We start from the raw sequence: 72,089 nt of genomic DNA, 5'->3' as shown, positions 1-72,089 counted from the left end.
GTTGTATAGAAATGAACTCGGGTACGCTAGGGCAGGCATACATATTTGATAAACGTAGTGGCTATGGAGGACTTCAGGATTTTTACGGAGAAAAAAGGGGGAGAGGGTGAGAAATGACCCAGTTGTAAAAAAGTGGAATGGCTTAACTGATAATAGACTAATATGAAAGAACTACTCATGCTTAACTGGTTTAGTCAAGTTGAAAAATGGATAAGGTCGGAACCAGAAAACATATGAATGAGGGGATGAGTTTGAGAAAAGGGCTAATCGAGATGAAGGGATGGATGGAGAGATTCATCAATGAGTGGCCTCGAAGTTACTTTTGAGGCAAGGAATATTACAGGAGTGAATACGGAGTCGACTTTCTGGGTGAGGCCAACATGACCGTAGTATAAGAGGGGGGCGGGAGAGGAAATATTATAGTTTATAAGAATATAAATCTAACATTTTTGTTGAAATTAAATTTATTCGTTTCACCGGGGTTTGGTAATTTTGAACAATTTATTGGAACCGAATGAAATAAATACATATGCCATGGAAAGTGTCTAGGCATGTGCCTCCCTGGCTCCACAACTGGAATGTGAAGTCGAATAAGTAAGGAGGGGGGGGGAACTTACTTAAATATATGCATGAATGCTTAAAGGAGAAAGACAAAATAGTCTTATCTACCGTAACCTAAAATCATGTTTTTTTCTTCATCCGGCCTGAATGTGAACGGTGTGGAAGTTATGTAGATTAAAATACAATGTTTACGGATATTTACACTCCCACGACACATATTTTACTTTTCCATGGAATGCGAATATCGGGTGAATTTATAATGTGATATTTCAGCTGAGTATTGTACGGTAGAAAATAGGTGACCATCCAATTCGAAAAAAAAAACAAATTACCTTTCTGTAATTAGCGAGTGATTAGATTTGAAATACAATACTGACTTTGAATGAAAAAAAAACTTGCGAAATCTTCAAAGTCACTACCAACTCTCCGAGCGGTAATCGAAAAACGCCAAGTGCTTTGTTTTTCTTCCTTCGACAGCCACTTAATATCTTTCCCAGGTCACCGAGCACATGTCTAGATACGGGAGAAGGCCGATAAAACTGCCCGCCCATGGCGACTCCTCCTGTTCACTCTTAGCTCTCGGAACCTTTCCTCCCGGCAAAACGAAAACGCAATGACCGCGCTGAATGGATAGCCTGTACTTGGCGCCCAAACGCAGACCGAGCCCGCCTTCCACCACGACAGAGAAGACAGGCTGACTGGCTAATCAGGAGGGCTGCGGATGGAGTCCCCAGTATCGCGCCACTAATTGCCGCCGCAAGGAAGAGGGGGGGGGTAGGCGTTTACACCACATTTGCCCCGGCAACCTTCCCACGATAATACCCCCGTTCGCGGTTTGAGAGCAGGGTTTCCCTCAGGCGCGCGACCCACATTGACAAGGGACCGATGGGGATTCAAGGGCGTCGATTTGAGAGGGAAAATGAGAGAAGGGGGTTGGGAGGGTACTTGGACGCTCATTCTGGAGAGGGGGAGGGAGGGTATGGATGCAATTACTGTTTTTCGCCCTTGCGTCCGTGTCCCCGTGTTGTTTTCTCTCCGATTCGACCTTCGGCCCGTGTGTCGTCGTCGAATTCAAACGAATGCGCTCGAGCGCGAATCGCTTTTCAGGGCGAAAACAATGAAAAAGGTTCACGCGGACAACATGGTTGAGCGCATGCTATCGTGACAGTAATTGAGTTTTCGCAGGGCTCCGACAACTAATTGTAATGGTGGAATTGCACCGTAAACTCGATACAGGGGAATGTTCATGGTAACCACACGTCACGCGAGTCGGAATTCGAACTCTATGCATTTATATAAATGTGGCCGCCACGTAATCCTCCGAGAAAACCGGGTAGACATTCTTGTCGAAAATTGAAAACTGTGAAAATAACAGTAGGGAATAGTACTTACGATAATTCACCAAACCTGCATGCAATATACGACTTATAAAAGTCTTTTGAACAAAGACCTGTATATTTCCTCTATTGCATTAAAACAAAGAGCAATTAATTAATTAATTAATTGGTACACTCATAAGTAATCGCACTCTTGGGGGGTTCATAAAAAGATGCTCGGTTTTAAGGGTAAGGGTTCAACGACATGTGATGGATGAATATTACATGGGAAGAATCGCGTCCTCTGGATGTACAAAGAGTAAATGTTACTACTTAAGTTGCTGTAGTTGGCTACAATAAGTTTTAAATACTTTCTAATATCCAATTCAAAAACGATCCTGTCAACTGTTACCCTGGCTGAAAATATGCCCGGATTATCCTCTAAATCTCTTAAATCAATAAGCTATAATCTGGATTGAAATTTTGATTAACATGGAATTTGAATATATAATGCGAATAATTTTCCTTATTAAAATAAATATAATTTAAAATTTAATAGACATTCAATTTTTTGGGGCAAGACATTTTGCTATTTAAGGTGGGAAATTTTGCGATATCGGGCAGTTTCCCGTAAGGGGCGAAGGGGTCAGAGAGTTAAATCAAACTGCGGACGTTTTTCTACTCAATTCTTATATTTCATTATTTTATTTAACATGATTTTCGTGAAATTCTTGTCGAAGTGAAAAAGCAGACTGCAAACTTAAGTATTAAAAACAGTCCGAAACTGAGATATTTTGAGGTATCATATGAAATTCAACCACAATAAATGCCGGTATATTGAATTATGAAAAAAGTCAATATTCAAAAATCCTCTTTTTTTCATACAAACACCAAAATTTGCGTCATTTCAACCCGTTTTTTATCTTTTCAATTACTAATTCGCTATGAATAATAACTATAACAACAAGAATTATAAATAACTTAGAACCAACAACACAATCAAATATCCTACTTTTTCGTGAATTTTCCCTAGATTCGAATCAAAAAGAAAGATACTAATACGAGGATTTTTCAAATAATTCTATTTAACTCAGCCAAAATTAAAAAATTGGCTAGAAAAAGTTGCTACATTAGTATTGATATCCATCCGAATAAACGGAAATGCAGGGATATGTCTGTATTATAGGACTGTGAGTTTGATTTAAGGGGATGGGTATAGGTGCCGGCATAGCACGAAATGGGACCCTAGAGGAATGGAGCATATAGTAAAAGAGTATCGCCAGTTAGGCAAAGAATTACTACCATTGGTTAGCATGTTAAAGAATCTTTGTGATAGATGTGGGATGAGAATTAATTATAAGAGTACGAAGAGTATTAAATTCTCAAAAAATCGATCGGCTGACATAAACATTAAATTTGAGGGGCACAAAGTAGAACAGATAGAAGAGTTCACCTATTTAGAGGGTGTTTTATGAAATGAGGTGGGCAAAGTAATTAGGGCTCTAAACGAAGGATTGAGTTTTGTAAAGAAGATTTAACAAGGCGATGGGAGTTGAAGATAAGCACGAAATAAAAGATTAATAAAAGACCTTAGAGTGGAACAAGGTTTAATATGGCTCTGATACATGGCCATCGAGGCAATGGCATTAGCGCCGATTGGAAGCTTTTTAAATGTGGGTATGGAGGAGGATGATGAAAAATAAAATGGGTGGGAAGGAAAACAAAAGATGAAATCATTGGTGTGTTATTGTTAGAGAACAGCTGTTGGACAGGAAATGTGGAGAGGCATGAGATACCTAAGACGATGAGAGAGGGGTAAATTCCAAGGAAAGCGAGGTAGGGGGAGGAAAAGAATAGAAATTTTGGATAAAATTTAGGGTGGCATAAAGATCTTATTTTATTTTATTAGTTAGGGCTTAGTTTTGGAGTAGTGTGTAATGTGACGGTCAATCTAAAGCTTACTCCAACCATGTTCATACAAGGGTGCTACTTACAAGACTTTTGAGTGACTGTATCAATTCTGGTAATACATCTTTTAAATCGACTAAGTCCTACTCTTGGGACAGACCCTGAATATGGGATTAGTTTGAAAATAGCCATTACTTTATTATTACATTACTTACTACATTATTACTTTTTTGAACGATTGAATGCAATTTTGAATTGAATTGCATAACGGAAATAAATGTAAATCAAAATAAAAATGCTAAAGCAACTCAAAGTGCATGCTCAATATTTAAGAAGCGCTTCACACTTTTATTCATTAGTTAAAAATATCCTGAACAGCTGGCGGCGGCTGAAAAGAAATATTTTTAAATTTTAGTATCCTTTAAAATAAAATGCTTGGTTTGGAAATTCGTCTTTGAGGATTTTATTCCTCTTAGTTTTTTAAAAAAAATGTACTGTAAAATCCTTGCTGGTTTAAGTGGAATAAGGTTCAACTGCAAAGCCGTGCATATCGAAGACTTATGTAGCGAAATTGCGGTTCTACATTCCGACACTCCTGTTGTGAGGCAAATATGAGACAATTCATTACGTCTTCGTAGACTTCCGACTTTTCCTTTTGTCCAATTTTCGGTCTTTCTCGATCGGAAAATCCTAAATCTTATTCGTCGTTGTATGATCACCATTGGGCTCAAACAGTATGAAGTTGCATCACATCTACGATGCATGAAATACTCCGTATTTTGTTGTCGATGATGTATGAGGACCAAAGGCTACCGTGGATGTTCGCAGCCGTTGGGGATGGATAGACGATCGGTGGTGGAGACGAGATTCCGGGAAAGAGAGAAAGAGCGGGGAGTTTTGCGTACTAGATGTGGCCGAAGGGCCAAGGGAAGAACGTCACGTTATACGGCTGCTAGACTTCACTCGTATTGGTCCCAACAGGACAACGCAATCAGGGATTGCGGATATCATCGTAGTTCAAATAATTCATTATCTGGCTTCAGAGATGCTCCCTCAATGTCGAGTGCCAATACACCATCCACCGTACCCATCCACTCTCACGCTGCTTTTAGTGATGAAGAAGGTCGCGCTGTGCTTTTGTTTTGTCAGCTATGGAGGAGTGACGCTCATATTCTCAATTTTATTGTTAAGACTTAATCCAAGGGAACACGAGTTACTCTTCTGAGAGGTTTACTTTCATTATTGAAATATTCAGGAATAATATTCCAGGAAGAATACAGTTGTTTTGGAGTGGTTCCAGTTTTATCAAAATCCAGTTGATATTAACATTTCCCCAATATAGATAGTTGGCTTGTGTCTCCGTCATCAGAGGATGTTTGGATAGTTCTTGGAATGATTCCATGTCTGCTGATAGCTGAGTGTATGCATTCGTCGCGACAGTGTGATCCTTAGCGGCTAGAAACTCATGATTTCACACCGGCAAGCATATAATCTCCCCTTATCTAAATACATCGCGACGGCATTATGCGGTTAGTGATTGGAAGATTTACTGGAGGAATCTTTGTCAAAATATGAAACCATTGGGCAAAGGTCTACTTTCTATTTTCATTCATCCCTATTGAAATCTATCACACTTTATTCATGGAGGAATTTGTACCCATCACGTGTGAATTGTAACACTGATCGGAAATACGTTTGCAATTACTGCAGGAGGTCAAAACTTCTTAACCATCCACTGGAACAAAAGTTAGACCATCTCTTTTGGGCATTAAAGTTCAATTTTATAGGTGACCGCAAAAGGAGACATTTGATAACAACGTCATATTTAGTTAATCATAAGTGTTAATGAAATGCGTGAGTGCCGGTGTAACCCGAAAGTGTATTCGCTAGTATTGCGGAATACTTTAATAATAGAAATGAAAATTTCCATTAACGTAAAATGGTACGCACATGTACGTAAGGGTGCGATGGCCATTTATTGTTTTCCTTCAGCTCATATGCAGATATTAGACCAAACGTCATAACTATTTATTGCCAAAAAATATGATAACATGATATATTAAGTAATTCTTCTTTCATGCTTTCGGGGATGCATCACTGAAACAGGCTTCTTAAGAAAATATTACACCGATACATTTTCAAAAATTAATTACAATAATAAATACTCCGAAAAATATGTATGTAGATTTAAATAAAATCTAATATCGCGGCCAATATGAAAAAAATGAACCAGGAACAGTATTTTAAATAATGAAGTTGGACGGTAATGCTTGGTGAATCGCTACACATATTGTGAAAAAACTAATTTTTAATACAAGGGCAGAAGTTGAAATCCAATACATATATAAAAATATATACATAATATAAGAATATATAATCAACCCGAAGGTCGGTTTGGTAGGTGATGGTAGAGTTCACTCAATACTAAGCCCAACGACGTATGAAATTCACACATCATGAGAGTAGGAGGGCCAGATCCTTCCTCTATCTGTCTCTATATATATATATATATATATATATATATATATATATATATATAGTAGCATCTCTGTCATTATATATATATATATATATATATATATATATATATATATATATAATGGGAAGGCACAATAGAACACAAATAAAATAGTAACATTTAAAAGGATACTCACACGGTAAAATGTTTGAGCTTTCGGCCCTCTCCGAGGCCTTCTTCAAGTAAGACTTCAAGTAAGCAGTCTCACTTGAAGAAGGCGTCGGAGAAGGTCGAAAGCTCAAACATTTAACCGTGTGAGTGTCCTTTTAAATGTTACTATTTTATTTGTGTTCTATTGTGCCGTCCCATTATTATACTGCTCGTGTGAGTGTTTCCGTAAAATCGATATATATATATATATATATATATATATATATATATATATATATATATATATATATATATATATATATATATATATATATATATATATATATATATATATATAACACCCATTCCTTATCTTTTTTGGTAATATTTATAATACAAGCGTGCCGAATATTAACAAATAAACCTTGGGAAACATGTTAGTTCGCTTATGACTCTATTAAACGAAAACATACGCACTGCACGCGCTAAATACAATACTCTGCTCGTGATTCAGCCACTGCTGGACGCCCAACCCCTTTCCTTCCCCCAACCTTCTGGCCCCACTCGAAATTCAAGCCGTGACCGACCCCTACCCCCGTGCGTCTTCCACCCCTTCCTTCTCCGATTCTCCGCCAACCCCTCCGCCCCCTCCAATCGAGACGGTGGCTGAGGGGATGCTCCAATCCGCCCTTTCTCCACCCCTCTTCCCTCCACCTCCATCCCAACCCACGGTCGTCATTAGTTATTCACTCTACCGTCCATCGACCTCGTCGCCAACTCATCCCTCCCCCTCATTGCTTTTTTTGTGCCCTTTGCTACGAATTTCCAACAGGTTCTCTGGGGCGGCCTTGTCTTGATTCATGGCTGGGCTCATTTTCAAACCCTATCTCTGTGCCTCCCGACAACCCTCTTCCAGCGTTCCGAGACGACCGACGAGACGGAATTCTTTGCTGGTGTTTCCTTAATATAGTCATACGAGATGCTCATGGATATGCTCGATTTGCAACTTCTGGAAATGACACCTTAAGCAGCTCAATTATAACGAAAAATGCGTAAAATGAGGGGACTACTTTTGCAAGCATGCCTTCGGTGCTCTATCTGGAAGACACCTTAACGAATACTTCAACCAAGGGACCACACCCATATGCACCTATGTTCATTTATGTTCCTGTTGGAAATGAAAAAATTAACGTTGTGATTCCATTGAAAATTTATTACGATACGAACTGGGTTTCGACGTTCAACATCATCTTCAGGTGAAGGTGATGTTGAACGTCGACTTACGTCGTAACCCGGGTCGTATCGTAATAAATTTTTTTGAGTGGAATTACAAAATTACTATTTTTTCATTTCCAATATGAATCGATTCCATAAAGCTACGTTGTGAACCATCAATTATATGCAAATTCTTATTAAAAAAGTAATCTGTTAAAAACAGTCCAAATTATAGTTATAGAAGAAAGAATAGTAACGAACACTATTGGCATCTTAACGAAATTTTTTTATTTACTGACATATGGCCGTGAAATTGCTATATTTTTGTTAATTTTGTCAAGAAATTATCCTTTCAGAATATTCGTGAAAAACATGACTTTTCGGTCTTCCTCTTACAGTCGATATTTTCAAGGAAATATTTATGTTTTTGAATAGACAATCAAAGTATTTACTCTTTCCCATGCTGATAAGTGCGGTTGACAACTACAGCGTTTGATGTTCAGATATTTTTATTAGTAATTGGTGTGATGCACACATTTCTTCGCATGCCCGACGCATTCCTTATGGGACAAGGAATGCCACATATATCCCAGAAAAAACACTTGATGGTATAGGATATAGTTAATCTTATTTTCATGTCGTGTACCACATTCCACGCGTCCATTATTTATAGATTAAGAGAAATTGACCTCTAAATATAGCTTGGATAAAGTAAATACAGAAAATTTCAGGAATTGTACGAAAATTTCGTTGACACTTTGCATGAGAAATTCGTGATGAAAGCGGAAGAAGAGGGGTTGGAAGAAAGAATCCTTTTGGATCGAGGAGTCACGTTCAATTTGGGCTTACTCGTGGGCGGTTAAGTGGTTTGACTGCACAGAAACCCCTTGTCGCTTCTTATTAACGGCGCCTGGGCCACACGAGACATTCCGAGGTGGTCGGCGTTGTCTTCTTGCCGCGCTCCGGAGCCAAGCTAGAAGGCACGGACAAATAAACATTAAAATCCCCGTATCCACTAGCACCACAGCCGGGGGATGTTGAGGTTTTAGGACTTCAATGTGGGAGATGATGTTTCATCAAATTCTCCTTGATCATTGACACAGAAAGAAATGAACGAATTCTGTTTTATCACCTACATGCACCAAAAGTGAATTCTCCTCACCATACCACTCTTTTGTGGATTGTAAACTAGTTATAATGGTCAGTATAATATTAAACATTTATCTCCACGATGCAATAAGAGTATCAAAAATACGTGGCGACTTAGAGTGCATTGAGGCATGCTAGGCTAAGATTCTCTGCTATAATCGTTTCATACATAGTGATGATTTAATTTTCTCTCCAGTTGTTCTAATCGTTTGCTTTTTATTCGGGGTTCCATTTCTCAGACTTAAAAGAATTCAAGGAAATTCACTCGATTCTTGTTCATAGCGTTTCCGTTTGAATTAAATAAGCTGGGTTTGCCCTATCTCAACTGAAAGGGGCACATGGTCTAGCGAGGTGCGCTCGATGACTGTCTCTTAGGGAAATGGTTACACGAACCATTTCTGGTTTAATTTATAAACTATCCTTTCTCTCCCTTTTCTCTCTCTCTCTCCTACACACACACACACACATATATATATATGTATTATATATATATATGTATTATAAATATATATATATATATATAAATAAATTATAGAAAATGTATATACACACACATATATATATGTATTATATATATATATGTATTATATATATATATATATATATATATATATATATATATATATATATATATATATAATTTCGTCGTCATAACACGGAAGTGTTGAATAAATTAGACAGCAACAAAAAATATGGAAACACATAAAAAGATCACTTAAACGTTATTTCTTGTCATTTCGACGGAATTCTGCTCCGTCGTCATCGGTGATTATAGAAGTAATGGCTGCTGGAATAGTAGAGGTGAAGGGTGCGAGAGAAAGGGAAGGAGGCCAGGGGAAGGGGAGAACGGGAGGCGGAGGAGGGGCGAGAGGAATGGTTGGGGAGAGGAAAGGGAGAGGAGAGGCTAGAGTGGAGCGGAGATAGGGAAGGAGGGAGAGGGAGGAGGCGGAATGGACACAAAATCGGAAAAGAAAACAATCTGCTCACCACAACTACTGCAACATCCGAGACCCAGGTTTCAACTTACAAAGTCGTGATCAAGACCCTGCAAGTCGAAAAAAAGGCCACGCACACCAAAATTCATGCGGAAGAGAAAAGTATTCAACTCTCCGATATGCATCGCTTCCACAAAGGGACAATTCAGGCCATTCCCATCAGTGAACGGCATTGATTCCCGGATACTGGTAGGCCATACAGAGCCAAATGAATGCCATTTCAAGAGTTTTTAATTCTATAGGGTTCTCGGATGTGGGAAGGGACGATAGGACGGAAACGTTGTAGCACTGGTTGAAAGGGGTTTTATGATGGGAAGCATTTTTAGGGATGGGGAGCCCCGCGGACGGGGAGGACGGATTGCACGAGGTGCCGTGGTTATTAATCCTAAGGTTCAGGGGTGTGGAACATTGGCCTATGCAAAAGGCCGGGCAGAGTTTACAGGTCAGCAGATAAACAACATTCTTGGAAGTGCAAGAGGAGTGGGGGAAGGGCTGGAGAGAGTTAAATGGTGGGATGGAGTGGTGAAAATAGGGCAGGTTTTACACCTTCCTCGATGACATGGAGTGGGTATGGCTCTGGGGGTGTGAGAGGATTTTGAGAGCGGCTTGGTGGATCTGAGGATATCTGCTAGGTTGGCGGGCCGTTTGAAGGTGACAGAGGGGCATTTGGGAAGAAGGTTGGAGGAAGTGTTGTGATTTGTGAGGATGGGGAACAGGCCTTTGAGGATGAATTTGAGGGACTAAATGCCTGGGAAGTAGGTAGTACAGATTGAGAGAGGCTGGGAGTCTGTGGTTGAGGCAGGCTTGGGGGTGTAGGAATGTTTGAGTACTTTTTTATGGAGGAGAGAATCAGGGTATCCTCGTTGGAGGAGGGAGTGGTGAGGGTTGTTGAGGTATTTGTTAAGGGATTCGGGATGGTTGCAAATACGGTGACCGCGGATAGAGAGGGATTAAGTCAGGGAGTAAGTTAATTTAATTCTCACCCGAAACTCCTTTTCTTTCAACAATAACTATTACCTCCAAATAAAGGGCTGTGCCATGGGAAGCAGATTCAGCCCTTCATATGCAAACCTCCACCTCGGTGTCCTGGAAGAGAATTTCCTTTCCAACTATCCTCTGCAACCCCTCCTGTGGCTCCGATACATTGATGACATCTTTCTACTCTGGCCACATAGCATAGATTCCCTCAATTCCTTCATCTCCCAACTCAATGATTCCTCATCTCTGTCTTTCACCTCGACGATTTTATCCTCTCAGATCACCTTCCTCGATGTCAATATTTCCCTTAGCAATAATAAATTCCTGACCTCTGTTCACACTAAACCTACTAATAAGCAGCAATATCTTCATTACAGCAGTTGCCACCCCTCCCATACCAAGCGCTCCCTCCCTTACTATTATTACTAGAGCTATATATTTGTTGATATATATATATATATATATACGAGGGTCATCCGGAAAGTAGTACCCGTTCGTGCCGCATGAAGTGCTGACGACGCGAGTAGCCGCTGGACGAGGTCAGATAGCTTCAGTGGCTTGTCTGCCTTCTCTGAGCCAAGTTGCGTGACGCTAGCATTGCCTGTGTTGTTTCTGTGATATTTTACAATGTTTAAAAAAATTGAGAACGCCGCCAGTTGTGAAGTGAGGGTAGTGATTAAATTCCTCAATGCAAGAAACGTTCGCCCATGTGATATTCATCGCCAATTAAAGGAGGTGTATGGAGACAATGTAATGGACGAGTCGTCTGTTCGGCGGTGGTGTCGCAACTTCAACATGGGGAGGGGGAACACACACGACGATGAGCGTTCGGGTAGACCGTCTGTCATTACAGACCAACTGGTGAGCTCAGTTGACGAATTCGTGAGGAACGATCGGCGCGTCAAAATTGATGACATCTGTGAGCATTTTCCCAATGTTTCTCGAACAATTGTTCATGAAATTGTTAAACACCATCTGCATTATGCAAAAATTTGTGCAAGATGGGTCCCTCGCGTATCTCAATGAGCTGGCGGCGAAGGACTATGCAGCAGGAATACAGAAACTTGTCACACGTTATGACAAATGCCTTAATTTGCTTGGAGATTATGTTGAGAAGTAGTTTAAAGTATCCTCTTTCAAATAAAATTTTTTATGTTTGTTAATATTTACTTTTGTGTCTTTATTTCACGAACGGGTACTACTTTCCGGATGACCCTCGTATATATGTAAATGGTTTATATTTATATATAATTATATGTTAACCGTAAACACAGTAATCAACCCAAAGTTCGGTTTGGTAGGTGATGGTAGAGTTCACCCAGTACTAAGCCCGACGGCGTGTGAAATTTAAACATCAGGGTAGTAGGGGCCAATTCCTAACCTTGCGCCGGTTGTGGTTCCCCAGGAAGATCTGGTACCCGAAAAATCACATAGCTTGGGTGGAGCTACCCCTGGGCTGCCGCGACCCATATTTAATTTCATTTAGACAGTCACTAAAAGAAAGAAGAAAAGTAACATGATATTCAAGAATGTTACGGGCGTTTCGGGGCCAGGAGGCGGGACCTTCATCGGTAGGAAAATATGATGATGATGGTCTGCAGAAGGAGCCGCCTCCTGGCTCCGAACCATCCGCGAGTTTCATGAAATTCTTTTTGTTTCTCTAGTGACTGCACAAATGAACTATCGTAATTAAAGTGGATTCATAGGCTGAGTGCTCGTTCCTAGTATGTACGTATGTCATTCTTCTTTGCCCATCGAAGCATAAAATATATCTACGAGAGTGCCAATTTTATTTGTGTCTATATTTTAATAGTGATGGCATAAGTTCACAATTATATGTATATACATATAAATATAATATACACATATATTTTATGTATACACATATGCATAAATAAATTTATGTATTCATGGACTTAATTTTATATATATTCATACACATATACGTAAAATTAAATAAAGAGTAAAACATGAGTCATACTTAGTGATGGATTTTGAACTCTACAATAAACTTTTCCTCGCATTTTATTTTGACCACGGAAACTTAATTTAAAATCTGTAAAATTTTAAATTTATCAATGCACTGGCAATGTATCAATGTGACCAGTGTACTTCGAAGAGTTTATTCTCTAATTCTATGTCTGAAATATTTGTTATGCATAGGAGATCCACGCAAGGAGAGTTATAATTCCAAATCTTCAGCCTCCGATATAATCGGAAGTATATTCAACAAAAATTAAAGTTTTTAAATAACTTGTACAGATTCTGAAAAACCCATATAGTGTTGTAATACATTATTATTCTTCGTTATGTTATATTCTTAGACCTGAAGAATGTCTTTGATAAACTGTCTGATAAAATGAGTGACGTTTTTGCGCAGTGTTTGAGTTTTAGAACTGATCCCTTTGACATCAATAATCGTGACGTTTTCAATAAATTTAAGTTCTTCGTGGCAATTAATACTTCAAATTTGAATGGCGACTTACTGGTAGGTGGCGGAATCCGAAAATATCCGTATTTCCATAGGTGTGCTGTTAACCCTCTCAGGAAGTTTCGACATTCGATGAAGTTACAGAATCTGCTTATTGCCAAGGAGTTGGGCGTCTAGCCGCAGTTGCTAATCCTCCATAGTGGTTACGTGTAAAAATGCACAGCGTTAGAAAGTGCCGCGCCATGCTTCTTGGGTACTGCCGGTGTGGAAGAGCATGCAGCACCGGCGACAGGACAGAAAGCTACCATCATTAACAAACGACACCCCCAGACGGGCGAAATCTCCAAACAAATATCCGCTCATTTATCATCCCCGTGTATATGTGAAGTCGACGGCCCGACGCGGTCAAATAGGTCGACACTGACCACCACACTTTGAAAGATCGAAACAAGGTAATCGGGGCAAAGTCATTTCGGAAATTCATCTCGGGAGGGCCCCAGACATTCGTCGAGGGTTGCAATGAGTGAGTGACCGGTCGTTCGCCTCAAGATTCCTTTGAACGCCTCGTCTCCTCCCTCACGAAAGGGGAAGAGCGACGGTTTTACCACTTCCGTGCCCATGTAACGACGAATATCTAAGCAATGCACATGTATACAATCGCATACAAATGCTAAATGGATTCCTTAAAAAAATCGGTATAAATATATGCAAATCCATAACATTCTATCTTCAGACTAAGCCGAAATACACAAAAGGATACGTAACTCTCACGTCACTTTCCAGTGAACATATTCATCCTACCGGCAGTGGTAGGCAATGCCTACCAGACGGTCCAGCGCTAGTCAGTGCTATGCGGCGCATAAAAAGTCATCGGTGGCCGTGCGGTTTCGACCCCTGCTGTTCGTTCGGTTTTAAATAGTTTTCAATAACATTTCAGCATTAGGTGCTCCCACGGATTTTAGAATTTTTTTATGAACAATGATGAAGAAAACGTCAGCAATAATTAGAAAAGATTAAAGCAGGTTGGGGAAGATGGAGAAAACAACGATAATACGGGACACGAAAAAGCGACTAACATAAGCTTATTAAACAAATAGAAGTGCACTTCACTCTATCTACATAAAAATGCGCCGCGCCGTGTAACACTCTGCCTCATATTGTATTTTTTTGCTCAGAACAGTTTGGAAAATTTTAAAACCAAATATCAAATTTCTAAGAAAGGAAACTCCTGAAATGGATAATTTTGACATTAAATTTGGGAGAGGGAAAACAGAATTCTGTCACTTAAGTGTATGGAATGGGGAAATTTAGGGAAGCGATGAAAACTATCGATTCAAAACATTATAGGAATCAGAACACATTATTTAATACTACCTTGATCAAAAGGTTCCCGGAATAACCACCGTGTGGCGCTCCCATCGTTCCGATTTGAGTTCTGTTTTTTTTGTTAAATTGGTACATCTGTTGTTGATATTCCCTTTAAATCTTAGTGTCATAACTTGACATTTGCAAAAGTTACGTAGCCAAGAGTACATCTATCTCTGTGTGTGTTGGCGATTTTTTACAATTTCAGAAATGGATTTAAATTTGCAACAACGAACTTGTATTAAATTTTGCGTAAAAAACGTATTTAGTGGCGCACGGACGTTGGAAATGTTGGAAAAGTGTTTCGGCAACGATTCTCTAAAAAAAACGGTCGTTTACCAGTGGCACGAGCGGTTCAGAAGTGGTCGTGAGTCAATCGAAGATGATGAACGCAGTGGCAGACCATCGACATCGAAAGTCGGTGAAAAAATTGATAAAGTAAAAGAAATGTTGGTCAATAACCGCAAATTAACCATCAGAGAAATAGCGGAGGACTTGAACATTGCCTATGGATCCGCCCAAGACATTGTGGTTAATGATTTGGGTTTCCGTCGTGTAGCAGCAAAGTTGGTGCCGAAAGACCTCAATTTCATGCAAAAAAGAGACCGTGTTGACGTCGCAAAAGATATGATTTGCGAGGCTGAATCCGATCCCACATTCATCAAAAGGATCATTACTGGAGACGAGACGTGGGTTTATGAGTACGACACGCAATCCAGACATCAGGCAGGTGAATGGCGTTCACCAAATGAGCCGAGACCAAAAAAACCACGTCGTTTTCAGTCAAAAAAGAAGGCAATGCTGACGGTTTTCATGGATTACAACGGTGTAGTGCATCATGAATTTTTGCCAGAAGGCCAGACAGTAAACAAAGAGTATTATTTGGGCGTTATGAGACGTTTGCGTGAAGCAATTCGCCGAAAGAGACCAGAAATGTGGGCAGAAAACTCGTGGATTTTGCACCATGATAACGCACCGTCGCACAGTGCTAACATTATTCGTAATTTTTTGACGAAAAATGCAACAAATACCATCCAACAGCCACCGAATTCACCTGATTTGGCTCCCTGTGACTTCTTTCTGTTCAATCGAGTTAAAAAACCATTACGGGGAACGCGTTTTAGCAGCCGAGAGGAAGTAATGGAAAAATCGCAGGAAGCACTGATGGACATACCGAAAACCGACCGTAACTTTTGCAAATGTCAAGTTATGACACTAAGATGTAAAGGGAATATCAACAACAGATGTACCAATTTAACAAAAAAAACAGAACTCAAATCGGAACGATGGGAGCGCCACACGGTGGTTATTCCGGGAACTTTTTGATCAAGGTAGTATTCTATAGTTACTTATCTCCAAATAAATCCTTCTGAACGCCGAATTTCAAACATGGGCAATTACGAAAGTGAGGGAAGTTTTAATGGATATGAGATCAATATGAGGAAGGGGACAACGTTGAAATGATAAAAACTGGAACTTTTTCGGCTGAATAGGAGGCTTAACTTTCAAATTTGCTGCTCATTTGCAGCATCCGTTCCTCAGTGAGAACTGTATGGGATTGGCGATTAAGTGATGGTGCCGCGTTGACAATGCAATTGAGAAAGGTAACGGGGAACTACCTCCGTCTTTTTTATTGGTTCAGCTGCGTCCATCAAAAACTTATCTTTGATCGGTACAATGCCGCTTTTATTAAGTTAAAGGAAATTCCCTAAAATTCATTCTTGCGATCAAGTGTCTTATTCTTACTCTAAATTATACCGGGTGTCCAACACCTTGAGCGAGATTGACTGTCCTAAAGTACTTTCTTGATTATTATCCAAGTCCCACTTATCGAACTTCCGTATTAACCCAGTCGACCCTCTCTCAAGATGGCGCAACACGGCAGTCATTGCGCGATCGACCGGAGCGAGTCGGGAGTCAACTGGAGACTTTTTTGTTTAAGGCATATCCATGAATTGTCTTTGATTTCTGGCATAAGATGGAAAAATAATTCAATTGTTTCAGGCTCAACTTTGTGGAAGTTCATGTTCATTAAACGAAGAACACAATGTATTTTTCCACTGTTCTTTATATTCGTACTACTAGTTTCAACGCTTAGGCGTCATCATCAGGTACAAATTTCTCTATCACCTACCCCTAACCCCACATGAATGGTATATAAATGGACCGCAGCTTGAATAATTTGTACCTGATGAATACTCCTAAGGGTTGAAACTACTAGTAAGAAAATAAAGAACAGTGGGAAAATACATTGTGTTCTTCATTTAATGATGGGAGAAGAAGTTTTTTGAACTTTTATATGCGTAATTTTAATGTTAATAGATTGGCTTTTGGTTTTATTACTTTGAACTTTTGATTAAGCTTGACACATTTGACCTCGGATCATTTTTGTCAATCCTTGAAAAATTCAATGGCGCACACAGATGAAAACTCCTACCGGGAGACTCATTTCAGGAAAAAGTGCAACTATGCAAATCAATGATTACCAGTGAAAGTTTTGATTCTATTTTTCCAACTTAAAAAAATATTTACGAACCTCATAAAAATGCTATTTTTACAAACCTTTCTAAAATATTGATAATTTGAGGAGTGCAGTTATCATTTAATGTGAGTATCCTAAGTGAATATTTTTTTTAGAGCAGAGTATTCTAAATTACTCTTCGAAGGAAAACGCGTATTTGACATTGAGAAGCTTCTATGAAATCAAAAATAGAACCTCACACCATTTGATAAATAAATATAATCATATTTCATCACCAACAGTTTAAAATGTTGTAGTACATGAGTCGGGTAGGCTCTACTTGTAGTTTGAAAAACTGTCCCGACATCAAAAAGGCATAATATGCGTCATTCTTGAGACTAATTTTTAAATTGTTGCCTTTTACTCTTGGGGATCGGGTTGGTGCGTTGGCTAACAAACTGACTTCATACCCCGAAGGCCCAGGTTCGAATTCCTGTGGTTGCAGTATCCTTCAGGAGTTATTCCAATCCCTACTTGAGTGCTATCTGGAGAGCACTTTGAGCAAATTCGCCGTACGTCGGATGGGACGTTAAACTGTGGACCCCTTGGCGCCCTTCGTTAAGAGTAGGCCAATGCCGACTCTTTCTCTGCAATCTTTTTCCATTCCCTGAGTATCCTACCCCTACCGAATCACCCACTTATCCCGTCTGGCCTAAATGACCTCAGCTATCGATCACCTTCCCTTATATCCGGCTTGCTAGCTCTTTGCTATTTAGCTAAGACTCATTCACAAAAGCAAGAATCCTGATGTTGCGTTAACCACACTTTCAAAGTTCCGCGTCATCCTGTGGGAGCAATGAATGGTTGCCTTAGCACTCGTCGGCATCATAAAAAGTGTCGAGTGTAAAAAAGATTACACACGTGTTGGCGGTACGTTTACATTTCCATCAGAATCCCATGGGAAAACAGCCCTGGATGACGCGGAAAGTGAGTGCGTGCGTCACGCCGGTTGCCTAGAAACGGGATCCACCCTCCCTCCCTGTCTTTTTGCTCTCTGTCTCCATCACTCGGTCGAGAGGTGATCCCTCGCTTGCCTGCTCCCCCTAACCGGACCAACTCGGCCTCGTGGAGGAGATTGTTGCACGAAGGCTGGAAAGGGGTGAGGATGGCTGCGGGACACGGGATTCACGGCAAGGTCCACTTGGCAGCGATTTTTTTTCGCCTTTTTTATTTTTGTTTTGACGAGATAGAGCGAAAGGATGTTTTCGAGTCATCGATTTAAGATTTAATTGAGGGCACAGGTGGAAAAAATATTCGAGATACACTCACCCCAATCGAGGTTCCCACGGGCCAAACGCGAGAGGAAGTTTTGAAGTGATAATGCGGATAGCCGAGGAGCGGGTAGTTATGTGTCCTCAAGTTTGATTTCCGAATGGTAGAAAACTCGGTGAGAACATATGCAGTATTCTGCTTGCTTTGTGCCTCGACGATAAAAAAACATCCAAGAAATTCCCTGGAAAACAATATTTGCGAAGTTCTGCCATTTGTTTCACAAGAAACGTGGTGGATTTGTGCATATTCAAAAAAACCTTGTATACTCGTGTATTGGTCGACCTTTAAATAAAACGTTTCATTAAAAGATCAAGGGTCGATGTATACTCGAGAGAGGTATTTATAGTTAGTTAAAAAAATGCATTATTTGAGTGAAATTTCTACAAGGTCGTATTCTGAAATTTGCCGCCATTTAATAAGATCGTCACGGTCATGAATTTTCTCACTACTACTTTCTCACTCAGCTACTGCCGCTACTTCTGCCTGCTTCCTGCAGTTCAGCAATAAAACAAACGATTGTAACGGTACCATTTTGGGAATCCCTATTCTTTAACACTGGCGGCGCATTTCAAAACCGACTGAAATTCACTATCTTTGATTACGGTCGATACTGTCGATACATTGAAAACATATCAAATACACATCGATGTTTTACACCCCAAAAAAACCAGAGTATGAGATTTTCACGAAAGAGGAAAGCTAAGTTAAATATGAGAGTAAACATTAAAGCAGGTGGAAAAGTTAACTTATCCTCGACGTGTTTTAGACAAGGATGGTTGAAGTAGAAGATGTATTGGGCTAGGCATAGGAGCTTTCATTAGAAGGAGGAAATTGATGGCAGTGACGTTGAATAAGGATGTTAAGAAGAGACTAATGAAAACTTTGATCTGTAGGCTGGTTTTTTACGGCTCGAAAACACGGTCATTGGAGCAAGATGATAAACTTTTGAAGATGATTGGAGGCTTTTGAAATGTGTATGTGGAGAAAGATGGAGAAGGTAAAGTGGACTAAAAGGAAAACCAACGAGGAAGTTCAAGGAATGGTGGGGGAGAAGAGCAGATCGCTGGGAGAAATGCAAAGGAGGCAGGAAAGAAGGATGCCGAGAATGTTTACTAGTGAATCCTGAAGAACTTGGAGAAGGGGGACGTTAGACACGCAATGTGGGGTGAGAAAGAGGGTAGGCATGTTGGACGGAATGAAGGAGGTGGAATTAATGGGTTCTGACTTCAACAGTTTATACAAGTGTGAGGTGAAAGTTTGTGTCTTACAAGGCGAGGCTAAGAAACGTAGACATGTTGTGACTGGGTCCATCAAAAATCTACCTCAAATAGTAGACTACCTGTAATAATAATAATGAGGTTTGTGCTTATAATGTCACCTTATTCGATTAAATAGAATATATCAATCGTTCAATTCAATCACTGTAGAGGGGTAAGAAAAACTATCTGTCGAAATAATTTATACCATCAATCATTCAAGCTCCCATAAGTACGAATTCAAGAAAAACTGAGAGCATTCGACTATTTTTAATTCCTGATGAAATATTTATTGCCAACATTACTTATATATCATATTATTGTACCATCGTTAATTATCAGAAGTGAATATTCCTATGCTCGGTTATTCTCAGATAATGAAGCGGTTGCGAAATATTTACTTACTCAATCTAATTACACATCACAGATTTCGGTAATTAAATACTCATTATCCAAATGCCTTATGGCTCCGGAAATGAAAGAAATGCTTCTATTTAAGGATAACACTCACCTCGAAATTAAAATTTTAATTTTTGTTCACCCGTTCATCTCGTTTAAGTATTTGATTCTTGTTCTACTCGTGTAATTTAAAACCGAATCCATGAACTGTTGAAAGGAATACGGATTCCCAACGTCGCACAATACTACTCCCGAGAATCAGTGGAGTGCTTTCAATGGCTTGATCTCTAGCCCGTTGTCATTTGCCGCCAGTAATCGTCATCACTACGAGTAATTATCGACGCGTGAACGTATTCTATAATGTTGCTTTTAGAGTACGTGTTTTTCTGTCGTATCGACGGGACCTTCCTCGCGGATTTCCTTTCTAATTCGGAACCTCGCTTTCCCCACACAGATACTATATTACCTTCTCGTCACCGTTTGCCTATTGTGACTGTTTTGTTGCTCGATTTGTATGTTTGTTTAGGGATTATGTTTCTGAATTTTTATTCATGTTTTTTTTTATGTTTCATATTTTTTATTAATGTTGCATACCATTGCTTGTGATTATTTAAATATGTTTCCACTCCGCTAATGCTAAAGTGCCGGTGAAGAAACCGCCTCTACATAGACCCGGCTACTTTCTACTACTGTTCTTGAGGATGCCTGGGCTATCTTTCGTGATGCCTGCATGTCACGAAAGAGGTGGAGGAGTCAATGGTCACCGAAGTCGTCGCATTTTTCGTTTGAATTTGTTCGATTTGATTTCGATTATTCGCATTTCGTCCTGATATCGAAAATACTCGTTGGGTTTCATATACACTCACCCTGCGATCGAAGCTAACTCAAGTGGCTTGAAAATTTCACATAGGTAGCATCGCGCTTATTATCCAGATTCTTTCACAGTACTAAACAGAATACCTTTATCAAAACACATTCTGTTCTACTATAGCAATGAGTGTTGATGGAATATTATTATTAAAAATCCACATGTGCCGATAGACGTGAAAATTTGTTTCCGCCCAGTAAATTATTTTTACCTCTTAGTATTCCTGAGTCAGACGAAGATTTGTGAAAACGTTTAGCTATGGAATCCTAAAAAGTTGGCCCTCGTAAGTCGGGTTTTGAGAAATCGGCTTCAGATACTTACGAGTGCCTTTTTTATCATATGAGTTCATAATTATTGATGATGGTTTTTACGTAACAATGTCAAAAAGTCATTACAAATTATACTTCGGACATCCTAGGGACATATACATGTATTTATGAAAATCACAAGACTTCTGGCTGTCTTAAACGGTTTCCGTTCTCTTTTATAAACACGTAACTAGTGAAATGATGAGCACTTCTTCCGCACTTTTACCCGCCCCTCAATACGTACAGGGGCTAAGACGCGCGTATTTGATTTGGAACACCTTTTTTCCCCTCGAAACGTGCTGATGGAAGAGTTCCTTTGGAGACACCTTGAGTGCGGCTCGACAGTTGGGATCTTGACCCCGCCGTTCCACGAGGACTGGCACACAGATTTAATTGGATTCCTCAGAGGACTTAAGGTCATTCCCCATCGTAAACTGAACTCGGGGAAATGAATCAAGCAACGCGAGGGCACCCGTGTTCGAGGCGGTATCAGAACCCGTGACGCTCGGTTTTATTGGCACTATTACTAACTCTCCCGGCCGACAAACCCATCCACCGTCCGGGCGGACCGTCCTGAGACAGAAATATGGCCATCCCCTGATCGGGGCTCCTCGGCCAATGAGGACAATGCAAAGAGCGGGGGAACGCCGACACCTCGGGGAGTGACCCGAGTTGGTGAGACCCGAAGACGTGGCACACGAGGCACGTGTGGCGAGGCGGGGGAGGATTGACGAGACCGGAGAGGGATGATGGAGCGATTTGGAAGGACTCGTGTTACTGCTCTGCGAGGAGGGGGAAGGAGAGGAACGAATACGTATGGGACGGCCAACAGTCGATGCTAAGAGCATCGCGGAAGATGTATTAAAATGATTGGTTGGGAGCATTGGTGAACCCCTAGCTTGCTATTGAAAATGTGCGTCTTCAGAAGAGAAATTGGTGCTCCAGATCCATTTTATCATGGGGTTTATGGAACTCGTAAGCAATATTAGGCAGCACACGATTCGAACCTATTACACGACACTCGATTTGCAGAATTCCATCTTATGATTGATTCGCTCCTTGTGTAATGATTAAAATCGACTCAGTCTTCTGGATTTTAATTGATAACAGGAGACGCGATGTCTAACTGAGATTCGCTAGTATTAAGCTGTTTGAGAGGGACCGAATGAGATGAATAATGGAGTTTGGAGGACAGGAGGATGGAAGGATTGGTTAGCAGGTGTATTTGCCGACAGACCGGGAGAATCCATTGTGGTGCAAAAAAACGCATAGATGAGAATACTCGTTGGTCGTGTAAATGTTGAGCGAATCCGATGAATTTGCTCCAACACCTAACACTCCTTGTACGACTAGTGCCCTAACACCCCCCACCATTCGCCCTAACGGTGGCTTGGGGGATATTGTGTAAATTTAATTAGCAGAGGCTTGTTGTGACATACGGCCACGAAACTGACTTTCGGGAGGAGGGATTCTGTGGTAGATTGACTCATTCCCGAACTGTGGGCGCAGATTACGAAAATAATTTCCGACATCATTATATTTAACGATCAATTAATTTTACGCAAAAAAATAGCAACTGTATTACAGGCTTTCATGCGTAGGTAAAAGGCCTGTGACATCTCCGTAAGAATTTCTACGAAAACATGGTTGTCACACAACTGAATACAATAGGAAATAAAAAAAACAGAAAAAATAAATGGGAAAAATTAGTTGTTAGCAATCGGAGCATTTTCACTGACTTGAAAGGTAATTTTTAGGGCACGGAGACGATCCCAATTTTTCGGGTCAATGAGTCACCCTAGTCCGACTGTGCGACGCAAATTGAATATGTCAAACATGCCGATTGGTCGACATTGCGATGAAAAGAGATTACATTTCGCATCGCAAACACCTTAAAGCTGTAAGACTTGTCAAAACATTTACGGCAGGTATACTCATTGGATCCTCCACATCGGCACCAGATGTAACGCAGTAGATGTGGGAAAATAAAAACGGCATAATTATGGCTTCGAAATCGATCGATAATCGTACATTTGTACTCACTCATTACATTAAGACACTTGAAGAGTTTTTGTGCTTTAGGAGCGATATTGGGTATAGGATATGGCGTATATCGTAGATACATTTAAGTGCTAGTTTTTCAACATTCACTGTTTTCGAATATTTGCGAATTGCAATACATCGTATCCGTTGGCGCATATGAATCAAAGCGGGATCGATGCACCGATTTCCATCGCGGATCCACGTCACAACAATTCGCTTGCGGAGAATCGGCACTAATCGCACGGCACAAGTGCGGGAGGGACGGGGGTCCTTCGTGCGTGTGTGTCCGTGGGGGAAGTGAGGGCGCTTGGCTCAGGTCTCCCTTCACACTGTTTACATACGAGAGATAAAGGAGCTGGAGTGAGAGGAGGGGGGTGAGGAGGCGACGCTGGGAGGACAGGAGGGGAAGGAGAAAGACGGGAAAAAGAGAGAGAGAGAGAGAGAGAGAGACGAGAGGGGGTTCCCCTTTCTCTTCTGCAGTCGTCAGCTGCCTGCACTCCCGCGTCGGAGGCTGCGCTAGGAGTCGTCAACGGCGACGGTCTTGCCACCTCCCCATTCCTCGTGGCTCACAGGCGGAGAGCAGCGCCCTCCCCAAGTGCCCCTGTGCCCGCTGTCGGGTCGACCGGTGAGGGAGGTGTCCTACGTGCCTCATTTCGCGGAAACGCGCTCAGAGTGCGATTGGTGATTGTGGTGCTGGTAGCGGTGTTTGCCGAAGTGTCGCTGGATTTTTTCGTCGACGCGTGAACTCAAGTGTGGGGTAGTGTTGGTGGTGATCGTGGTGGCTCTCTGGAAGTACTACTCGGCCCTCGCGGGGCTCGTCTCTTCCCCGGACCACCGCGGGGCCGCGATGCCGCACCTTAAGGTATTCTTTTCCCTATGCACGCCTTGCCTCCACACGCCCGAGAGCTTAGTGTCTCGAAGCCCTTGTCCTCCTCCATCTCCCCGCCAAATGACAATCCGCCTCAGAGTCGGATGGGACGCACGGCAAATTCGTCGGGTTGGTTGTTCTGTCCAAGACGCGAGCTTCGCAGTGAATTTTTGTTTTTACCATCCAGCAATCCAGCGCAAGGGCGTGTGGCACGGGGCGAACACCAGACTACGAGAACAAGACTCGTAATTTTGACCCGAATATTTTTACCTCTATCACGGCCGGACAATGTTACCCTGCTGAGTGTCATTATCAAGTTCACTCAATATGTATATGTATATATATATATATATATATATATATATATATATATATATATATATATATATATATATATATAGGCTTCAGCATATTTTCAGTCTCACTTGAAGAAGGCCTCTAAGAGGGCCGAAAGCTCGAACAATTTACCGTGTGAGTGTCCTTTTAAATGTTGCCATTCTATTCTATTTGTGATATTTTGTGTCAGCCCATTATTGCGCCGCTCGTGTGAGTTTTTCCGTACAATCGTTATATATATATATATATATATATATATATATATATATATATATATATATATGTATATAGAAACAGATATTTGGAAAAGGGATAGGAACACACCGGTCTAGAAATATTTTTACATTCGTGATCTGCTGGATTCCGCCTTCCCCACTTCTCCTGTGTTCGTCCTTTGTGCCTGTTCCTATCCCTTTTTCTTATATCTGTTTCTATATAAATGAGTATATGTTCGCCGTTTGGCGGGATTTCGTGTTTGAATGTATATATATATATATATATATATATATATATATATATATATATATAAATAAATAAATAAATAAATAAATATATATATATATATATATATATATATATATATATATATATATATATATAAATTTAAACATAAGGGTGCAGTGAAGGTGGGTGCATATTCACTTTATTAGCTAGCCATTCAAAATATTTTCCCAGCATGACAGCTTGTAATTAAGCATCATGGTATTACTGGGAACTGATTTGATAATCAAGACAGACAAGGGGGCCGCGGCCACCCCCCATTCAACGTCTCATTTTCCTCTATTTCACGACCGTTGTTTATTACCTCGCTTTATCTCCTCAAGTGTTTCTTAAATTTTTTTCTTTCGTTTCTGTTCACAGGTTTGCCCCCACGTTACCTAATATTATATTTTACTACCATAATGCTCACCACGTATATAGTATGTACATAGTAACTCACGCTCTGTTCGACCCATTTGTTTCTCCATCAACGCCCTTTATTTTATCCCGTAGTGCTCTTGTACATATGAAAAATGATCTCATTACCTCGCCTAGTCCGTTCCGATGTTTTACGGTCTCCTTTTTTGACGCAAGCTTTTAGTATGTAATATATTTTTTCCATTTAACCATAGTTTTTGTTTATTTCCCGGTAAAGCTAACTGAAATAATCTCGTCTGGTTGGCATCACCAATGCTTTTCGGTATTTCTCGAACTGAGTCTTCGTATTTATTGGCGTATTCTTGCGAACTCCGCTGTTATACCCATAGGAACCAACATTTCGGTGCTAATTATCGTTTGCTCATTTGTATGAAAATGTCTTTGGTGCGCCATCTGATCCCTCGATTTCAATTAATCTCGGGAAGTTCATCTGTTGCACGATTATGTGTTTACTCAAATGCATTTAAACTTTTTTACTCAAATCTACTGAAAAAAAGGGCATGATTGGAATGCTAAGTTTGAGGTGATGATGGTTTTCCGTTATCTTTCAACCCTCGATTAAAGTGGTTATTACACGAGGAATTCTTCGATTGATCTAGGTTTACCAAAATATGGCTTCTCATTATTTTGTCAAATAATTTTTAATAAATATTTGAGGAGGTAATTACGTACAATGGAATGCATGCAATGCAAACAATTATTATCAAACTGTGTAATGTTTAGTTTTTGGTGATTAACTAATTTTCATATTTGTGCCGTGAAAACAGACCCTTTTTCTCACATTCTTCTAATGCCCAGTCCCACCCTGAGGGCGCGGGTTCAAATCCCGGCGGTGTTGAATATTTTTCAGAGGTATCTCGATCCCTACTTGAGGTGCTTTGTGGAGGGCACTTTGAGTGAGTACGCCGTCCGTCGGATGGGACGTTAAACTGCGGACCCCTTGGCGCCTTTCGTAAAGAGCAGGCTAATGCCGACGCCGGGTTTCTCTCCACCCTTCATCCTTTCCTGTCCATCCCCTATGGCGCAAATGACCTTAGCTGTCGGTCGCCTCCCCTTAAAACTACTACTACTACTACTACAGGTAATTCTATAAATACGGAAGAAAGAACAGGGCACGCGCTTGTATTAAGACAAATGCCTCCGAATCGCTCTCACTTCTGTAGAGCAACGGAAATGTTACTATGAACGTAAAGATGTCTCTTTATAAAATAAAAAAAATACTGGTGAATTTGAAAATAGTCAAATTTATGCACTAATTCAAATTGCACAAATACTATTGGATAATATAATTCTCTATTCTGGTGGAATATACCACTGAATCGTTGTTTGTAATATTTTAAACCGTTTATCACATCCGGTTCTGACTATTTATGCCTTTAGAGTGTGCTGAGTTACAGAAAACACACGAGGACCTGACTGAAATAACAATAATTCCAAGGGAAATACCGCAAAAACACTACTAATTAGTACGACATTAAATTCACAATCAAAAGGCATTCAACTTGATTATGATTCAAACCAGGGCCTCTTAATCGCTAATCAGCTTCGTTTAAATTCCTAAATCTTTGATGACAATAATTTATAATAATATTAGAATTAGAAAAAAAAATTGCCATAACAGGTAACAGTGGGTGTACTTAAATGATCAATAAGAAAGGGATATATTTCGATTAACAGCTTTTGCAAAAATTGATGCAGACTCTCTTCTTCGAATCTCGGATTAGGGTCGGAAGGGGTGACGTTTGGCCACCGCAAGGCTATGAACGTCTCATTCGGCGCACTCAGGATCGTCGACAGTTCGAAACAGAAATAATTACCACGATTGCATGAGGCAAACCCTATATAATTCATTATACAAGTGGGAATCATGACTATGCATCGCGACAACTTAGCTTGAAGTGTCCAGAAAAATATCTCTGTTATCCGTCATGTTAAGATTCAGAATAATTTGAATGAATTCAAAACCGAATTCTTTTCGAACTTCAGCCACTCTGTCGGACTCCATTATTTAAGTATGTAAAAATCTTTATTGATATAAATTTAAAGAATGGAATTATATGTAAATTAACAACAGAATATTGACACCTCACGATTATTAACTTAGCTGATTATTGATTGATTTATTAGCTAAGGTTGACTTGATTAATCAAATTAGCTAAGACATCCTTTAGGGGACTCATGGTTTGATTATTCACTCACCATAAAATTTATTGCTGACTAATAGACCACTATATGAGATTAGAGAAGTCTTGAAGAAGAGTGTAGTGTCTATTCACATGCTATGTAAAAAATGTGGTATTCTTACACTTAAGGTGTGCCGGAGCCACCCTTGGAAAATTCCCTTCCCTGGCTTCGCGTCGTACTTCACTCTTTTTCCCTTTGACCATCTCCTTCTTAATTTTATTAGCAATCTGCATAAAAATATAAACTAACACCACGACCACATTTATCAACCTTATTATCCTTTTCAATGTCACCCCAGTACTTAACCAACCAGAAGGTTGGTTAATAGAGTGTAAACTCCGGTCAGTTGCCCAACGCTAATAACATCTTGGCTCTACCCCACGTGATTACTGTTATGCATACTCCACTGATTCTTTTTCTAGGAATTTAAACATTTATTGCACTCCCTCGCAGTGACCCGAGACATGTAACTCCGACGTAATTTGAACTCCATACTGTTTCAAAACGAATATAATTAAAACATTCTCATCAATCATCAAGGAATCAATTTCCTTTGCTGTACTTTTGGGGAGTACTTCACTGGAGAATAGGTACCAAAATTTCATTAATAGGAAACGGTCCTTTAATATATTTTCTCATACAGCTGGTAATCGCTATACAAACCTCTTCGTTTCCCACAGGCAAACAGTTTTCTTTCAGCAGTTAATACTCATACATTTTTTGACACTATCGCTAAATTACTGATTTAATGTTTGGGCTACGATAGGATTTTTAGGAATGTGTGCTTATAATGGAATTAGAATCTTCCGTTACTAACAGATCGCTTCACTTTATCTATATTTTCAAAAGGGTAATAGGAATTGAATTTTAATCATGGGTAAATCTGTGTTCCTAATTGGTGTATTTTGAAGCAACGAAGTAATGAAATAAAGCTCCTCCGGAGGTTTATTCTCCATACTATCGATTTCCATTATTATTTCGACGGAACTTACTGCGATTATTGAAAAAGAAGAAAAATCCAGTTTGCCCAGTTGTTACCATGGTGTAATTCTGTAATTTTATACGTTTATGGGCTTTTAAAGATGATACAACATGGGAGAAAAATGAGAAATTTTACTTCCTGTATCAGTATTTTTTGGTTGAGAAAACGTGTAGCTAGAATGCTACAGTTATTTGTGCCCTAGTTGATAAGTTGGAGGTTTTCCCATATGATGGAAGGGTAGAGGAGAATATTATGCTCTCCGATATCTTCAATGACACTTATCAAATATTGTAATTAATTATGTTAATTTAATGTGCTTCCCTCAGCAAAAAATTGAAATTATTTTTCCCGATGCTAATTTTGAAAATTCGGAATAATTTATCCACACAAGTTATTCCTACAAGGACTACTGCTTCTTTCTTATTTTATTTATCAATTTTCAACAATATTATGATATTCGGAACGATAGCTTATTATCTAGAAACATTTGTAAATTATACAAAATCATCATTTTAAATTTTCGAAGAGTGTTTTATTTAGTGAAATTAGGTATGTCATCAAATATTCATCCATAAAACACGACGAGCAGGTTATTAAATCTTGGCGTGATTCCTTTAAAGCCAGAGACTATTGAAGCTACAGCTGTCGTTACATATCTCGAGAAAAGGGAGAAAGCGATAAGCGCATTATAAAAACGCTTCTGGGACTGAGCTTAGCACATTTTAACGCCAGGAAGGTCTTCCCATGAGAATCTCAGTGGCCAATTCGTATACTGATCTTGTACGTAATTGAGAAAACAGATTTACTGTCACCGCTAATGGATAATAAGAATAATTAACTATACTGATCCGACTGCATTTCAAGTTCTATCCATGTATAACCCTGATGGGGTCGAAATTCTATCGAGAGAAATAGAGAGAAGGGAATTTCTCTCTCTCTCTTTTTCTTTGCCACCCCTGGGTCAAGAATGGAGGGTCAATGTACTATTCGGCGCATCTGTTCGATGCTGAAATACGTTTTCACTCATTTGATTGACTTCTTAACCCTGAGATCATCATCTTCTGAGGGCATTGGCTGCTTTTCATCTGTTGTCCTTGAAGGAAAAATAAACATCAGTATATCAGTATCCAGTATCGTTCCCGAAATATTTAAACCACCACTCTAAAAGGAAGCCATAGTTGAAAGACAGCCGGATGGTCAGTGGCCAATTTTCGATCAGTCAATTGACCTCATATTTTATTAATTCTCTGGAATGTTTAGCAATCCGATTACCGGGACGACTTCTTCCATTCGAACATAGAAAATGATGCTAACTTGAAAGCCAAAGGACTTAACGTTTTCCCCGGATCTCAAATGTCCCCATTCCAAATTGCTTAACATGTCTGCTTAATTGCTTAACTGCCCTAAATATTTTTTTTCATTGGCCACACTTAATAGGTTTCGCAGATTCATTTAGTGCAGCGGATTTGGGACCGCAGCTCCAGGGAAATATTTTTGATACTTCTTATATAGCAACCGTAGGGTCGGCGTGACAGGTGAGGGTGCAGCTTATGTCGCACTAAACCCTACGGATGTGATATTCACAATGTAGAGGATAGGGGCACAGACGGTTCATTTTCTAATGTCGCTGTATGCGATGCACGCTGGAGGAACTGCCAGGTTAGGGAGGAACCACATTGGGGCTGAACCAAATTTGCACTCATCGATCTAGGATTTAGCATTTTCATGGCACCCATGGATCCTCTGATCAGTAGCCGAATCTCGTACCCGTCGGGCTCTGGGCTTCCACGCTTCTGTATTCAAAGAAAGTAGGTAAGTTTGGGAAACAGCACCTTGCTTCAGGAAGGCATTTCAATAAGGAACTTAAAATTTGAACCTTCGAATATTAACCACCGAATAGTTTATGTGGAATTATCCTTTACAGCAATGTGACACTGGGCATGTAACCTTTCATAATACGGATGAGATTCCCCTCGAAATGCGTATAAAGTACATTTTTATGAATCAGGTCAATTTTTCAGTTCTAACAATTGTACAAAGAGTATACCAAAAGAAAAAAAACGCAGAATATGCTATGGAAATGAAATTTTTGGAAAGGAAAATAAAACCAAAGGTGAGAGAACTTTGTAAATTTATAGTTTTGTCTCCCACAGGCGACTTCGGAGTTGGTAGAATTAATGAATTTGTCGCAGAAAATAAGAGTAAATTTAAGGGATAGGAGATTTATCCGCAATGGGCAGTGTTAGGAAGAGGAATAAGAGAGAGGTGTCCATTATCACCCTTATCAATATAAATAAAAAAATTGTCGTGCGGTTTTCTAGAACGAGAAAGGCTAAGTAAAATATTAAAATAGGAGGGCAAAACTATAGCAGGTGGAACAGTTTACGTATCTTGGAAAGGTTTCGGACCAAAGTGGTCAACGCAGTAGGGACAAAAGAGAAGACTTACGTCAGGTAAAGAAGCTTTCACAAGAAGGGAATTAATGACATGGACATTAGGTAAAGATGTTAAGAAAAGGCTTGTTAAAAATTTAATATACAGCGTATTCCCTAATACTCTCAAGTCGTTTCCGTAGTGTAGTGGTTATCACGTGCGCCTCACACGCGCAAGGTCCCCGGTTCGATCCCGGGCGGAAACAAATTTTTTTCCAGCCCCGGTGGCGGTGAGGTAACGTCCCTGTCTGCCAACTCAGATGTCATGGGTACGATTCCTACCTAGGTGGTTTTTCCTTTCCTTTTAATTTGATAATTACATACACCCAAGCCGTAGGTGGCTACGGCTTGGGTGTATGTATTTGTCAAATTGTTTTTCAATGTTCAAAGTCCGATGTAGAGGTCGAAGTGCTGTTTTCGGACAAACGCATAGTAATAAATAAATAAGTAGTCATAAACGACGCGGAATCAAGCAGGATGAAAGGCGTAGATTGGAGGCATATGAGATGTGGGCGGGGGAGAGGTATGGAGAGGTGAAATGGACGGAAAGGAAATCAAATGAGGAAGTGCTAGGTATGGTGGGGGGACGAGAGAGAATTTCAAGGAGAAACACAAAGGAGGTAGAAAAGGTGAATGCAGAGCGTTCAATGATTGGCAATGGGATGTTGAGGACTGCGATAGAGAGGAGAGCGTTAGGCAAACGAGACAGAGAGATGAAAAGAGTAGGAATATAGGACGAGATGAAGAAAGGCAGAAGGTATGAGGAATTAAAGAAGGAATTATTTAAGCGTCTGGCGTCGTGTTGTGTTTACTTTGGAGAGTCTAAGAAATGTAACAATGCTCATCCCTGTCCATCCAAAACCAACCATTGACTACCAATAATAATAATAATAGTATTGGGGAAGATATTCCGAAAAATTGAGTTTCCCATTTAAGATACTTTCCTAGGGTTTTAATCCTGGGTAATTCCTGCACGAAATATAAAGATACGTAAACGTTGATTTGACCAGACCAGATCCCCTATTGACTGGGCATTTGCCCTCAGTTTTAACGCTGCTTCGGTGCGACAACGTCCACCCCTTCAGCGGCAGTGTATGTGCAATTCGCACAGGGAAAACAATGGCGATCGAATGTGTAAATGACGAACGTGTACCTTTCCAGTGTTAGTGAAGGAGAAATTGAAAGAAAGACCTCTAGTGGGTTGGCAATTGGCCTTATCTTAAAGGAAGGACTAAAATTAGCTTAATTCTAAGGGCCGAGACATTTTGCCCAAAAACTCGTCAACAGGACGGAAAAACATTTATTAATCTAAAAACTTAAAATTAACTTAAGATACTGGTCTAATTATTGTCTATATAAGGTATTTTTTTTTCTCTTTTGTTCTGTTTTTTTTAATAGTGTTTTTTTTTCATTGGATATATATAATTTTCTTTTTATCCTTTTTTTTCCTTAACTTTTCTTTTCAAAAGAAAACTTTTTTTTTCTTTTTTTTTACATACAATGAATACAAAATGGCAGTGACACAATGCCTTGAACATAAAACATTAACCCTAGTTCAAATACATTTATAATTTTTGAAACATATACAAGAAAGAAAGTCATAGGAAAGAATTCGGTAATGTTACCGAAGTAGAATTTCTTTTGGCAGTCTGTAGCTCGGACGGCGTTTTCTATGTAGGGAGTAATCCCATATGTTTTTTGTAAGCGTGTTTAGTGGAAGGGACCTCTCGAGTCGTTCAGCTTGCGCTCGAATGAAGTCGTATATTTCAGGTATTTTGTGTGCCTTTCTGATCTCTTGTATTGGGACGAGTTTACTCTGGTTTGTGAGGTAGCGAAGTATTTTATTCTGGAATGTTTCTAAGCGTATTCTGTCTGTTTTTGTCGCGTTCCCGAAAATTTCGCAACCGTACAGCATCCTGGGACGGATATATGAAAGGTACAGTCTTATTTTAGTTTGGTGCGTGAGGCGCGATTTGGAGCACAAGAGTGGAGACAGAAGTGCTCTTGTGCCCTGGGCGATATGTAAGGCATGCTGTACGTGCGTGGCCCATGTCAGTCTGTAGTCGAAGTGTATCCCTAAGAATTTGTGTGAGGATTTCGTCGGAATACGCACGGATTGAAAGGTTAGAGGTTTTTTTGGGAGATAGTTTCGTTTCCTCCGAAAGTCGACAACAACACTCTTTTCGGCATTTATTGTGACCTTGGAGTCTACGGTCCACTTTTCAAGTAAAGAGAGGTGGTTTTGTACTTTTCGGAAGGCACACGTGCCGCTCCAAGATCTCGCCGCGATAGCAGTATCGTCGGCGAACATGAAAGTTTGAGTTTGTGGAGAAGAAGGAAGATCGTTGACATAGCAGTTGAAGAGAGTAGGAGATAATATGTTGATTTGCTTGAATCCTACGGCTTATGTATGATAATATATGATAATAAGGTCATAAATAAGCGAACCAGAAGATTGACATTTTCCTTTAAATAGACGAATGAAATGAACGGCGTATTTTTTATTTATATTTTTGACTATTACGATATACTTTATCGAAAAATTTCCGATATTGCTATATTTGTTATTTCTAAATTTAGGATCGCGGGGAGAGGAGGTTAGGGTTTACTGCAATCAAAAGGCCCACCGATTTTTGGAATATCGGGAAAGCTCGTGCCGAGTCCACTGCTATAACAGTTAATGCTAATGATGGCAGATGGCATGGCTGCCTTTGTCGCGGGCTCGCGTGGACAACCTATCCTTTTTCTTCCGGCCTTCGAAAAAATCAAACGATAATCAAATGAAAATTGTCACGCTCTCCTTGAAGAAAAATAATTAGAGAAGTTAGTGCGGAGGACTTACTGCATAATTAAACTAAACTTAAAATTAAACTACAAATAAACATAATAAAAAACACAAAATTAACAACCCATTCATCCTTTACAAATATAGATAAAGAGTTTGACTATTTTCTTCCTTTTCCTTCGATCAACTCCATCAGTGGTGGCACACTCCTTCCGTACTACCTTCCGTACTCTCACATACCGACGGATTGGACTGGTCGTACTCCAATGAACTGGTAATTCGCGCGCATTTTTCTTCCCCAAAACTCCCGGAATAAAAATGTGAAGAGAAAGTTTCCTTCTCGCTACTCCTACCTTTCTTTCTAAATATCCTGCCCATACACAAACGTGTATTTAAATTATTCATTTTCGCTTTGGAATGACTTACGAGACCCGTATTTTTATGGGGATACGGGTGGTGCCGAGGTTAGCTTACTGAGAGCCCTGGTTCGAATCCTGGAGGTGACAAATGGTATATCGATCCCTACTTGAGGTACTTTGTGGACAGCGCTTTAAGTGAGTGCGCCGTCCGTCGGTTGGAACGTTTAACTGCAGACCCCTTGGCCCCTTTCGTTAAGAGTAGTCTAATGCCGACGCCAGGTTCCCCTCCACTCCTCTCCATTCCCATGCATCCCTATTGGTTGTCGGTGGCCTCCCCTAAATCTCTTACTACTGCTCCCGTATCTTGGACCGGAGAAAACTACCTCACAAAAATGGAAAGTCGGATGTTTGGAATAAAATTATAAAGCCGCGCAGAAAGATAAAAATATACGTTCGCGTCACGGCACAGCAGTCACACAAGGCAAGAAAGAAATGGTTCCGAACAGGTCTCGTTCAAACATTGATTCGAATGAGTGGAATCAGATGGCAGTCTTTCCACTAGGATTAATCCATAATTAACCAGTAAGCATAAATGAAATGAAAGCACCAAACTACATAAAATTTCATTCATAACAAGTAATGTGCATTCTTATTGGTTCTTATAAATCAGAACGTAAAACACAGTCTAAGTATTCGAAACACATTCAATGATATAGAAAGTGATTTAAAACACACGAGTTATGTGTCTAAATCGATGTTATAATTATCATAATTGGCTTCTCCCCTACAACACGTCAATTTATTTTATTCTCTTACTTCTGTGCACCTACATAAAACATTCCATCACAATCATATAAAAATAAAATCATCCTTTAAAATCATAAATTCTGTCACAGATTAATCGATCCTCTTTCATAACGCTTGCATAGCAGTACTTCAATAGAAATTCAATTGAAATCAGAGCCTTGCCATGATCGATAAAATCATCACACCATTATGCAATTGCGTAAGGATAAACAATGTTACAGTTTCGTCCACCATAATTGCTCCCTCTGCACTAGTATCTTCATAGTTCCCTCCGCACTCTGGTGGCAGCTTTGCGTCTCAGTTTAACTGTTTTTCTGCAGCGCTGATTAAAGGGCTACAAATGAAAATGAATTGAATAAAAATGTACAAAAAAAACCGGCATTAAAATCGACAAATATTTTTTGCTGCAATATAATAATGTGGATTTAGACAAACAAAAGCAAAGAAAAAAGATAAGATTGGAAATAAGACACACCAGAGCTGCTATAGTTACAAGATGTTGTCAGAGGTAGTAGGTTCCTCGTATTAGCGGTAAGCACGTACATGTATGTGAAAAAAAGAAACAGTTTAATCTCTTCAAATTTTCATGCCGCAGTTCGGCTTGCTTTTTAATTTTGTCTTCGCAGTTGTAGCTTTCCCACTTCAGCATTCGTTCGATGGGTTGATTGATTCTTTGATCGATGTTCTTCGTCTTTATTTGCATATCAAAATCGGATGTTCTCAAACTATTAGTTGCAGAATGTAGTAGTATCAGTGGGTTATTAATTTACCTGTTGAATGCTAAATGTAGTCACGATAATAAATGATATATTCTTATATATGAATTTGCAATGGAATTCGAGAGTCACAAGTCTCATGAGAATTGGCTCTCGACATCATAATTTCATTTGTCTTAAAGGAAACGTTCTGTATTTCAATCCTAATACGCCTTGGTGACTTGAGCTCAGAATTATTTTCCACCTATTACTAAATCTCCGAAACCCTCGTGACTTCTCCATCCCACATCCTGATTTTCTTCCCTTCTGTTTTTGTAACTCGGTCTTTACCGTACATTTTTATTTTTACTTCCATTATGGTACTAACTAATTGATTGTGTCTCTTTTATGTCTCCAAAATTTTACATCCCGCATATAAATGCTTTTTTTCTAGTAATTGTCCATAGGAACTTGACTTTCTGGGCGAGAAAAACTGCAAACGGGCAGCATGGAACCACTAATTAGTTATGTTGTAAACCTTTGTCTTACATTGTAAATCAATTATAGGACCAGACATGGAAAGGCTGAATAGGAAGAGATCATATGGAGCACCTTCAGGAAAAGAAGAAGAAGAAGAATGAATTTGACGCATCTTGAGGCACAACGAATTTGTTAAGAATATAATAGAAGGAAAAATATGTCTCACGACGACTGCTCAGGGATAAACACGTGGACCAAATAATGAAGGATGTAGGCCAGGAGAGCTACTAGGGCATTAGAGAATTAGTATGGGATAAGGAAGAATGGAGGGCTGTTGTCAACCAATCTTCGGATAATGATGATGGAGAAGTTAGAGAATATGAGAATAACCCCACTCTTGGAATCTTCTCCCGTTCCTTTCCTCTCAGTGACATCAAATACCAAAGAGTTTAACTAAAGCAGAAACATCTCCTGCATCTACACTGCGTAACTCATGTGGTTACACTTTTTTGAAAGCCCTATCACCCCAAACTCGGTGTTATTCACTCTCCTATTTTCTATCCGTACCAAAAGCTTTTAAGGTCATATTTTCTAAATTTCAGCAATATTCGTGCATGGATCGGAGACATGGACCACTGAAAAAGTGATCATTTCGGAAAAATGTTTACCATTCAACATTAAAAAGCACTGGATCGTCCAGAATCTGATGAAGAGGCGAACGCGGGGGCCGGAATGCGGGCCGCCACTTGCGGGGGGGTGGGGGTAAGAGCGGAGGGAGGCGTGTGGAGGAGGGAAGCTTGGCTCGAGATGGAAGCGAATGCAAGAGGACGTGTGGGGCTGAGGTAGGGTATTCCCCCAACGTACTCCTCGATCCCCAGGGTCAAAGTAAAGAGCATTAAGAAGTGATGGAATAGAGTAGGGCATAAGCAGGGTGGGGGAGAGAAGGGGAAATAAGGGGAAGAGAGTAATCGTTGGTAATTCTGCGAAAAGGGTGGAAGGCATAACAATGGGGAGGCGGCGAGGGTGGGGTAAAAAGTGCTTATTCTATTCTTGTCGTAGGAGTCGTGGAGGGAGGTCAAAGAAAGGCTTAAGTTTAAAGAGAGTGGGAAGGAAAAGCACCATCATTTAGGATTGTAACATTATTGTTTTTCATTGCGAGTAAAATTTTTGTTCTAAAGAGTCCAATTTATTTCCTTGCAAGTACAAGCGGTCTTGAAATTATTTGATACAATCGTGTATTTCTATCACGTTTGGTTATATTTATCCCACGTTTTTTGTACACACACCGCAGGTAGGATTTGGTCCGAAAATTTTCGCGAATAGCTGTCGCCGTTTGGCCTCTTTGGATTGCCACAGTGTCTTGACTGATTTTAACCATTCGTTTGATCGATGCGTTATAATATTTATCAATGCTATGCTTGCCATCCATTTGCCATTTTTTGAACTTATTCTCCATTTGCATTGAATCAGAATACGGTTATTCGATTTTCCTATCGTGATTAACTTTGACATCCTCTGAGGGGTATATTGTGGAAGTATATGCATTCATAGGCCTACACACACCATACTATATACAGACCCATTGCTTGTTCTTGAGTACTGGAAAGTCATTCGTTCTTTCATCGTATTAGCAGCATTGGTCTTGGCGTTGAGTAGTAACGATGAGGATGCATGTACCTCATTCGATAATTTAGCTCTCTTTCAACACCTGATAAATCACTTGAAAGACATTGCTCTAAGGATTTCGATGACGCTAATGCATTGAGAGGAATTCTATGTCAACAATTCAAGGAAACAGTGATAATTAACACCTAATCATTCCTAACGCTGTTTAGCATAATAATGGTGGACTCGAGGTTATCACGGACCTTGATTCGCACCCTCCGGAAAATGAAAGAGCGTGATGCTTTCAGTGAATTTATCCTGTTAAATAAAGCGTATACTTTATAGCCTTTTTAATATAACTGACTATGGGTAGGTCTGAGGTACAATAGAGTATGCTACATTTATGCCTTCATGATTACTTTTCGTCGTATTTTATGACACCTTTGAGAAATTCTGATTGCGTGACCGATGGATGGAGTTTTTTCCTTTGTGACAGCATGCAGAAAATCCCAGTGCTCGTCTCATGCAGTTAACCCATCTTATTTCCGAGGAAAAATGAATAGGATTACGGAAGATGCGTTATTCAATGCCAATATTTCCAATTAAGCGTGGATATATGTACATTAGATTTTTATCTCTGCTGTGAACAACCAGTGGGTCCATTTTTAGATTATCAAATATTAAGAACATCGGTTTTGGGCGATCGTCATATGTGATTTCTGCTAAGTTACGAGTAGATTAATAAGTTAACGCTTCTAAGTTAATGCTTCTTTCTTCCCTCTGAGTGCGGTCATCGTTCCCACGAGACGTTTTCAATTAAAATTAAATTAATAAATTCCTTTGTTTCAGCGTATTTAAGTACAAAAAAATAAATCCTTGCCATTATGCAAAGAAAAAAATGCGCCATGACTATTTCAAAAGATAAAAGGTTGAAACTCAAGGTCATTCAGAAGTAATGGCACCTCATTTTATTGGAGTGATTTTGAGAAATGACTACACATTGGAGCGAGCGAATTAGGTGCCGACTGAGTAAATAGCCGACGTTCGAAGTACATATATCCAATAAATGAGTCAGATACACGCATGTTACGAAAGAAAATATTGTGACTGAACTGAAAAATTAGGATTAAGACCACTTCAATGTAAAGAAGAACTGATTAGGAAGAGTTTTATACTGACCAGATTTTACCATAATTTGACCAAGGGTCTTCACATGATACACATTAGAGAGTATCAAGTGAGAACCCAAGACTGATGAGAGAATATCAGTTTCACGACAGAAACCCACAGGGCCATTCATAATCTGTTGGTAAACGCTCACAAGAAAGGACCCAACTTCAGAAAAGCACGATGTTAAGAAGTTTAAATTCAGCAGAACACGTCTGCTCGAGCGGATGGCACTGGATACATTTATTCAAACCAGCCATCTTCATCACTTCAATAATAGTAATTTTACGAAGACCGATTGGAAAATTCAAACGTGATGCTACACAACAAATTAAAACCCACTAAACAAGTGACAACGAATCGAATGCCATTGATATACTCTAAATTTGTTTCGAAATTAAAAAAAAACTTAACGAAACTATGGATGAAATAGCAAAAAAAACACCTGTCCCCGACATACATCCTGTATTTTTGTTAACCTTACTACCAAATATCTTTTCTCCCTCCCCTCCACTTGCTTGCCCCACGAACACGCTCCAGTCCATCTCTTGCCCCGCATGAACTTGACCTCTGACCTTTTCCCTTTTAGAACCATCAGTACACTCGTGTCTTCCCACAGACGGCTACAAATACCAATTTTGGAGAATTTCGTCATTTGCCACACCTTTATCGGCCATAAGAGCGCACACATTTTTTGAAGGACATTTGACAAAAATAAAATAAAATATTGGGAAGGTATTACTAAAGTCTTCCGCTTGCTTGAGACTGGAAATCAAACCTTCGCCTTACATCGGGGGGGGGGGGGGACTAAGTCTTATATCACCAAACAGGGATTTAGTAAAAGAAATGGATAATATACATGACAATTGGCACACTTGTTTTTCTTTGAAAAAGGTCCAGTTCATCATGTGAAAGATGGGTCAGACATGACAGCGGAGAATTTTTTTATGAAATCGTTAATATTTATTGAGTGCGTTCAAGACAATGGTTGTGTGCATTTCAGGGTTTTCAAGGTATGATGTAGATTAATCAATGCGTTCTCGGACCTCCGTAATCGCTACATATTGCGGCGTTGCATAGTGCGTGTTTCGCAGCGATTTCCATTTGACCGGAAGGAAGTTTGTGGCATTGGCAGTGGCCTTTATCCTATACCTGTGGATGCAATCAAATGAGAGTTTCATAATGTCACATTCCTAACAGGTCTCGCATTCCGGATGTTATCGGGCAATTATCATTCAACTTTTCTGCTTTCCGTCGCATGAAGACTATTAAACGTGGCTGTAACTCACGAAGATGCACGCATTAATGCTTTTAATTGCATTGAATGAGTTCAGGAGAGACGAGGAGAATACAACATTATACACGGGTATTAGTATGCTTGCTGAAGTTGTCATTAGTTGTCTGGAATGGCGCTATTCCTTGGATGTACTCCATATTAAAGGACCATAAACCATAGAAAGGAATCATGCAAGCTATCAAATAGGTAGAAGTTAGTTATTCGGCAGTTAGTCCCCAGTAATATTTGGAAGAAAGTTTAGAGAAAAACTTCGTAGAAAGAGTAAGCTGGAGCGATACATTAGAGAAAATACAGGGTTCGTCCGGAAAATAAGTGTACTGAGCTCAGGAAAAAAAATTATCACACTTTTACATATCTTAAGCTAATATTCCTCAAAATAGGACCCTTGTGAGTCGATACACTTGTTCCAGCGGCGTTCCCATTCCTGGAACGCTCCCGCGAAGGCATCATCGGGAACCTCTCGAAGACACGTCGTCACGGCCTCTTTGACGGCGTCCAAAGTCCTGTATCGCGTTCCTTTCAAACTCCTCTTTATCTTCGGGAACAGAAAGAAGTCCGGTGGTGCCAAGTCCGGGCTGTAGGGCGGGTGCGGCAGCGTTGCCACGCCGTGCTTGGCCAAGAAGTCCGACACGACAAGCGCGGTGTGAGGCGGCGCATTGTCGTGATGCAGCCGCCAGATGTTTTTGATCGCTGGCCGGACGCGGGCGACTCGTTTTCGAAGCCTGTAATCTCATGCACTATTGTTTTTGGCACATTACACTGCTCTGCTATCATCCGAACACTAAGACAACGATCAGAGTTCAGTACATCGCGAACTTTTCGCACATTTTCGTCGGTGAGTGTCGTTGATGGGCGTCCAGGCCGTGGTTCGTCGTCGACCTCTTCTCTGCCCTCCACGAACATCTTGTGCCACCGAAAGATCATGTTTCTGGACATGGCTGACTCCCCGTAAGCCTGGTTAATCATACCGACAGTTTCGGTAGATGATTTCCCAAGCTTTACCGCAAATTTGATGGAATAACGCTGCTTCAGCTGTCGTAACTACACATGTATTTTGTAAATGCACAACCTTTTAATTGCTCTAGTAGTGCATTCTATTTTAATTAATTTTATTCCTTCAATAACAGAGTTTCGTAACAATATGCTATACGAGGTGTGCTCGGTTAATAACGGGAATTTTTAAATTTCGCGTGTTTGGAGAGTCCGATTGTCAACACGTTTTTAAAAAATATGTATATGCATGCCCCTACAGTATGATCAAATTTTCTGCTGTAATCATTGTTTACTTCGTCTCTGACAGCCGCTCTAAGGTTAGACGTGTTTCTATGAGCTCGGCGGTTTTCGTTTGTCAAAAAAAAATGGATCGAAGAATTTTAATCAAAATTTGCGTAAAAAATGAAATAAAGTGTAACAAAGTGTGTGAAATGTCAACAAAGGTCTATAATGAGTCTGCTGTGAGTAAAACAAGAGTTTACGAGTGGTATAAGCGTTTCTAGGTTGGTCATGAAGACGTTGAAGATGACGAACGCCCCGGATACCCCAGCACATCAACAACCGATGAAAGCGTGGAAAAAGTGAAAGAAATGATTATGAATGATCGCTTAATCACATTCAGAGAAGTCACTGATGATGTTGGCATGTATGTCGATTGGCTCATGCTATGAAATATTTTCGAATGTTTTGGGTATGAAACGCGTGACAGCAAAATTTGTTCCAAAATAGTTGAATTTTGAACAGAAACAGCGGCGAATGGAAGTTGCTCAGAAGTCACTAAATGAAGTCAAACACGATGCAGAATTACTGAAATAGGTTAAAACAGGTGACGAAATATGGGTTTACGGATATGACGTCGAAACTAAGGCTTGATACAAATTCTTTGATCCATTTTTTACAACGAACGAAAATCGCCGAGCTCATAAAAACGCGTCTGACCCAAGAGGGTGCCACAGACAAAATAAACAATGAATGCAGATGAAAATTTGATCATACTTTAGGGGCAAGCATACCAACATAAAAAATTTAACAATCGAACTCTCCAAACCTACGAAATTTAAAAATTCAACACACATCGTATTCACCTGTATGTTAACCCTCCAACTGTTTGGGAGTTTTTACTTGGGCTTTAAAAGTATCTGGAAGGAGCATACGAAACTGTGATGCACGCGGGAGTGGGGGAAATCGGGGTAAGAGGAAGGAGTAGGAGAGGATTTGGGGGAGAAAGGGCAAGTGATCAGCCGAGGTATCAAGGAACATGTCAAGTGAACTTGAGGAACACCTCAAGTGGCCATTAACTTCTTACGCCTGGGTCCCTGCTACACCCTCCCCATGATCAGATCCCCTAACCCAAGCGATATCGGGGGAAATTTCAAGTTGTCCAAAACCAAAACTCTTTCCCCATAAGGAATCCGCGCACGCCAGCTACCCCTTCACTCATTTGGAAGGATTTCCTTCAAAAGCGTTCCCGATTCACATATTAATAAATTTAAATTCACAACTGTATTATATCTCACGTTTACTTCCATTGTACAGAATCAATTCGAGGAGAATGTGCAAGACATGCGTAAATATTTTGAAGTACTTAGCTTATAGTGCCAACTTGCATACTTCGCATTAACTGTTTCTGCTTTCTTTAGGTTGCGACAAAAACCCTTTCAGGCTTTGAAGGAACAAATTTAAACACAAAGCCGTTGATAAAGATTGCTCTAACTGACGACCTCAATTGTAAGACTTGACAGTAGGGTATGATGTTTGATAGCTGCTTCGAGTGCGATAACTTTTCAATTTGACGCTTTCGAAGGATAATGTCATTTCGGACGCTTAGCCTAAAATAAAATCAAATATGTAACGTCCTTTCAGAATTGGCATTTGAAACCAAGGCCTTCGCTTAGTTATGCTAAGATTACGCCAGTTGCTAACTTCAGGACTAACGGTGCTGCACTTAATGATTCCTCCACAATCATTGAGTTAGGCCCACGGCCATGTATTTGCAGTTGGGAACAATTACGTTCTTTCCCTCTATCACCCCGGTGAATGAAGAGTGCTACACTGAGAAAACATTAGTTTATCTTCACATACGAGTATGTATATGTACGCAGTTGCCAGCCGTCCGTCCAGGAATTTATAGTGCTTGACGTTAAAAAATATTTTTACTTTCCAATGGCATTGACTGATTGATGGCGTTTTGCTAAGTAGGTAGTTCGGGCGATACGCCAGGTTGAATTTGTGTCGCAGCGTCCCGGTGTTATGCTCGTAGTGACCATTTTAAATAACATTGAATCCCCACACGTCCACGCCGTAGGCGGAACTACCACCCGACCTTCGTCTGAACTGGTGAGTGCAGTACACTTCAGGCAGAACCACGCAAGTTCAGTGACCGTTTGCATGTAATGTTTCAGTTTTTGAAGAACGAGAAATACGAGCGACAAATACTCATATATATTAGCTATTGGGTGATAAAACGAAGCAATATGCAGCATCAGAGAACTCAAACTCCAGGGCTAGATTTTGATGCGTTCCCGTATATAGCAATACGTTCAGGTTCTACGACTGCTGTGGAAAAGGTGATCGAAAGCTCATCTAAGGAAACGGTATCAAGTGGAAGCTTAACACCAAAGACCGAAGTCGGAATCGAAACAGAGACACTCTGGTAGTAAGCGGAGAGTTTCGCCTCTTAAGTTTCTCAAATACATATCTTTTACAAGTCCAAGTTTTGGTTGCACAGCAGCTGATGATACTGATGAATGTAAATTGGTTCCAAAACCAAATTATATTCATCCAAATTTTATTTCCATAGTAATTACGGTTTATTCTTTTTTATATTGCATACAAAACCACTTTTAAGGGAACAGTAAATTAACATACATCTTAAGGCGACGAACCATAGTCTACAAAAGGAATTCTTTCTCGTCACAGAGAAATTCTAAGAGAATAAGTAATACTTTTTCCTGTGATGAATGAAAATTTGTATTTAAAGAACTTACATTCTAACAATCTTAAATTCCTTATTATAAAAGAAGTATTCCCATAATTGCCTGCCTATAAAAAGCACGCGTACTCCTTGATAATCATATCTGATCCGCAGTATTAAGATTGGCTTGACGCAGCTACGTATCCACTCAACTCGGATAACATCATCAGACAATGCACGTATTGATTTACCTACACAAGAATTATTATAGCTTTAAGCCAATCGGAAATGCATGCATTATCCTCCGTCAGCTCTTGATGGATTTAAAAGATTTAAAATTGAATAATTTACCGTTTTATTTTATTTTTATTTATTTTTTACGTGTAATATATTTTGATTATTTAAAGGTGACACACTTCAATTTATTTGATTTAATTAAAAAATATATATTATAATGTTTCAAAATTAATTTGAAAAATATAGTACCGCTTAAGTCTTATTGAAGAGTTAAGTAACCTATAGCGTTAACATAGATTTTGCAATCTTCTGAAATTCTTTCTACTTAATGATTAAAAAAAAATAGAGCATGTTCTTTTTTCATTTGCTATTAAATGGATATTGTGCTGTGATTTATCGTTTTTAAAGGTTTTAGGAAAATCTGTAGGGTTAAAAATTATTTTCATTTCTATCATAGTTACGTAAATGTTGGTAAATAGAAACACAAAAAATCGTGACTTTAATCGCTTGAAGCATATATGTTATCCGAGAAAAACAATCTCCAATTCATTATATTGATAAAATGTTATTGCGAAGGGTAACAGCAGAATAAAAAACAATAAGGAAGTTTCTTTATACGTTAAACGCGAATTAAATTTCTGTGCATTTCAAGAGGTAGACTGTGAGGCAAGCTGATTATTTCGCTGGGGGATTCCCCGAAGAAATTCCCTGAGAAATATCAAACTTACCCTTCCTCTCTCTCTCATAAATCCCGAGAATTTTTAATACAGCTAAAACAGGTTTTGAGATTGTGATCTAATGAAGAATAGACATATGCTTCCATTAATCTTACTCACACGTAAATAAAAGTTTTCTTTGTATTCTAAAAAATGGTTTTAAGCACAAGAAAATAAATGACTGAAATAACAGAACTTTGGCTATCAGGAATTCATGTTTGGAGGTTTTGAAATCCATTTAAATTCATATTTATTATTATAACTACTGTGCCTAACAAACGACATTGTCAATCAAATGTTTGTTAAATTTAATTATTTATTATATTTAAACACAATATGGGACCTGCAGATTTAGATGGAGGTATGGGAGTCATTTCACTGTGGAGAAGAGATCAAATGCAAATGAAAATTGAAAAAGAAAAATATAAATATGTCGAGTTGGGCCAGAAATGGCATGGTGTTTGGATGGCTACACCACCTGTGTGATCTGCCGGGAGTAGTGCACCGACTTCGAATACGTATTTCAAAATATTATTTTATCCCATGATATCTGTCCAGTGGTAAGCAGTTAAACAGTGAAGACCTTTCACATCCGATTGAATTGCTCTCCGTTTCACCACTGTGAATACAGGGTGCCTATTGAACGGCTCCACCTGCACGTGTGCTGCCGTTGATTCGGTAATCGTGTTGAAACTAATCGCATCTGCGTAACGCAATGAAATTGACTTTCCCATACGGGTTCAGTGACTCCCGTGGGGTCAAAAGAGTTGGATGGACGGCTGTGATCTGAGTTGATGGGGCAAACGGTGCATTGATCGGCGATTTTAGCAAATAGTCTTGTTTTTGCTATTCTTAGCGGAACGAAAAGCGCGCCGAGTTCATAACGTGACATTATTATTGATTCCTGATAAGAAACTGAAGATTTAGCTTTCCTTCAGAGATCGAATACCACTATTTGTGTATTTTTACATGTTAAGCACATAATGAGCTCTACGCCCACTAATGACGTAATCCCCTAATCAGTTGAGATATTATACGGTTTGCTAACTCAAAGTCGTTTCAATAGAGGACTCATACAGAAAAAAAGGAGGTGAAAACTAGGGAGAATATTTGGATCATTGCAAAACACTGATTCTTCTTCGAGAAGCATAACGAACTGCTAAGTTAACATTAATATCGTTATATTTTTTGCTATTTCATTGTTTTTGTAGTGTTATACACTTCCGCATGACAGTAATTTATGTTAATATCGGCGAAAGAATAATTGAATGGAGAGAGGAATTTATTCTAGCAGAGAAATATTTCTATTCTCATTTTTAACGTATTGATCAATAAGGCTGTTATGCAATATGGGATGGTAGAAAAATGCCGTTTTCCTGGTGTAAGTTGACGAGGACTCATGAGATGTTTCGTTTATCCATATAAAAGAATGTTTGCTGATTTTTCGACCAAAGACTCAATGGAGATTTTTCTGATATTTTGTGTTGACCTGCCGCTAAAAATCTTCCATGTGTGTAGTTTTAATCGTTTAGTTTTAGTTTGAATATTCGCATTAGCCAGAATAATTACGAAAGAACGAAAAACGATGATAATACCTTACCAATTCCACTCTTACTATATTTGACGAGATTTTTGAATACTAGGTATCTAGAAGTAATATATTTTTTGAACTATTTGACTATATACTTTTAAAGTGTAATATTTTTACAGAATTATTATGGGCTGAAATCTTCCTAGATGTATACTTCCGAGTCTTATTTATACATTTATATTGTAGTGAAATTTTCTCTATTATGATCTTTTTTCGCAAAAAATATAATTACAATAAATAAATAAATGAATAAATATGGAAAGGAACTGGCTTCCCCTTCCCTGATGTGCGAATTTCACATGCCGCCGGGCTGAACTGGGTGAACTCTACCATCACCTACCAAACTGACCTTCGGGATGATTACTGTGTTTATGATACATATATATATATATATATATATGAGTCCGACCTGAAGAAGGCCTCAGAGAAGGTCGAAAGATTAAACAATCTAAAATGTGAGTGTCCTTTTACGTGTTATCTATTTTTTTAAAATGTTATTTTGTGCCGCCCAAATGTTACATTGCTCTCGTGAGTGCTTCAGGATCACCTAAATAAATAAATAAATAAATAAATAAATAAATATATATATATATATGTATACACATAAACGCACAGATATATATGTGTGTATAAATAAATATATATATACACACAAATATATATATATATATATATATATATATATATATAGATGAAATGTAGAGGAAATAACATTACCCAACATTTGGTGTGGCGGCTAAGGATGTAATTCGAAGGGCAGTATTTTATATCGTTTTTTCCGTCACCGACTGCCACGATATTGAGTAATCGACTACTTCGTGGACAATGGGCCCTTCCCGGCCTCACTCCCCCCCCCCCCCGCCGTGTTGGTGACCGAACAACACTCGCGGGATGCGCTCATTGGCAGCGCAATGATGAACGAGAGTGCATATCATCATAGCAGTGGGAAGGGCTTCTCCTTCCCTCCTACTCTTCCCCATCCATTCTCCCGCTTCCAATAAGATGGCAAGCGTCGATCCGCTTGGCTAATGAATTCCCAGTAGACGGCGAGGTATAGCCATCATCCACCGGGTTCAAGGCTTTACCTTTCGCGGGCGCCTGCGAAGGATGGGACAGGAGAGAGGGGAGGTGGGAGAAGGGCGTCGCGGGGTGGGCGGCGATTGACTTCCGTGGTGAAGTTATGCTGAAAAGAGGTTCAGTATTTTCCGTATTGAACAATTGCTTCTAGAGCTTGCGGCCGCAACCTTGAATAATCATATACGTTCTATATTTTCACGGAATTTCTGCCCCATTTGACCAAGAATAATCAGCACTTGTGCTAAACCTACCTTTAAACCTGTTTTAGAAGTCTCCTCGCTCTAACCAGTGTTATGCACGTAATCTCGTTGGAGATCGGAGGTCAAAGAAGTCAATCGCAGAACTTGCAGAATTTGCGATATTACGTACCATTGTGATATTTAGTAATTTAATTAGTAGGTCGGGCTAACGAAACCTAAAATGACAGATAAAGCGTAATGTAAATTTAAATTGAAGATTAATTATAAATTAAGAAAGAATGGATATAGATAAATAGATAAAACGAAAGTAATGCTGGTCGCACAAAATAGAACATTGAGCCTAAACAGCTATGTGGAGGAGCACTGAAACACGTCAATTAACTGGGCAGTATTTTAGCCGAAAGTATGCACCAGAAATAGATAATTAGGAGACTAATTGTAAGTATTAAAGTATAATTTGTAAAGACGGAATTGCCTTGGTGAAGATGCTAAGAATAATGGCGCAAACTTCGATTTGGAACGTCGAGTATTTTGTTCTGCGACTTGGTCATTTAAGACAGTACGAGTAGATAAACGTAAATTTGAGTCTTTGAGTTTTAGTGTGCAGAAGAATCTGGATAATGAAATGGAGAGAAAGGAATATGAATGAAGATGTTTAGACATTCCAAGGGAGGGGAGAGGAAGTTTTGATCCTCAAATGCCATTTGAATTCTAAGTTAAGAAAATCAACTTAGGGAGAGTGACTTACGCACGCTGTCACATTGAATGTCGTCCTCGATGATGTCCTCCTGCGACTGAAATATTCATACGAAGACTGAAGATATTTCTTATGCAGCGTATAACGTTCTTATGCAGTTCAATGTGTACTATATTTAACCGACGTCGTCAGTAGTCACCACAGATATAGATAGAATGTATTGTCATTGGTAAATTTACTATGGCACCATATGGGGTGTCGTATGTACTTAACTGTGGTTATGTTGAATGGTTCTCGTTTTTCATTGAAGGGTTTTTAATAGGTGGCTTGGATGTAAGAAATTATATGCTGTCAGTTTCCGACATGATATTAATTCACAGCAAGAAAACGAGTTCCCATTATCATTAAATAACCGTGTTTGAAAAAGTGACTCGTAGAACTTAATTGGAGGGAACCAAGCGGAAAGAATGCTCGCTTAGTAATTGGTTAATGAATCGCGTGAGAACAAACAATTTTCTTTTCCGATAATGTCTCACTATCATCATTATTGGATTTAAGGTATTGGAGGTAGTCTTTGGATGGTTTCCCAAAACTATTAGAATAGGTCGTCGACTCCTAAACTTAACTCTTCTGCACATCATAAACACCTTTTAGTTTAGACTATTTCTTTCGTCAGCTATTATCAAATACGCCTTTTAATGCCGTTCATTAGTGTACGTATTCCTTTCATATTCTACCGCGCATCCTGCATTGTTTTTCAACACCTCAATATTTTCAAGATATCCTGACTCCAATTGGACTCACCGCTTCAAATATGTACCCACAGGAACTTTCTCATTTCTCAAAACCTGCCATATGCAGAATTTATTCGGTTGCATTCTTCGCTCTTCAGATAATTGCCGTCATTCTTCTCCTACGTCACATTTTTAAAGTCACAAATCGGCACAATGACACATGCGCGAAGGATTAAAACTGTAGTCTAGATTGATATACAATCCTACGGAATAAGCCAGACCGAGGAAATGGTTAAGACACACCGTTTTTGCGATTGAGATGAGGACGGATCTAATTGAAAATATGCTTTGAAATTTTCGTTGCATCACGATCCGATGCAGCAACATAAAAAATCTACGAAAGAAAAGAAACCTTCAATAATATTTATATATGTATGGGGGAATATTTTCAAGGTCATCATGAAATGGTATCACTAATCCACGTGTGGAATCAAACATTTTTAATTGTTAGTCGATCAGATAAGAGCATTAACGATGAACGCCTTGCGGGATTAATGTGAATTGCAGAGGAAGATGACAAATAATGAGTAAAAGAAAGTAATAACGTAAAAAAAGGCTTAGTGGAATCTCAAGTTATTAGCACTGTTGAATAAATGAAAGAAAGTTGGAAGCAAAAATTAGCAAATGTACTAATTTTAGGCGAAATGGGCCTAGTTGAAAAATATTCCAGGAAAACAACAATAAAGCGAGAGGAGAGAACTGATGACACGGACTGTGAGGGAAAACATAGAGAAGGGTACAGACTTTGGTATGTAACGTCTCGCAATCAGGTGTTCGAGGAAAGAGGATGAGGTCATATTGGAATATTTGAAGTGTGTGCATAAGCTGGATAGAGAGAAAGGAGGAATGTGGAAAAATTAACAAAAAAATAGGATTTATTAGAAGAGTGTTAGAAGAAATGTGAGGAAAGATTAAAAAGTAATGTTATCTTGCGCTGGTGAGGCTTAATTTAGAATATACTGCTAGTATACGGGATCCTCACGAAGTTGGATTAGTTGCCGAATTGGATCGCGTGCAGCGTAGAGGAGCTAGATTTGTAAAACGCTGTCATAATAAGCTGAGTAGCGTATCTAAAATATTACAGCAGTTCGGCTGGGAATCACTCACGGAGCGAAGGTTAAATTACAGTCTAAATCTCTAGCATAAATTGGAAGGACATCTCTTTAGCAGTGATGTTGAACATGTGTTATTACCCCCATCGTACTACGGTAAGAGAGATCATGTCAATAAAATTAGAGAGATTAAGTATGGAGAAGATAGATTTAATATGTCATTTTTTCCACGAACGATAAGGAATCAGAATAAGACTGTCCGACCGCGGGAGGGTCGTATTCGGGTCAAAACTATTCTGGTGTGTATTCACCCCCTGCCACACACTCTAGCGGCGGCTTTCAGGGCATTAAAATATCATTAAAAAGGCATATTAGAGGAGTGTTAAATGGGGAAGATATAGGAAAGGAAATTGACGGGGAAAATCCGAGGAAATGAAGGAAATTTGAAATGAGATGATGTTGAGAGATAATTGGAAGAGAAATGTAGTAATTAAATGTTGGGCAAGCGCGTAAGACGCTGACGAGAAGAGTGAGAACTTTCGTCGAAATCTAAGTTCAATGTTACATGCAACCTAAGATGAAAGCATAAAAAGAAAATTTGGTCTATGCTTAGTTGAAATGCATTATAAGCCCAAGATAATGAATTATATACAGTCCCTGTATTCTAGGGACCGACTAAAACCTACTACTATTAACTATAAGACCACAGAACTCCTAATAAATTCATTGCGTCCCTATTTACGGAACTTGAGTCATCTCTGCACTGATCGTAAACCACATTGATCATTGAAGAAAAATGGACGGGTGTCGGGGTTAAAATGGGGGACCTATTTGCTCTCATGGGCATCACGTGTAAGGTCTCTTGCTCCTCCTCTCCTCCATGACTGATTTCACACCTTTTCTAATCCACGCAAACGCCTCCCATGCACCCTACTCCTGTAAACTCAAGTTTTTTCACATATCTCTCACGCATTATTGAATTTAAAAAGTAGTGTTTTCCCCTGAAAATGACTGTTACTTGATAGCAACCTTCAAACTATAAAATCCAGAGTTTTAAATTAATATCATTTAAACGATATCACCAAAATATTGATAGAAATGAGCTCTTACGGCTAGTAATATATAATAAATGTGAAACTCCAATAGCCGTAAACAGTTACCTTTCTAAACAAAGTAAAAATGAAATTAGTTGGCTAGCGCCACGAGTCAAGAAGGGGTAAAAGGTAAAAAAAGAAAGAAAAAAAAGGAGGGGATAAGAAAGGTGAATACGAATACGCGTATTTCGGCCACAAAGTAGCCCTCTTCAGCGTACTGAAGGGTAATCGTCACTACAACACAAGTCGAAGTGAGGGCTTCCTCTCTTCTTCAGCTCACTTCGACTTGTGTTGTAGTGACGATTACCCTTCAGTACGCTGAAGAGGGCTACTTTGTGGCCGAAATACGCGTATTCGTATTCACCTTTCTTATCCCCTCCTTTTTTTTACCTTTTACCCCTTCTTGACTTGTGGCGCTAGCCAACTAATTTCATTTTTACTTTGTTTAAAAGGTAAACTGTTTACGGCTATTGGAGTTTCACATTTATTAGGTATCACCAAACATTCAAGTTCCGTAAATATTGTGAGTAGTATTTTAAGGAAGATCAGGCAGACACGATTGCCATTAATGGAACCCTCAATTTTTACTCGGCGGGAGTACGACGAGAGCGGGACTTGAGGTCGTCAACCACGCGTAAAGTATCCGAATACGTGGGATAACGTTATACTAAAAAAAAATGACCGAAGCACCTTCGCTGAACCAGATTTTGATTTACTGTTCAGTTAGAGCTCCCTCGACATTTTCCTCTCTCCCGTTGGTCCTTCTGATTCAACGCTGAGTCTGATTGGTCTTCACAATGTAATGAATTATATGGCAAGTAGACAGTTATTCAATTGACGGAAGACATAAATAAGCTATGAATTCCGGTTTCGCTAACACGGAAGATTTATATTAAGCTACCAAACAGAACGTTGTTTGAAGGCCAGAGCTTTGAATTAATCTTCGTACTGGAGTCAACATAAAATTAAAGGAACTTTAAGTTTGGTCATGTTGAAAGAACAAATGGGAGTGGAGTTAGCGAGCAGATGGATGGAAGAAGGGATGAACGATGAAAGTAATGGGTTGATGAGCCGCAAGAGGCTCTCCAGGCGAGGGGTATTAGAAGTATCGAGGTCAGCGTGAATGAAATAATGTATTAATGAGGAGAGGAATCGAGCGAAATAAGTATTCAAGTGGAAACAGTAAGATAAAAATTAGCAGCGTAGAATAAATTGCCTAATCATAATTTAATATCAAGTTTACTTCCTGCGATATTTGGTAGAAAGTTATCATAACGGTCAGTGTTTACTCTAAAATGTATTTTCACGTTTTTTTTTCTTGCCGCGCATGTCGCTGGTAGCTGATGGCCTTTCCAGGTGGAAGAACGATACGAGAACTCAGGAGAGAACACTTTCTAGATGGTGACCCTGATCCCGAGTAATAATACCTTTTTTATAAACAACTGGTCTGTTTAATTCGATATGATTTGAAACATTACATTTTAATGTTTTGAAGATTAAGTCAACGCAAGTAAGCATCTGTTTTTTACTGATTTAAAAAATATAATGATATTAGGTTGATCTCATTCTTATGATTTGATCATACCTTAACCGTCGGCGTGCCCCAAACAACCTAACTACTACTACTACGCAGCGTTTTCGGTTCTTGAACGTGCTTACTATAGAGCAGAAAAGCCGAAAAAATTTAATAAATTCTCACTCTGCTTACCCTGGAAGGAAAAGAGGAAAAGGTCATGTGTGCAAGCTGAATGAGATAATGAAATTAAAGGCCGCGATAGGGTCATTTTGTTCAAGGCGTTACTGCTTGAAGATTTGAAAATTCTCGTAATTCTTGGAACAGATTTGCGTGCATCGCTTCGCATCTTCTGTTCGCAAACTTTTCCGAGTGATTCTGATGAATCCCTCTCCCCTCCCTCAACCCAGCGCGGAGCGCTGCTACGAGAATTTCCGAGAATCATTTCATTCGCCAGTACACATCCCTCCCCCCCTCGTCCCCTTCTTTATTCCTCCACAGACAACCGAGTCTATGTTGAGGACGATGCATCGGAGGTGCCGGTTTCAGAAATGAAATAGAAAAATAAAACGGATATCGAATTCAATTAGTTAGGTAATTTGATTCGAGTAAAATTATGGATGGGATTCAAATAATATCATAATAATTCATCTTCTCCACTGTCGGTATTAGACAATGCTCATAGTATTGTATGTGTGTAAGAGTTGGAGGAGGGAAATGAAAATTACCAATTTGGCAAGATCTGACTTCGATATCATAGCTTTCGATCACGTAAGCTACAGTTGTAAAAAATTAATTTAACGGAAGTGCTGATTGGATTCCCAATCAATGATCACATTCCATCTCGGGCAAACAATTTTCGTCTCGTAAACAACACCGATTCAGTGACCATACCAAGAAAAAACTATCAAATAGCCTGTAGCGACGATATCGTCACCTCTCCCTCCGCGACGGCTCCCCTTCCTCGGGCGGTTGGCTGCAGAGGCGATGACTTGCCAAAGCGAAAGGCCGACAGAGAGACGACCCGCTGGATCTTCAAGTTTACTCTCCGCTGAGAGCGCCTATTGCTTACTTGCGCAAGACAAAACGGCATCGAGTGATGCCTCTCGCGGCAGAAAACGGCAGCGAGGTCCTTGGATACTTTTTCCTCAACCCTCCCAGTTGTATTAACACAAGTGTTAAATGTCTTGTTACCGCAAGCGTGTCGGTGGTCGCGTGGCTTTCAACGCGTGCTATATTTGTTCATTCTCGTGTACCTTAAATACGGCGATGGATATCCATTCGGCATTAGAATGCTATGATTACGGCTGTCTGAAGATAAACAAATTCACCGTTTTTTAGTTTTATTTAGAACCCCAACCAAGCCACCGCTAGAGGGTGTGGCATGGGGTGATTACACACCAGACTACCTGTGATTCAAAACACCTTTCCCTCCGAGCGCGGTCGGACAAACGTTATTTTATTCTAATCCCTTATCCCTAGGGAAAAATGACTTCTTACATCTATCTATTGTGTACTTAATCTTTCGTATTTTACTGTCATGATCTCTTCTACGGTAGTATGATTGGGCTAATAGCACATTTGCAACATTATTGCTACCGAGACATCCTACCAATTTACGCAAGATATTTAATGTAATTTAACCTTTGCTCCGTGAGTGATTCCCAACCTAGATCCTATAATAATTACATATACAGGGTTCGTCCGGAAAATAAGTGTACTGAGCTCAGGAAAAAAAATTTATTACACTTTTACATATCTTAAGCTAATATTCCTCAAAATAGGACCCTTGTGAGTCGATACACTTGTTCCAGCGGCGTTCCCATTCCTGGAACGCTCCCGCGAAGGCATCATCGGGAACCTCTCGAAGACTCGTCGTCGACCTCTTCTCTGCCCTCCACGAACATCTTGTGCCACCGAAAGATCATGTTTCTGGACATGGCTGACTCCCCGTAAGCCTGGTTAATCATACCGACAGTTTTGGTAGACGATTTCCCAAGCTTTACCGCAAATTTGATGGAATAACGCTGCTTCGGCATCGCGTTCCGTGACGTGGGTCGAGCGTGGAGGTTCGCGTTAACAGAGCTCCTCACTACACCACAGCTCAGAGCCGACTGCCTTTTTCAGCGTCGCTTGCCAACATACCCCCCTCCAATCGCAGCCCGTCAGAGCGGTGCTGGGCGCGCCTGGAGCGGCGGGAAAAAATCAGTAGTCAGTACACTTATTTTCCGGACGAACCCTGTATGACCACCCTGAGGATCCAAAAGTCCCATGGCACGGCGCCATCTGTTCGACAATTGAATATATATCAGCATTTTCCAACATTAGAAAAATTAAAACTACCATAGATACATTCATATAGGCGCATGCAAGAATTCGGTTGTAATATAATTAAAAGTAAATCTCTCAAGTAATTTAACAGTCACTGAAGTATAATCAATCGTTTTTCTAAATCTTACCCCTTGTGTTCAAAGGTTTATAGTGAAAAAAATCTTCGTCACTCGAATATGTATTAATACGTGTACTAATATACAATGCATTAATACGAGCGGTCACTACTCAAATATTTAGGAAACTTTGAACAAGTCATGCAGTTTTATCAACAATTCTATAATAATTATTGAAAGGAGCAAAATAATTTATCATCTGTTTTTACACTACTGCTTTTCAAGCCACCGACTAGAATCACTAGTTTTGATTATTTGAAGGTACTAATAGTAGCAAAGATACTAAAAATGAGTGAACCCTTGAAAATTTGGATTAGGTCTTCACTACATAGGGCTGTTGCATCTAGAAAATCTACTTTAAAATAACTGGGTTGTTTTTAGCCATAAACAATTCATAGTTAGATTTTATGAAGGTTAAAATATCTATCATTGTTACGTAAAATACTTTCATTCGAATTCATCATTTTGCGGTGCCACTTTCTGAATCAATTGCTTGTATTATTGTAATTCTGCCGTTTAAGGTGGCTTTTGGATGGACACCAGACTATACAACGATATATCACCTAAAGATTTTAACTACTGCTGGAAGACGGGATAAAGCCATTAAATTTTAGTTTTCAATCAACTCCTAAAACTTTTACTATCCTCCGGGGTTATCTCATAAGTGGCCTTTCCAGTGAGTGAGCTCCTTTGCCTTTCAACCATCCTTCTCGGCCTCCGCATATGGCCTTCTTTCTCCATCCCCCCCGCCAAGAAATAAAATGCTGGATGAGCTTCATACTCACTCCGTGGCCCCTGCCCGCTTCACCAGATGATCCCAACCAGATATACTGAAATGGGAGAGTTTGAAAAATAGAAGGAAAAGAAGTAGGCTAGGCGCGATGCTTAGAATAGTTAAAAATGCCGACGCGCGGGAAGATTTATGGAAAGAGGTAGAAAAACCAAACTTTAAGAAAAAAACGAACAGTTTTCAGATAAAAACAAGAACGCAAAAAACAAGTAAGAAAAAAGACTCTTTTTTAACTGAGTTGAATGGAAGCAACTGCCTGGAGGTTTTTTTGAGCCCTTTCCATCCAATTTTAGGAGTATTATGAATAAGTGTAAAGCAGCCACTGAGTGATAATCATTGATAAGTGATCATTATACTATTTTACATATTAAAATATTGTTTGTATGTGATGTGGATGGCGTGAGAAGTTGTGTTGCAAAAGTTAATGATGTGTTAACGGTGTGTTGTAGGTATGGTGTGAACCTAGCTCCTGGCTGATGGTAAAGGTGCGGTTGGTAAGAGCATTTTCTCTCCTATCTGTTCTTCTTGTATATGTATGTATGTGACCGTTGCCATCAGGATAATTGTCTAATTGCAACGAGTTTTATACTTTTAATAATAATACCAGTAATCCCAAACTATGAGTCGCAGCTACTTGAGCTTGGGAGGCGTATTTCAACTCGAACTCAGAAAGATATAACCGGAAAACTTGTATTACTTTGTGGTATTATTCATTACAACGACATTACTCTGTGGTACTATCGCTGATTATTTTTTCATAAAATATTAACTTGTATTTGAAAAACTTAAAAATCGTCTGTGATATGGCTCTAGCATGCCGGAGGGCTTAAAAAGATACACCTTACTATGGTAATGAGGCGAGATTTTGTCTCCAGCAAACAAGGTACAAGGTATTTTTACATCCATATGTTATACAATTCTCAATTTTTTTCACTGATGAACCTCGTCAGTTTTGGATGCAGAATAGTTTATCGGACAATTTTTACTCAATTAAAGTTGTTTTTTAAAAATCTGATGCTGTTTCCATTTGCCCGTTCTTCGTGATTGAATATAAATCCAAGTATCGAAGATATTTATTCAAGTTAAAATTTCCAGTGACTGATAACGTTTCCCACACCATTTTCCACACCATCTGTCTTCAGCATAATTATAGACATATTTATTAGTTTGAATTCCAAAGGTTGCAGACTTCAAATCTGCTCTACCATGATTATTCTATAAAGAAACATGATATCTGTATCCTTTCCATCCTTTATCCGTCTCTAGAATGTCGAATCATGCGACCAGTGCTACTAGATGCCTAAGTTCTGCAGTAATTTTCTGAACATGATAAAGATAAAATACCACCACATGGCAAGCAAATGGTCGCACTTTCGTTTAACTTAGAAGACCGTTTCTTATGTCCGTCTCATACTTTCCGTTTTATTAAAAATAAGTCGGTTGGTTTAGGATTAGTTATCCACTGGGACATCACAAAATCTGTGCATAAAATGTACAGGAGAACTGCTTGAGGCGCAGGCGATTGTTTTAATGAATAATTATCGCTTAAAAATAGAATTGACGGAAAAGTCGAATTGAAGTTTCAGACCTGTTAGGGGAAGAGAGAAGTCTGTTGGGAGAAATTCAAAGAATGAAGGGTAAGTGAATACAGGGATTACTGAGAGGCAATGGGATGCTTATGACAGTAATAGAGGGGAGATTGCTGGGAAAGCGACGCAGATGAAGGAAAGAAACAGGCTTGGGGGAAGTTAAGGGAAATAGAAAGTAAGCAGAACTGGAGAAACAGTCATTTTTATATGCAGTATGGAGTTTAGGGATATTTTATGCCACATTCGTGATGGCTTAAAAGTATTGTAAGTAACATTTCGATAATCTACTATAACACGGTAGAATACCTACTGTTAACAAAGAAGGGAGAATGTTTAGGAAGCAAGCTGTCATTTAAATACGGAGTTATCCTACACCGAGACCATTTTCTAAATCGGAATTCGCGATAAAATGTGGCCATGGCAGGTAGGTTTGCTTTATTAATAACCCATAAACAATGCACGTCCAAGAGTATTTTTGTTTTAAGAACGTATCCGCTTTGGAATTAGTCTCTCCACTTAAATAGTTCATTTTGCGACTGTTTCACGTAAGTAATTCCGGACATATTGTATGTCTTGGTGTAGCTCCTAAAGCACCTTTCAGCCGCATTAAGGGAAAATATCTGTAGCAAATGCCTAAATAATAAACGAATTCAATTTTAGTTTTAACTTTTATTCATCAACTTCATCCACCGTCCTGCAATGGGACTTCAGGAGTGCCCAACGCGGTTGCACGTCGGAGCAAATAGCATATTCCCAGAAAATTTTCATGTCGGTAACATAGAGTTTTCGATGGCCACACGTAATATTTATACTGGGCAATGTCGGATCGGAGGTGCCGAATGGTCGATGCATCGGGGGGGGGGGGGGGGGGGAGGGTATCGAGATCGATTCATATTAATATTGCGGAGCCCTCCGAAAGCGAGGCGTGTTTGAAGCCAGGGCGACCGACGGGCAGATAGAGCTGTGGAACTCTTTCCCCGCCGGCCTACTCATGACCTTCGACCCTCCGACGTCCTCCCTCCCTCCCTCGCAATTTCGAGGACCCCCTCGAGAGAGGAGGGAGAGAGAGACCACTCCCGTTATCCATCTGACCCCTGTGCCTCCAACACTCGGACGCCTTAAACAAGTTGTTGATTCGCCCTCATGCAGCCCCCTTTTCCCTCCCAGAGATCAATGCCGGCCGGACTCCGACGACGCGTCGCGACGGGCGGAGCGAGCGAGCCTCAGATTGATCGCCTTCGATCGCGAAGGAATATTCTCGAAGGGGAGTGATCTCTTCTTGAGAACGAAGACAAATCGCAGAGCGGTTGTGTAAATCTGCGCCTGTTACGGGGGATGGATGGGATTTTCCGTCTGCCAACGCTACTACGCATACACTCAAACGTACGGCGACCCACACCACCAATTTCTTTTCAATTTCAATTTCATGGCTTATTATACAATTTTATCATTTTTGCTTTGGTATCTGTTATGGTTTGTTTATAATTTACTTGCTCTACATTAAATATAAGTTTGCTGTTACATTAATTATCCTATTTTATTAACACTGATTACATCGTTGTACATTTATTGCATTTCTTGCTATTTATTTCTATACTTATTGCTTATTACTTATTGTTCATACTTATTGCTTAAACATGTACATTGATTATTGTAATTTCTTTAAATATCTAAACTGGAATCATACCACCCATCAACCTCACGTTTTACATTACACTTCCTCTTAAAAATATTGTTATTAGTTGCGTAGTCGAAGGAACAGGCTCAGGTAAATTGCGCCATTACGGGGTAGGTGGGTTAAATGGGGTCAGACATTATATTTTGTTAGAGAGAGAGAGTGAGAGTGAGTGAGAGACCCGTAGTTATTACTTTCTGAAGGGCAGCAAAGGCCCGTGGTTTCATCTCATCATAAGCTAAAAGAACTTGATGGGTTTTTCACATGATTCCCGAGCACTGAAAATACACCATGAAAACTCCGTATTCGTTGGGACTTGAAATATCCTTCTCGGAGCGGAAAATAAATGAGCAATTCACCGCAATAACGTAATCCTTTTTTGAAAAAAAATCCCTTCCTCTATTTTGAATATTTTTACGGCATATGAAAAAGTAATGAACAAGGACCGTTCAATAAGGAGTGATCGTAAATTGTTTTTATTCGCATAATTTATCGTGCAAAAAATAAATATTTCCAATATTGTTAGGTTAATGCTTATTTCCAATATTGTTAGGTTAATGCTTATGAGACACAATTTAATTGATTTGACTCCAGTTATGTGTCAACGGAAGCCGATGCAATTTTACATATGTACAGTTACCGGCTTACGACGATGAGAAACGTTTATTATTAATTTAATTAATTGGAACATTAAAAAATACACTCGAGATTTAGCCTAGACTATTTGAGCGATGAGGAACACACCTGAAATCACGGAGATGATGAGGAACATAGCCACATCCACTTCATGGTTGATAAATACGACCCGGATTTCGTTGTTTCGGAGTCAAAACCTGGGTAGCAGTAATAAATCGTTAAGTGTATTTAATTAAGTTTTTTCATTACCCTTATGACGGATAACTTTCAAAAAATAAAGTGCGAAACGATATTCTACGTTAAGGGCACCTCGCAAGGACTTCCGCGAAATATTCAGCAACAACGTTTACGATGTTCGGCCGTGCCTTATCGCGTTGCAGCATCCATCCTCGTTGCTTATGAAATATGGCTTTAGTGCTTGATATGACCTTGCAGAATTTTCAGTACATCCCTATAATGTGCTCCATTTATAGTTGTGTCCTTCTACGACGTTCTTATATACTATTTCCTGAATTTTGAAAAATGGGATGGTCAAAACTTTCCCAGCAGAATCTATCGATTTGTTTTTTTTGTATTGCGATGCCGGAGATTTCCCTTCATAATTTTGCTGTTTGCTCTCAGGATCGAGGTTATGAAGCCAAGATCCATCTGTATTATATCTGCATCTTTCATAACCTTCGAAACAAACTCCACACCTTCCTGTAACGTCAAACTCAACTGCGAACAAACCTGTACGCGAACGCCCTGTTGTTCGGGTGTGATCGGTATAGGAACCCACCGAGAACCAACATATCTCATGTGCAATATTTCTTTAACTAACAAGTGGGTGGCACCCAATGCCCCTTTCAATATTTCTGGAAGTGCTCTTAACATTATTTAACAACCTTTCCTCAAAATGGTTGTAGTGGTGTTGATGTTCACTTCCGCAAGAGCCTTGCAGACTGTAGCTCCTAGTTCACCTACCTTTCAAATGGATTGCTTCTCTTCTTTAAACATATAAAACAATCTTCTAGCTGCGCATAGGGAGGAACAGTCCTCATATCAGCCTTATTAGACATTGCGTCTCCTGTATATTGGTTTCGGTTGAGGATTTTTCCAGACTAGAGCAAAATGTCAATGCATCGACGTGTGTAACCTTATTCGTTGCTGAATGCGAACTGAACATGCTTCTAATTGCAACGCCGGCTATCGCTGACGCAATACTGAAGTCAAATCAATTTCAACTTGTGCCAGACAGTGCTACACGTTAAGCTAACAATGTGAAAAAATTAAATTTTTCTCAAATAAATTGTGAATAAAAAGGTCTATTGATCAGCCCTCGTGTTTAGGTATAACATAGCTGGTATTAAACCTATTACATCCGTCTGAATCGGCCTTTGAAACTCCGCGTGGGGCCCGTCTCACGGATGAAGTGATCGGAACTGTCACGTCTGAACTGCCTCCACTGGATTGGAACTTGGAAATACATTCATACCTCTTTGACTCTCGCAACTCTGCTTGAAGGCAGAATCTTACACAGATTTATACGAATACCCTGATGCCAGTATTTTTATGATTGACGACCACTAATGATCGTGTCTTATTTACAGGGTCTCTTCGGGAAGTACATACCGTCATTGCTATGATTAAAAATAATAGAAATGTACTCTATTTGCAGAAAAAACCATTATTTAGGGCGGAATTTTAAAAATGCTTCATTTGCATAGAGGACGGTGTTTCTAGAAAACTTTCTTCTTCAACATCCGCCGTCATTTTAATAAACACCAGATTTCCGAGGCCGACTACGTGAATTCAGTTTTTAAAAAAAGCCACGTAACTAGTTTCTAAGGCCCAGGGATAATGCAGAACTGGCGAAATTTTGTCTGCGAAAGTCGCTGATCACTACAAAATTCAATAGGAGGTTCTTGCTAATTATTTACGTCACCATTGTCACAATAGCACTCGAATAACGTGTCACTGGATTACAGCAAGCCCTTATTCGTATGGGGAATTCGTTTCCTACTTTGGGAACCTTTCCTCTGCGGTGTGCACTGAGGCATTTGCGTTCGTCGACGGCAATCAATTCTAACTTGCGTGATTGAGGGGGAGAGGGGTGGCCACTTATTAACTTGGCAACACCGCATCTTAATTGACGGGAAGATGGTAGGAGTAAACATATGTGAGAAACATAAACGATGAACACTTATAAGCAAAAGTGTATATATATATATTTTTTTAAAATCTTCTTGATTGACGGAGAGGAGGAACGGTCATTTTAACGTTCCCGATCGCTCCAATTCATTCGGAATCACCTTTGCCCCGTTCCAAGATGCATTCAACCCGAACTATTTTCTTTTGCCGTTTCCTTCCCTACTCCCCAACTCAACCGAGGAGACTATTGCTCCCGCCATATCATTTCACTCAATTCAGGCCGAGCGCGGCGTCGTGGAGTGCCGAACGGTCACTGCCTCCTCCCCTCGCAGTCCTCTTCCGATCACAGCTGTGGTTATTCCATGATTCGCCTTGACGGGGAAATAATCCGCTTCGTTGTTGCGTCCGTAAGGTTAGCCAAAGCGCCAGGCCGGTGGCAATGAGAGGCATCAAAAAAAAGCAATGGAATTGGGTCGGCGGTAATTGATACTGAGGCGCTCAGTAGTAGTAGGCAGATCGTCAGTAGTTTAAGCGGCGGCATGTTTACCCGCGAGAGGAATGAGATGGTACAGAAGCCGATGGAGGGAGTGGTCTGGGTCGGTTCATTCCACAAAGCCAGCTGTTAAATTAAGTTTTCGAGCAAAAGAAATCCTATGGAAGATTACAATGATAGTTGAGAATCGAAGCCCCTCTCGAGCCCTTCTCCATTTGATGAAAGTCATGATTGTGTCGTAAAAAATTGGAATTTACTTTCAAATCTTCCCTCACGGACTAGGTCAACAACTCCTTTCGCTATAGATCTGGCAAGCTTGCGGGTTTGACCGTGGGCCATGTCTCAAACGCATTCCTCTTACCCGCCAGTGCTATCCAATTCGGGCGCTACGAACCCCTTTGGGGCGCCATGAAGTCATGGACCAGCACTGCTCCCGACCTTGCATAACTGGGGAATTCGATACTTGTTTCAACATAACAAGGAAGAGCTACGTCTCTCTTTAGAATTAGAAGGTTCCTAAAGAGATAAACGTTTTTCATTTGCAAAATTCGTGAAAATTCACTGTTTTATGCATCCTACAAATCATTTTTATTATTATATCGGTATCCTGAATATATTATAAATATTTCATCAACTGCAGCTTGAGGGACTATGTGTGCTCAGAAACTGCGGTTCATCAAGAAAAGGCTCGCCCGTTCATCAAGAAAAGGTACGGTATTTTATGAAAATGCCTAAAGTATTTAGGGCAACATAAAAAAAAACTTCATGCTTTTTCAGAGTAGTTCAAAATATGCGACGGGAGGAGCAGTTTCAACCGTCAGCCTCAGTCTCCGAGCGTCATAATGAGAAGAACTCGAAAATTGAATGAGTTCCTGCCATAAAAAGGATATTTATTATCGTTTAGGGTTAGTAAAAATTAAAGTAAACGTTGGTGGAGGAGGAAAACCAGGGTTGGAGTCAGGAAATGCCTTAAGAAAAAGAATTGTCATTTATTCGTACCGATTTACATTTGCGTGCCAGAGCTTTCTGGAACTTTGACGCCACATCGTACCATAAGAAAAACCATAAACACAGCCCGAAGGTCGGTTTGGTAGGTGATGGTCGAGTTCACCCAGGCGTGTGAAATCCACACATCAGGGTAGGGCGGCCAGTTCCTTTTCGTGTGCCGGTTATGGTTACCCAGGAAGATTTGGTAACCTAAATATAACATAGCTTGGATGGAGCTGCAGGTGCTCAGAGACTTGCCCAGGAATCGAACCTTGGACCCTCCGGTCAGTAGCTCCAGTTTTCAAACCTCAACTCGGACGGGCTTTAAGTCAGTTCGTAAATTTTTTTTGTTCCGATGACAGGAAGTCCAATTTCATCGGTAAAGATCTCTTATGATTTTAATCAAATGATAATCATGAAATCATATGATTTAATAAAAATGATAGATGAACTAGTTGAACTTGATGAAATAATTGAACTAGATGAACTAGAACTAGAAGAGGCAGAATACTAAGAATAGCAATCATTTAGCCGTAATGTACATAATACATTGCGATGATACAATTATTCTTGGTGGCTTCAGGAGCCATGTTCTGTTGGGTATCCGAACTTTAAGTTTGAAGAACGGAGAAATATGGTCCTGGTTCGCCTCACTTTTGTTGTCACGTTTCCCGCGTGACACGAATGATCACCCTGAACAGGTAAACGGTTTTGCTTTCTGGTTTTTGAGACTAAGCTCAGTCGTTGAGGATCTCCACTCCACCAAAATTCTGGCTTGTATCAAGACTAATTTGCGTTCAAACAACCATAAAAGAATATATTCTATTGTTTCAGGCTTCACTTCGTGGAAGTAATTAATATCCATTACTAAATGGAAAAGACACCCAGGATAGCCTCAAATCAGGCATTTATAAACTGAAATGCGAGGATTGCACCAGCGTTTATGTCGGTCAGACCGGCAGGAATATCAAGTTACGAGTCAAGGAACACGCTAGGTGTCACCAAAATCAGAATAACAACTCTCTCTTCGCCAAGCATTTACTAGAATTCAACCACAGCAGTGACTTTGTCCCAGAGATATTACACACACTCCCAAAAGGATTAAAAATGGACGCTCTCGAGCAATTAGAGATTAGAAGGCACTTGGTGAACCCCAACACGACACTTTGTAATGAGCAATTATTCCCATACCCCTCCCAACTCCTCTCCGAGAAATTAGCCTGGAAATGGTCAAAACAATCCATCAACGCACCTGCGAGCCCCCACCCCTCTCAAATCCTTCCAACCCTCCCCGCCCCCACTCTGTCCTGAGGGTATATATGCTTGCTCTGTCTGTTTTGCAAATTTGTACCTGATGATGCCGCAAGTCGGTGAAACGCGTTGTACCGTATAATAAAATCTGTGGAAAAGTACGAGTCTTTCTTTCTTTTTTAGTAATGGAACCATAAAAGAATTAAGTCCTTACATTCAATGCTCATTGACCTTAATTCCAGACTTTAAACATATTTATATACAATATAAACATATATATGTTCATATATCTGTAATATATATACATTATATACTAGCTGAATGCCCGGCTTTGCACGGGTTAGGGAGAAACAATAATATAAATATACTACATAAATGAAAACAACAAATTATAAAGTACAATAATACACTACTCCATACAAATTTAAGAATCTTTTTTATTTAACACCTGTTTATAAACTACATTTTTTGTTTCATATCCAGGAGAAAGAATATATAAATTTTTAGGCGAACCAACTCTGGAGCAAGCAACATAAAGTTGCCCGTGGCTAAAACATGGCGATCTTCGATCAAAACCACAAAACTTTAAAGACTGTCCCTGTGATTTATCAATGGTAATTGAAAAAGCTAGCCGGACTGGAAACTGTAATCTTTTAAAGTTGAAGGGAAGATCAGTTGGGATTAGAGGTATCCGTGGAATAAAAATTATTTCACCTTTTCCAGTTAAAATGACTGCCTGGATTATATTTTTCATTAATTTTGTCACACACAATCGTGTCCCATTGCAGAGTTTTGGTGGATCTAAATTTCGCAATAAAATGATTGGAGATCCTACTTTAAGTATTAGGCAATGCTGTGGCAATCCAGCTGGATCAAGTGAATTTAGGAATTCCGTTGGATAATTGACGGCTTCGTCAGCATCCACTATGGTATCAACTGATTTATATTCAATCACGTCTCCTGGCAGCATGGCTAGTATCTCCTTGTTAATTTCATTAACATAATCGTTCTTAGGAGCAAGAATGGCTCTTTCTCGCAACCATTCTAAATTTTTATAATTTTGATTAGCGTTTGGATAGACTGCTCGTATCATATCGCGGACAGTTTTCACCGATACACATAAATCTGATGACAATTTTATCATACCAGATGCTTCAATAACTAATCTATCTTCTCCAATCTCCAGAAGTTTATTTGCAAAATTTTGAGCATTCCCATCTCTTAAGGGGATTCGCATGTTTTGTGTAAGGCTAATTTCTTGAACATGATTCCATAGAACAGAATGTTTTAAACAGGCATAAATTTCATCGGCTGGAGTCGATTTTGGAATGACAGGCAGAGTTTGACGGAAGCCTCCACACAGGAGTACCAGAGCTCCTCCCATTAAACTGCAGTTTCCTCTAAGATCTTGAAGTGTTGCGTTGAGGGCCTCAAGAGATTTTTTATGAGCCATCGTACACTCATCCCATACTATCAATTTACATTCTATAAGAACTTGTGCCTGGCCGCTTGTTTTATTTATATGACATGTGGGATTTTCTTGTCGGGAAATATTAAGGGGCAACTTAAGGGCAGAGTGGGCTGTTCTTCCTCCTTCCATTAATGTCGCTGCAATACCTGAAGATGCAACGGCTAGAGCAATTTCTTCATGAACCCTGATTTCAGCGAGAACTAAATTAATCAAAAATGTTTTTCCCGTGCCACCAGCAGTATCAAGAAAAATGATACCTCCTTCTTGTTTATCTACTTGATCCATTATTGTTTCGTACGCGAATTTCTGATCTTCATTAAGAAGTGGCTTTTTATCCGCGATGTATGCTTCTAAGTCTAAGACATTGTAGCTAGTTTCACGTATATAATCTGGATAAAATACACCCTGTTGATCTTGTACAGGTGCAAAAAGACCGAGTTTCACTAAAGTCTTGTTAACCATGGTGATACACTTTTCCTCCAAAATAATCAAAGTTTTATTAAAAATGTCGGAGTTAAACGTAATATCCAATGTAGGATTTTCACTTCGAACTTTAGCCAGTATATCCTCACTCATTGATTCTTTATATTTTTCCCATATTGTTTTTGGGTTAGATGGATTACAGGAGGTTATTATGATGGCAAACAAAATTCGGATTTGTCCTGGAAGAGAAATCAAACTGGCCTCTCGCAGTGAGTCATCCCAGTGTTGATCTCCTTCTAGCAACCCTAAATTCTGGCAAGCTTCTCTGAATGTCTCACATATTTCTCCGTTTACCGTTATTAATTCTGCAAATGAGCGAGGTCCTCTAATGGTATGTAGAAGCATTCTTAAAAAATAACATTCGGCGTTGTTAGGATGGACTGTGTAGACTCGGCCCAATGCGTCACATGAATAAATATTATTCTCAGGATCAAAGTTGCCCATTTTTCTTCTACAAAAGACTTTCCTTGATGTATTCCACGTATAATATCTCGGCAATTCTGAATACAATAGTGTTCTTGCAAAAGTATCCTGCTGGCATAGTTGGAAAAATGCTGTTTCTATGACAGCAAAAAAGTAAACAAATTACATACATACAAACAAACACTCTCCTTTATATATATAGATATATATGTATATATATATATATATATATATATATATATATATATATATATATATATATATATAAGAAAGGACACTCTTCCTTTCTTATATATATATATATAAGAAAGGACACTCACAATTTGTTATTTTACGTTTCGACAGCACGGCTGTCGTCTTCCAATATATATATATATATATATATATATATATATATATATATATATATATATATAAACACAGATGTAGATTTTTAGAATATAGAGACACAAAGAAAGGACACTCACAATTTGTTATTTTACGTTTCGACAGCACGGCTGTCGTCTTCCAATATATATATATATATATATATATATATATATATATATATATATATATATATATATATATATATTTATATATATATATATATATATATATATAAACACAGATGTAGATTTTTAGAATATGGAGACACAAAGAAAGGACACTCACAATTTGTTATTTTACGTTTCGACAGCACGGCTGTCGTCTTCAGAATGGCGTTCTCGGGGAAGAGCGGAGAGGATGTGCGGGGGAGAGGTGGGGGAAAGAGAGGTAAAGGGACCAATAGGAAATGAACAAGGGGGTGGGGGGGATATGTAGGCAGCCAATTGATGCATTCAGTGGGCTTGGTTCAGCCCGGGCGGTTTGAATGATTGGGCCACCCAGATATGCGCCATCTCGCGGGTTCTCACCTCTATTATACTCGCAGATTTGGGAAGGATTTCAATCACCGAAACAGAGAAGCAGTCGTCAAAAGATTGGTTGTGGGAAGTGGTGTGAGTAGGGATGGGATAATTAAGAAAGGTGGGAGATTTGGTGGAATATCGGTGGTTATTCATGCGGAGGGAAATGCGGTCGTGCATTCGCCCACGTAGAAGGCAGGGCAGAAGTTACAGGAGAGGCGATATACAGGAGAGGCGATATATATGTATAGGCAATTATATATATATATATTTATTGTTACTAATTGTCTAAGATAAATATTCCATTGTAACATACTCGGAAACGTCGTGACGCATCATACGTGCGTCACGATACTCGGCCACAGGTTTAGCTTGGGACCAAGATATCTCCCCGCCTATCTAAATAAAAATAGATATCTGAATGAATAACCACAGAGTGGATTAAACTTTTAAAAATTACGATCAATTCTCTTAATTTCATTCGCTAAATCTACCGCAAGTATGGATCTAGATATAATTATATCAGAGAGATTCCAAAACATGAAAGTGATTTTGGCGTGAGCGTATCATTTTTTAAAAGTGTCAACAAAGTTTAGACATAAAAGTCAACAAAAGTAATGTTGTAGGCCCATAAAAAGCATCCTGATAAAGTCGCAATAAAAATTCCGTTTGTGAAGTTGTCGATAGATTACGGGGATTGGATATTGTAATTTTTTTTTCTGGGGATTTTCCGCTTCGCTCAACGGAAAGTTTTGCTAGTTCTTTTATTGAGATCGTAGGGAGATTTTCAATTTCACATCCAAATAAGAAATAAATGTAATTTCACTTTTCATTTCTGAAAATTTTTCGTTTGGTAGGAAAGAGATTGATAAACATGGGGGAGAAAATAATTATAAAGGAGGAGAAAAATACTTGAAAATTGAGAAAAATGCAATCTACGAACAAATTTGCTATAGATAATGCCGACCTCTCTTAATCAGCCAAAAAACCAACACTAATATTTTTTATCAATAGATATTTACTGTTTATTTTTCTCTTCATAACCGATACATCCTTTTTTCAACATATCAACCCTTTCAAATTCTTCCCTTTGACGAGTTACATCCATCCCTTGTGTCCATCCTTCCGAATATTTTCGGCTGACTCAGGCTGTGGGGAATAACTCACACTTTCCAAGAAAAACTGGGGAAAAAAGAGCAGAAAAATACTGTTAGACACATTTCATAACAAGAGTATAACAAGGTTTCTATCGGTAACGTGCCTTCCCTTTATCCCATTGACAAGCTTGCAAAAATAAATCAAATATTGCATAATTTTACATAAGTGTGTTTGTTTTGTTAAAGTGTACAGATTCCATCAAGTAACGACTGTTTAAATTCATCAATTGCCCGGCATCCCGCAGTCGTATTTTCTCGTCTCAATAATGGTATTTCGGAATAGAACTGCTTCGAACTTGTGGTTCTTCCCAAAGGGCAAGGGGAAGGAGATTAATGTTTTAAGGATTATTTCCAAAGCCGTGAGTGGAATTGTGCGGGTGGGATATCGTTCCCGACGGCAGGCCGCTGGATCTCCTGTGAAAACAAGTCGGAGGGTGTTTGTTTACTCTCGCATGCCACATCAATTGATAACCATGTGTGAGAACCCTTTTTCCGCGGAAGAGAGGGAGGCGCTCGCCGAATCCCGGATCCTCTTTTTGCGATCGTTATTTGCGGACTGTACGTTTACCACTCCCGCGTCTGCTGAAGGCTGGGAGCGGCTCCTCTGTCCCTTGATCATCCCGAGTCGTTGTTCCGATGTACTTCTTGGTCGTATCACATTGCTGCCGAACAGTTTTCGATCCATTAAGACGCAACGATTCATGAAACAAAATTTACCATTCCTTCCCAAGTTCCGCTCTCCATGATGCACTGTGCAGAGGGTAAAAACCGTACTACGCGAATTCCTAAGCGTTAACTTTGCTTCAAATTGGGATGATATTTAATCGGATAGTGATAAAGTCACTATTGGCATGTTCGTTTTACAGGGTAATATAAATTTCACCATTGCAGAGTTAGACAAACGTTGTTATAAAATACAGTTAGTGGCATACTGTTACCTGAAAACCATGGGTGTACACAGATTGGTCAAGATAGGTTCGTCGTGTGAAATTCTAGAATTACATTAAACCTAGGGGGTGCTTTACCCGCGATTTCTCAGAAAATGTCATAATAAGCAGCATTACTTAAGCGGATTTGAATTCCGAACCATCCAGTACGTAGCCGGGTGCCCTATGTGCCTACTAGGCTACCGCATAACACATTCCACCACGCGTCGAAAAACGAGCCCGAAATCCCACTGTTCCATATGATAACGTCTCATTTAGTTTTATTACAATTAATCAGCAGGGTGTTTGACTTATGTTCAAGAAGTTTTATTAGTATTTTTATTTCCTCGAATTTCAGAAATTACCCGAAACACTAATGTACGCTCTCGTCTCGCCACTAGCGGTCCTCAACAAATGGGCCGGCTACTTGAGGATTTGTTTACGAATTAATTACAGCTGAAGATATCATTTAAACTGCGAAAATTCGCCTGGGATGCAAAGCAGGGCCAATCATTCACCTCGCTCAAGTTCACCGGCGCTGTTTTAATTAATCCCAAGAATGAAAATAATTCAAGACAAAAATGATGTTTACCACCATGAAAACGTTATTGATGTTTTCTCTTCGTTGATTCATTTGTATGAAGTTATTATTTTTAGTTGGTAAATCGCACAAAATATAAAGAAAAAGAAATAATGTGAGATATTTCTTGGTGTTGCGCAATGCAATGTTTATTGAAATCGGTCATTATTTTTGTCTCAGTAGTATATGGAGGCGAAATTGATTGTAATTCATGAAATTTGTTTGCCTTATCCCTCCTGACTCCCGTGATATTTTTACGGCCTTATTCAGGGTTTGATGCGCGGATGGCTGCTATAATCTCTATGTATGACTAAATAATTTACGTGCTCAAAAACTACGCACTCGTTTCTTGGAAGGCCAATTAGTTTCCTGATTTCCTGATCCTGATCTTACTCATTGTAATGCATCACACAGGCCAAGGTGCTTCTGAGAAATTTGGGAAAGAAACTCGATCGAGCTAGCGGCCGTGCTTCGGTGTTTAGCGTCCGATCCGTCAAGCAAAGTCAAGTTAGTTACAAGCGAAACATCTGAACAAATATTGAAAGCATATGAATTGGAATTTTGAAGGAGATGCTGTTGTCTTACTAGAGTGGAGAGAGCAAACAATAAAGAAATCAAAAGGAGAGTGAAAATGGAAAAGAAAAATAGTTGATTAATAGGCTAGAAAATTATCAATATGGCATGGTATTTTACGCAGGATGATAGAAGAGAGACTACCGCTGAGAATAATGGAGATGGAAATTTAAAGACATTAGAAAGAGTGGAAGGTCAAGGATATCGTCCTACCGGTCAGGCAGCGGAAAGGGCTGGTGGATGATGTTTGACGATAGCTTAAGAAATTGAAGAACGGATGCGAGAAACGGACAAGAGACTGTTTTACAAAAATCTGGAAAATACTCGCAAATACAATATACCCAATAGTATTGGCCAAAAGTAGGATCCTCTCCTGCATTGCTTATCGAATATGTTTTATCCATTCTGTACATAACCGTTGCCATCTGAAGCTCCTTACAGACATCTTCGATGTGGACTGAACGATGTTGTCATATCGCAGATCCCCGTGCCTACCATCTCCACGGCAGCGATTATATGCCCAGTCACGTGACAAGATGCAATTGATCTTTCGGTCTTTCCGTGGGGTGGAGAACCGCGCATATTTTGTTGACTGAGATCTGCTC

The 72,089-nt window shown here is 39.5% G+C and overlaps 1 non-coding gene across 1 annotated transcript; it reads left to right on the top strand.

Annotated features, from left to right (window-relative positions):
* The first annotated feature begins 31,046 nt into the window (after nt 1-31,046).
* Nucleotides 31,047-31,119, top strand: TRNAV-CAC (transfer RNA valine (anticodon CAC)). The gene has a single exon. It is a non-coding gene; the product is annotated as a tRNA-Val (tRNA).
* Nucleotides 31,120-72,089: the final 40,970 nt, after the last annotated feature.

The sequence above is a fragment of the Hetaerina americana genome, unplaced genomic scaffold, assembly GCF_022747635.1.
Source record: "Hetaerina americana unplaced genomic scaffold, ioHetAmer1.1.p SCAF_5, whole genome shotgun sequence".
NCBI lineage: Eukaryota > Metazoa > Arthropoda > Insecta > Odonata > Calopterygidae > Hetaerina > Hetaerina americana.
The sequence above is the reverse complement of the archived record's forward strand: the minus strand, read 5'-3'. Positions and strand labels throughout refer to the sequence as shown.